A 72,089-nucleotide genomic window follows, 5' to 3' on the forward strand; every position below is an offset into this window, starting at 1 on the left:
ATCAAATTAACTGACAACTCTCTGCCCTCCACTGTCACTGGCAATGATCTGACCCATCTCATGGATACTAATAACTCCCTAGTGGGTAATAAAGTCTCGAACCCCACAACATAATAATCACATGGTCTACACAATCTATCAATAATTCTACTAGCAACAAAAGAATGTGTAGCACTAGAATCAATCAAAACAGTATAAAGTTCCAACACTAAAAAGCTGACCTGTGACTACTGAGGGACAAGCCTCAACTTTTGACTGTGTCAACACGAACACTCGAGCTGGGGTCGAATTGTCTTCCTTTCTTGGTTCTTCCTTTCTTGCCTTCGGGCAATCTTTCTTTAAGTGTCCCACTATCCCGCATAAAAAGCATGCCTTTGCCCGACATTCCCCTATATGGCCCCTCTTGCACCTAGCGTACTCTGGAAAAGTCCTCCAGCCCTCATTGCTGCCCTGGCGGCCTAATGTAATACCACGTTGTCTCCTATCAGAGCCTGGAGCTGGAAAGGCATCAGGAGCCTTCCTTTTCTGATCATAGGGGCATCCGCCCCTACCTAAACTCAAAAATGGAGGTCCCACCCTCCTAGTATCTCTCCTGGACGTATTCTTGCGCAAGATTTTTCTCTCTGCGCCCTCAGGTGTGAGCCCCTTCTCAACAACCTGTGCATAGGCAGTCACTCTTGGCACTGTGGTAATACGAACATCCCAGGCTATCATAGGTTGTAGCCCCTGGAGAAACCTCTCCCTTCTGGTCCCATCAGTGGGCACCAGTTCCTCAGCACACTTTGCCAATCTATCAAATTTCAGGGCATATTCAGTCACTGGTGAGTTGCCCTGAAGTAATCTGCTGAACTTTTCAACCTTTGCCACCCTGATGGCATCATTGTAGTATTTTTCATGAAACAGAGTCTGAAATTCGTCCCAATCCAGGGCATTAACATTTATTGTCTGGGATATCACCTCCAACCGAATCCGTGCATCCTCTCGAAACATATATGTGGCACATGCCACCCTCTCATTACTAGCCACCCTCATAAAGTCTAGGATGGTGGTAACCATGCTCATCTACTGTTTGGCCTTAGTCGGACCTACACTACCCTCAAAGACTGGAGGGTGTTATTTCCTGAACCTTTCATAAAGAGGCTCCCATTTATTCCTAGCCTCTGGCGGTTGCTCAACTATTGGCACCATCACAGGTGGTGCCTCTGGTAAAATGTTCCCTACAGGAACATGTTGCTGTCTCAGGAGGCGGATCTCTTCTTCCTACCTCAACACCTTTGCTTATAAATCAGCAAACACCTACTGCCAGTTCTCAAGAGCTGGTGGGGGGGTCTGACCCTGGTCATTATCCTGACCATGTATATCATTCTGCCCCTAATCTTCCTGGTCAGCTAATGACTCAATCTACTTTGGAAGCATACTTCCAAGCTTATACCTTATTGCAATAATCAATTCGGCCAGTTAGGTAGTGATAACTAAACCTCTTGCCGCCTCACGGTCCAAGATCAAGCATATAATCATTCACATTCATATCCAAGTATGGTGCTAATAAGCACGTTATGATATTCATAACAATTAACGATGCTAATAGGCATTTTCTGGCATACATGTATCTATGCAACGCTGATGAGCGTATCCTGAACTACATGTCCATATAACAACACTAATAAGTGGTTCCTTTGCATTCATAACCAATATCAGTGCTAATAAGCACATCCTTTTGTATCATGCAACAGTCAATGGCCAAGCCCTATCAGTATATCTCATGCTACCTAATAAGGCAGGCTGATAAGGAATTTGTGTCCTATTTAAGGAGTTAAGCACATAACCACATAAATAGTTATCGAACCCTGATTCAACCTTATCTTTAGTTGCGAGTGTACATGCCAAGCCTGTCTTTAGGAACCCTTAACCTTAGCATGCTCTGATACCAAGTTATAACGCCCTTATTAGCCAAGACTGCTACACTGTATATTTTAAATAGTGCTTAACTCGCTAAACGAGTCATTAGGCCATAAACATGCTTCTAAATGTGATTAATGGTCCAAGGTTAAAAAATTTCGGTCAAAAGGAATGGATATTTCATTAAAATATTAAATTGTGCATGGGATCCCATAATAAATGTATACAAAGTTGTTTACATTTCCAAAATGGTCATTACCACTCAAAATTTACAATCCGTCGACCTAAGCAGCAAAAAAAATAGGGTCTAACCTTAGTTCCTCAGAAAAACCTTGGCTGTGGTGGTCAAGCAGTTGCATATGTACACGTCGCCACCTAAGCTCTCCAACTCATGGCTGGTCCAGCTTTTCTTTCCCTTTACCTACACCACATAGCACCCGTGAGTCAAGACCTAGCAAGAAAACTTAAACATGCTCATAAGCAGTGATTAACACATTTCTAAATCATAACAAACATGCCCAGCAGTGATAACCTTACTCATGCATGCATACCATTCATATAAATGACTACAACATCATATGGGACCAAATGCCCTAAATAAATGATTAACTAATTTATATCAATGCCCATTGCCCAAGTACATGACTAATAAGTAACTCTGGACCTCAGCACTCTAAGATCTGGGACTAATAAGTCACCCCAGGGCCCATTGTCCTATCCTTTGTATAACCGGCCTTGGAGCTAGCCCAGTGTACCTGGCGCTTTGGTTTTTCTATGACCATTGGGTCGGACAAGTGTATAATGTGCTCCTAATTGGATTTCATCATATCAACCAGCGCTCAACACGCTATTGCCACCCTTGACTCATAAGTCAATACCTTTCGACCAGCGTTCAACACTATTTCCATCCTTAATTGATAAATCAATGCCTTTTGACCAACGCTCAGCACTATTGCCTTTCTTGACTGATAAGTCAAGCCTTTATCAATTATATAATGCTAACATGCATTCATCATATAACAAACATCCATATATAGAGCATTTAGCATGCTTAATTAATAATTCACAGGCATAATCATAATCATGTGCATTTACAGGGCCAATGAACAATCAATACCATATTCAGCATTTGAGCCAAGCCCTAATCATGTATATCACATAATGGGTGCAATTTTCTTACCTCAGGTTCGAGTATAATGTAAAATAAGAACGACACTTGAGCACGATCCTGATCTTGAGCCCCTAGTTGTAACCTAGTCATAACCAAATATAGAATCCCATCAATAACGAATAAATAAAGGCTTCCGGACCAAGTCCTAGCCTCTGAGACCTCGAATTCTAATAAGTCGGGTAGAAGATTCAATCTCGAGCCTTTAGGTTTGAAATCCCATCATTAAAACCTAAGGTGGCAAAAAATGGCCAGGCGGGCCGTGACTTGCCCCTCAGGGCCGCGACGCACCTCCCTGACAGAAAGCCCCCCTTTCTGGCATCATGGGTCACGGCATGCCCCCGAGGGCTGCGGCACGCCTCCTAGACAGAGCCCCTCCTAGGTCTTGGGATTCGCACGGCCGTGGCGCGACCCTGAGAGCCCAAAATCTCTATTTTTTCCTCAGCCCAAAACTCATCAAAAATCATTACCAAACAATCCTAAACATTACATTTCAATCCCAACAGCAAAACCTAGCTTAACCACATACAAAACACTACCAAAAACTCATCCCAAAACCTTGAACTCACAAGCTCAAGAGTAACTAAAACCACAGTGAAATACCAACTAAAACAGAGTTTATAATCTTTACCTCAGCTCTGAATCACACTCCCTTAGCTGCAGCTAATCACCTAACCTCAAGCTTTGAATCCCCAAACCTTAGCCTCGAAATCCCAAATCCAATTGAGAGAAAAATTGAGGGAGATAAGGGCACAATCGAGAGGGAAAAAAAAGAAGACTAGAGTGTTTTGTAAACATCCTTCAGACAAGGGGATAGGTGGCTAAGTCATTAGTTTTGCCTCCCATAGGACATATATGCCCCTTACCCTTTGTCTTGCCTTCTTATGCCACAAGGGAAAACTCGTCACTAGCCAATTGCCCCGTTAATCATTATTAACATCTCACAATTCCTGTGACTTCTAATATCCTCAAATGATTACCAAATAATTTTTGATTACCCGCTCAATCCCGGTAATGTACTAAGTAACAAATTACCCTTAATCTCATCCCGAACCCGGTATTTGACCTCGTTATGACTAAACCGCTAACTTGCTTCCTAGGATCGCCTCGTTTTGAGTAACCCAAATATATCAACATAATAATGTGGTCTCACACATATATACATATATGTACACAAATATGCCCTCAACAAGCCAAAATTATGAAAATGTCCTTCTAATAAGAAACAGGCCCACATGCATGCAAATACAGCCATATAATAATATAACTCACATAATCATGCATATAATCATATATTAACACAATTAACCAGTTATTTCCCTCCTGACCCCCTAATCAAGGCACTAAGTCACATTAGGGAACTTGGGACGTTACAATAAGTGTGGGGAAGAACATTTCTATTGCTCTCCAAAAGAATTTTCCATTCAAGTGTAAAGAGTCTGACATATTTACAATTATATGCACCATTGGTAAAACCAAGTTTGATCACTATATGATAGATTTTGGAGCATCTATTAATGTTATGTCTTATTCTACTTATGCTATTATGTCTTATTCTATTTATGCTCCCTTAAATCTTTGGCCATTAAAAGAATCTTGTGTTATAATCATATTTAATTGCACTAAGTTTATCCCCTAGAGGTAGTTGAAGATGTTTTGGCGCATGTTCTCTTTGGGAGGCCAATATTGATTACGAAAAATACAAAGTTGGAGGTTAGAGTAAAGTAGGGGTGCACGGCGGGCGGGTTGGGCAGGTTTTGGGCGATTCGCACGATCTTTTTATTTGGCGGTTTCAGAAAAATACAACCCATAACTTCCCAACAAGTGTGCAGTTTGGGCGATTTTTTATGGGGGTGTTCGTGTGATTTTATGTGCAGGTTTCGCTGATCTAAAGTTCAAAATTATCGACTTATGATATTTAAAAAAATAAAAAAATTGTAGACTATAAACTTCAAATTTATACATTCTTTACTCGTCAATGTCATCATGAATAATAGCTTGATAAAATATTATCATATCTTAAACTTGAATTTAAAACTTCATAAAAAATTCTAATAATTAGTATAATAATTATCTAAATTATACAAACTATAAATGGTATTAAACTTATCAATCCACACATTGATAATTTCAACAATTTGAGTTTTAATATGAAAAGTTTCACTAATATTTAAACCATCAATACAAGTAACATTATTTATTTTTTCATCCATTTTTCCTAAACAAGTTCTTATATACAATTCCTAAGTTATTACCATTAATCTCATAACAACGAAAGCTTTCATTAAAAAAAATTTAATATTTGGACTAATATATATATATGTATGTATGTATGTATAAATATAAATAATACAATGATTCACATCATGATTATTGTTGTAATCTTGCTTAGTGGGCCCCTAAATAGGGTTTTTCTTTAGTTTACTATATTGAGATTTCTATTCACCAAATCATTTAGAATTCTAGATTTTGAGTGATAAATTCTAATTGAGATTAATTTCAAAGTTGGTTTTAATTATGATGAAAAAGATAGCCTAGGTTAAATGAATTGCATGTTTATAGATTTATTGCTTAGATCAATCTATTTCCATGAACCTTAATGTGTTCATGAAATTAAATCTTTGGTGTTTCCCATTAGGTTGTTTAGTGAATAGAATTAATTAAGAGTATTTGCTTTAATTGATTATATTGGAAGATTGGGGTAGAGACAGTTTCGTATTATCTACGATTGGTAATTTGGTAGGGAATATGATTCAATGTTGTTATTAAATGCTTGAATGAATGTTTAGTGGTGGAGAATACCCTCTTAAGTATTCTATATCTTTGAATTTATCTTCATTTATTTTATTTACTATTATTATTTTTATTTTTCTTTTTAATTTTGAAATTCTCAACACCCCTTTAATTAACTTGTGTTTATTTGAATAATAAATTGAATTAATTTTTTTTTTGTAGCATCGACCATTACTACGGTTTTACTAATAGTTTAGTGATAATAAATAATAAATAATTATCAAATTTGATATGGATTATGACACGCATCATCTGGAATCACTTTATTGAATAATCCACATCACCTTTGCTTATTCAAACCTTGAAGAAAAAGGCCAAACCATGACTTATAATTTTGCCTAATAAAAGCAAACAAAATATGACAAAAGTAAAAATTAAACACTTAATTTCATCCTATAACAGCATGTGAACCTTCTACCTAGGTTATTGTTGGTCCAAGATGTCCCCAGAATCGTCTCTATACCACAATGACAAATATTTGGGTAAAACTATCTTCTACTTTGTGCCCTAGATTTCCACTGCCTCAGCTTCACTCCACATCTCATTCTGATTCGCACACATTCTCTTTTTATCCTTTGCTCTTTATTTGTTTCTTCTTTTGAACTTCTTGATTTATTGGGATTTGTGATGTAAGTTACATCGTCTATGATAGTGCCCGAGCAAAACATATTCATTCATTTGTCGGAGGCAATAATCAAATATTAGTATAAATTTTTGTTTCTAAATAAATTTGATAGTTTTTTTTAGTATATTATATACATAAAATTATATTTTTTTTAGTTTATAATATACTCATTTAATCATTTCTCGTATATATTTTTTGGAAGGGAACATATATGCACCCATAATTTAACTATTTTTACCGTAGAAAAAATGTATAATTGACTAGTAATATGTGATTTAATATGATTTTACGTTTAAACATGTGTGCTACTAGCACATATAATAAGTTATAAAATGATATTTATGCATAACGCAACATGGTAGGCAACGCATATGGGAAATTGGTCCTAATTTTCAACAAGTTGGTCATTAGGTTAGAGGAAAAGTTTTTAACATCGATTCGGGTAAAGTACTCATACGACTAAAACGTCATATCCTGTAAATTTCCAAGTGTAGAGTTCCTAAGCTATATAACAATAATAATATGTATATATAGATGTAAATTATTTGGGCGTCGAAGAGGTACGGACTACGTTTCTACAGCAAAGTGACATATTATCTATAAATATGATAAGATGTATCGCAATCTAAAGACAAAAGTGTAATGACTGTGGTTGATTGAGCTGATTTTACTGCGGAATTTTTTAGGTCAAACTTTTTTTAACTGCCACAACACATTACACATACCCATTCTCCTATATGTTACTTACTTTGACGAACCCCATCAACTAATGAGTGCCCACATTCAAAATAAAAAAATGTTGTCAACCATTGTCTTGTCTTCATTTTTAAGTTAGAACATTAATTTACAAAAATATATATATTTATAAAAAATATTTTGGAAAGATGGTGTTTTCGCAAGGTTGAGTTTGGAATTGCACCCATGATCGAAGAAACAAACCTATTTTAATTACAAATAATTTTTTGAGAAGAAAAATTAACAATGAAACTCCAAAATTTTATGTTTTGTTGCACTTTTATTCTAAACTTTTCCTACTTAATTTCTTTAAAGTCATGTCTCAATGAAGATAAGTATTGATCAAGGTTTCAAGCTCTTTATGGAATCTAACATCCAGAATCGACAGTAATTGGTGTTGTGGATGATTACAGTGATTTACAATTTACAAAGGAACATTCAAAAGAGGAACTAGGGGCCATTTGCGGCAGCTTTTAAAAAACTAAAGGCTCTTTTTCGAAAAAAAATGTGCAATAATAGTGTTTGGTAAACAGTGAGAAAATAACTTATTAAATTTTTTTTTACAGAAACTACATTAAGAAGCTAAAACTAACTTTTTCTGGAAATAGTTTTTTGAATTTTTTTTGCAAAAAAACTTATTTATTATATATTAGTCAAGATAAAAATATTTAAAATAAATTAAACAATATTTAATTCTTAAATATTTTTTTGTTCAAAAAATAATTTGATAATTTATAATTATTAGATATCATTTTACTTTAGTAATTTTTGTTGGCTATTTTTTTCGCTATCAACTTAATAAACATGACTATTAAAGAATATGTAAAGAGCACAAGATTTTTACATGATTTAGGTTATAAAACAACCCTAGTCCACGAGACTTTTAGTATTATGATCTGTGAAGCTTGGTTGGGCAAGCTTCAATAGAGTTTCAGGCAGTGTTTATGCAATGCTCTTAATACAAAAATTGGGAACCCTTTTACAACGATGCCCTAGCCCAACTTATAGAGGCTGAGAGCAATTAACTCTATGATAGAGCCCTAGCCTAATATTTTGTAATGTGGAGTTATTACAAGAAATATTCCTACATAAGTGGGATTAAAAGTCTAATAAAAACACATTTGTATGATAAAGGTGGCGGTGGGCCCATGCAGATCGCACGGGGCCCAATTCGCAGGTTGCAGCCCACTCTTTTATGGGGAACATGCCCTTGACACTGTCAGACTGCAGCTGCACATCTCCTATGTTAGATGGCACCTTGGGACATACTGATTGTCGAGTGTACGACCTCGACACTACTTCTCGAGGCGCATAAGCTGTCAGGTGGCCGCTTGTGGTCCAAAGTCGCCAGGACCGACACCTGACACTCCACACCCCGAGGGGAAACTCCTTAGGCCTGGAGGACGAACCGAACCATTAGGCGAGAGGAGCCCAACATAGGCCCTCGGGACGTGACCTAACTTGAAGACATTCTCTCTAAGTGAAGGATCAAACCGTGCCTGGAGGAGCTTACACCCCAAGGAGCTTTAGGCGAGCTCCACAGGACTTCATTAGCCCCCGAGAGGCTTTACCTTTCTAATAATTGTCACGTGTCCACTAATGAAAGCACAGACAACATTTTCCCCCCAAGTCTTCAATTGTCCTCGAATAATAGAGACTTAGACTGAGAGGAGTAATTTCGAAGATTCTCGGGGGATGACACTTTGGCTTCTCATGTCGTCACATCTAAAAAAGGTAACGCCACGTATTGGCTCCCCATTGTTGGGCCCATCAATCAGTACAATTAACGAGGAGTCCACTCCAAGCCCAAAACATCCAATCAGTACTGAAGTGTCCTTTCACCCAATACCCAAGGCTCTCTTTTCCCATGCTAATGATCACGATCCATGTCTTGGTAACCGTGACCATTGGATCACACTCAAGTACCTACCATAGATGGTCAACAATGTGCAGGTAAAGCATTTATGATCTATTTAAGCAACTAAACACATAACTACAGAAATAGTTACCATTCCTTTAGTGAAGCTATCTTCAGTGATGAGTGTACATGCCCAGCTTGTCTTCAGGAACACATAAACCTTGGCATGCTCTGATACCAAAATTGTAACGCCCCAACTCCAGGGACCGCTACAGTGCACATTGCAAACAGTGCTAAACTCGTTAATCGAGTCATTTGGCCATAAACGTGTAACTAAGTATGATTAGCGGTTTAGGGATTAAAAATTTTGGTTAAGATATAATGTTTCACTAGAACGTTTACTGTATACATTGGGATCCCAAAAATATAATTTCAGAGTCTATTACAAGAGAATATTTACAACAAGCCATTCTAAGCGGAAAAACAAGGTTTAACCCTAGTTCCTCTTTCAAACCTCGCCCAAGTATTGGTCGAGCAGCTGCATATGTACACGTCATCACCTAAGCTCTCCAACTCAAGGATGGTCCAGCTTCCTTTTTCCTTTACCTACACCACAAAGCACTCGTGAGCCGAACCCCAGCAAGAAAACTCATATGCTCATAAACAGTCATATCGTGATATCAAATCATATCTGGCATGCCTAGCAAACATAGCTTTATTCAAGCATGCAAATGAATTCAAACAATACTGGGGTATCTAGGATAAGAAATCCTGCCCTTCTGATTGGATGACTATCAAGTCAATCCTAATCAGATGAGTGTCTCAACAGTTGAGGTTCTGGTAAACCATGCTGAGTGACAAACAAGCAAGTCACTATGGGGCTCAGCACCCAAAGCCATGCATATGATGATCAAAATGATCATACAGAGCTCATAGCTCTGATCAGATGAGTGAATATCACTTAAGGTTCTGGTAAACCATACTGAGTGACTGACAAGCAGGTCACTAATTCAAATGGAAGAGTGGCTGTTGGGTAAGCCACTAGCCTTCAACAAATGAGAGACTGATGGGTAAGTCTCTATTTTAACAAATGAGTGACTGATGGGTAAGCCACACAAGTGCTTATAATATTCATCGAACTTGAGGCCGGTCCAGCATTAATGCTCTTTGAGTCATCTAATGAAGATTGTCGATTAGATCTAATCTTTGTTAGCTTGCGTGAAACACGCTAAGGCCGTCCTGACTAATGAGTCAGCACTATGTGACCAGTGCCCAGTACCACTGCCAAACCTGACTAATGAGTCACAGCTTCACAGTTGATACTAACACCTTTGCCAATTCTGACTAATGAGTCAGTACCATGCACAAGTAAGCATTGCTACCAAACATATATCATATGTCAAACATCCAAAGATGGCATTCAGCATGCTTACTTAATAATTGCGAGCATAACAATGATCATGTACAAACACAGAGACTCAAGCTCTGACCAATCTCATATCCATCATTCATGGCATGCCCTAATCACATGTTTCTCGTGCATCACATGCATCACACTTAATCATCCAGCATGCCTCAGTAATAATCATATGCAAATGAGCAAGATTCCTAAGCATTTAATATGCTATCAATGTTTACATTTAAACATCCAACATGCATCAAACATAACAATGCATGTCACATATGGGGTGCGGTTTTCTTACCTTCGGTCCAAGCACAGGTTACCAACAAATGAGCCACAAGCACGATCCTGATTCCAAGCCTCTAGTGATAACCTAGTCACAACCACAAATGGTGATCCAATGAGTTCAAGTTCTAAAACCAATCCTTGAACTAAAACTTAGCCTCCAAGACATCAATCCTCACTAATCCAGGTAGTAGGAATGATCCCGAGGCCTAAAACCACGTTCCCAGGGTTAAAACACGCAAACGGGCTCAAAAGCCTGCCTGAGCCGCGACCCTGGAACCTTGAGTCGCGGCCCCCAGCACAACCTGAAGCAAGCACCGCGGCGCCCAACACCAAGGGCCGCGGCGCCCAGAAAGAACAGAACAGGGCACCTGCTTCATCGAGCAAGGGCCGCGACGCCCAAGAACAGGGCCACGGCCCAACTTCGGGGCAGCCATTTTCCTTCGTTTTCAACCTTTTAAAACCTTCCAAAAACCTATCCAAACATCTCTAAATCCCAAAATCAAAGTTCTCAAACATCCCCATGATCCAAAACCCATAAAACCCAAGTCTCAAATCAATTAACAACTCATCAAAACACAAAATCCAATTCAAGCTTAAAAACTTAAAACTTAAAACTTGAATTACCTCCAATTGAGTTGTTTCCAACTACATCCTCCGGCTAATAAGCTTCTAATCTTTCCTAGGATTGCTATGCCTCGATCCTCGCTTGATTCCGAGTCTTAGAACTCAAGTTATCTTTGAAAACGCGATCGGGAAACGAAAAGGGAACTTTTAGGAAGAGAGAACGTACAGAACGTTCTTTTTATTTTCTTAAAAGGTTACTTCAAGCTTAAGTAGCTTCCAATAAAACCTAGTGCTCGGGGTCTCGAAAACACCCCCGGGAACATTATAGTCAAAACTTCCAGAATTTCCCCCTGATCTTGCTAACTCCCAATTTATCACCAAATATTAATTCCCATTACCCAATAACCCGGTAATGCTCTAAATACCCCTTGACTTGCTCCAAGTCAAGCTTAAATCCCGTTGTGACTTTCCCACAAGCTTACCTCCTAGGATCGTCTTGTGCTGGGTAACCCAGGCATAACCAAATAATAACAAAGCACCACGCCTATTTCACATATATGCCAAAAATGCCTGAAATTGCCAAAATATAAAAGTCACCCAATTAATCACAAATGGGTTCACATGCATATTTAATACACCTAAACATGCATATTATCATTAAATAGCATAATAAAGCAATTATGGCCCTCCCGGCCTCCTAATCAAGGTCATAAACCTTATTAGGGAATTTGGGGCATTACATCTACCCCCTTTACATTTTTCAAAATTTTGGAGCTTCTGCCGGAATTTGGAAATTTCCCAGATTTCGTCAACGTTCATGAACTCCGGTGGTGGTGTTTTACGGCATCAATTTTTTGGTTCCAAAGACACCCCTATCTTTTAGGATTTCTCTTCTCCTCCACCCCTCGAGCTATTATCTTAGAAATCCTCATTTTGGCCTGTTTTTCTTCTGGTCAGGATGCTAACAGCTTAGTCTTGTTTGTTTCAGATGTCTAAAGAGCTACACCACCTCCACTAGCAGGGCTTCTATCATCTCGACCAAGAGATTATCGACATGGCTCAAGAAGCACAACGGGTACCAACAGAAAGGAGAGAGTCACCCCCGGAGCAGGGCTGAGCTCTCATGGTGAGAGAGGATCCCTATTGAAAGATAGGAAATCATGTGTATATGTAACACCCTGGATAGCCAAGACCATTACATTGTGTGTTTATAAAGGTGCAAGACTTGCTAATCAAGTCATTTGGTTAGAAACGTGTTACTGAAACTATAATTGAACTAGGGTTAAAAGATTTTGGTTACAAAAGCTACATTTCACATAATTTAACATTTTGAACATGGGATCCCAAAAGAAATAGAGTTTAAAAGACAGTTTACAAAAATTCCAAGTTATAAACATATATTGGCCACTCTAAGGGCAAAACAAACATTTAAGCTTCTCCTGTCATGTATCACTCCTCGGTCATGGCAGCCGATTAGCTGACTATGTACATTCAGCTCCCGAATCTCTCCTACTTAGGACTAGTCCGCCTTGATCTTATATTTACCTGCACCACGTAGAACCCGTGAGCCAATGCCCAACAAGAAAACCGGATAACAGAGCATAATCATTAATCAATCAATCAGATAACTCATAAAGCATAGTCATATACTCAGCAATCTAAAATACTCACATAATCAAGCATTCAACATACCAAGTTCATCAAATTAACCAATTCATATATTAACCAGGATCGAAGCACTTAGGTCGCATCCCCTATTTATCTCACTGACTCCGGCCTGCTTAAACCGAGCCTAGTGAATATTAAGCTGTCCTCAGCTACCAGTGGCCGAGCTGCGCCCTGTGCGCAAATATTGATTCTGGCACACTTAGGCCATTTATCACATCTCCCATGGCATAATACCATCTCATGACATCACATATAAATATAGGGAGCTCTTAGTCCCAACACAAACACATAACCGAGTGCAGTTTCTTACCTTTGATTCCGATAGCCTTGATTAGTGAAATCAACCTTCAAGCACGATCCAGTCCGAGCCCTAGCGTACACCTAGTCACAGCCATAAATTAGAACCATCACTAAACTTCGATTCCATAACCTAACCTCAGGACCAATCCCGAGCCCCCAGGCAAAAACCCTAAGAAATAACCCAAAAATCCACTTTTGAAGGCAGGGTAGCGCTACAATGCCACAGAGTGGGCGCTACAGCGCTACAAGCAGAGCCAAAAGCCCTGGAAAAACCCAAGCCTAGCGGTGTAGCGCCCTAAGGCTAGTGCTACAGCACTAGTCACAGAACCTTCAGCACTCTGTTTTTCTTCCTTCGATTTTCCTCGAACTAAAACCCCTTAAAACCCTACCAAACCTCAACCATAGTTCAAAACAAGCCTACCAATCACTAAATTTCACCCCACAAGGCCCAACAACCTTAAATTCAACCACATGCACCATCAAACAAAGAAAAACAAGAATTGAACCCAAAACTCAAGAACTCAACCAGAAAACTAGAACAGCCCAGAAACTCAAGTGTTCAAGCTCAGAATTTCTTACCTTAAGTGGGGAATTCAACCCTAAGTTGCCCTTCTAGCCTTATGCTCCTCAATTCCTCAAGCTTAATACCTTGAATTCCCATCCAAAGTTCAAGATCATAATCACCTTCATCAAGGTTAGAAAATTCAGACCAAACTCACCAAAACTCAGCAATCTCAACATAGCTTTGAACCTTACCTTAATTGAGTAATTAACTCCTACTAAATCTCTTAGCCTCACCAAGGAGCCTAGCCCCAAGCTCCAGCCCAAGCTTTCCTGAGTTAAAGCTTCAAAATTCCTCAAGAGATGGTGAAGAAAAAGGGAACTGAGTGAGAGAAAATAAGGTAAGCTTAGGTGTTCTGTTTTTCTTTCTTTCTTCCTTCTGCCTCTTTCCTTCAGCTTCTCACACTTTCTAACAATTTCACTAAGTCCATAAAAGCAGCATATCATTTATCCCTTTATTAAACCAAATGACTATTTTGCCCTCCCACTAAAATCTAAACCTTAAAACATTCTAAGGCATTTTGGTCATTGCTCCCAATTCCCGCTAGTTCCTCGAGTGTCCCTAATAACTACCACTTGCATCTCAACACCTAACTAATCACCAATTATTTTCCTCAATGTCAAATAGTGTCCAATATATTTCCCAGATTCCCATAAATACCTCCAGGCTCCCCTGAGCTGGGTATAAATCCCCGCCATGACCTTTCCGCTAAACTGCTCACTAGGATCACCTCGAGTCACAAGCTACAAATATATCCACATAATAATGTGGTCTCAACAATTTATCACAAATATTTACGTTTATGCCCTCAACGGGCCAAAATTATGAATATGCCCTTATAACCTAATCAGGGCCTACATGCATACTAATACTCATAATCATGCAGTTAATCATTTAAATCACACATAATCCAGTTATGCCCTCCCGGCACACTAACCAAGGCCCATAACCCTTATTAGTAATTTTGGGTCGTTACAGTATATTAGCTAGCTATATATTTAGTTTCCATATTTATAAATTGAATTGATTTTGTATTTATGTTAGAATATTTTATATAGCCTATATATTTGTAACATGTTCCTTAGAATAATCAATAAAATTTCTATCAATCTTAAACATTTCTATATGGTATCAGCGCTATAGGCTCTTCCTTTTCTCTTTCTCGAAAAGTAAAAAAATTTAAGCTCTGGTTGTCTTCTCTAACACCGGTGGCCTCTATCCCCTTCTTGTTAATTGACTAGGAGCCTTTCCCACGTCCAGTCAGTTGTCTTATCTTCAAACGTCCAGAAGCCTTCGCACGTCTTAAATTCTTAGTCCTAGTCGCACAGTTCCAGTCGTGGCACAGTCTCTAACGATCTCAACGGCCCTGTCATCTTCTTTGTCTCTCTACCGAGTAGCTCAACCAAAGGTCAAGGCTCTTCTCTTCTCTTCTCTACCACACCCGCCATCATCATCTCGAGTTTGTTAGGGTTCATCTAAGCAAGAAACCAACTTCTCAACAATGGCGTACGCTGCATTGAATCTGACAAGCCCTCCATTGTTGCCGCCTCCTCCCTGTCCAGCAACCCAGACATCATCATTCACAAGTGACCAAGTCCAGTTGCACCTAGTGGTTATATGGGCTCTCTTTATAGCCATGGCAGTAGCTCTCTTCATATCACATCCCACCAACTTGAAGGTAAAAATTATTTGCAATGGGTTTCGGGTTCTGGATCTCATAGTGTGCTTTTCTCTATTGCCCATTTCGGTAATTTCTCCATTATTCTCACTAACTCTCAAACACCATGGATATTTGATTCTGGTGCCTCTAATCATATGACTAGTTTATATTCTTTGTTTGAATCATATACTCCAAGTTCTAATCCTTCTAGTGTCAGAATAGCAGATGGCTCAGTCTCTCCTATTGTAGGAATTGGTACTATTAAATTGTCGGTTAATTTAATCCTCAAATCAGTCCTTCACGTTCCTTCTTTAACATGCAATTTAATTTATGTCAGTAAGTTTACTACTGATAATAGTTGCCTTGCTGAATTTCTTGTCAATTTCAGGAGCTATCCTTGGGGAGGAGAATTGGCAGTGCTATAATTCATTGTAGACTTTATTTCATTGAAAATCGTCAACCAATAATATTGCAACCTAGTTCATCTAGTTTGGCTTCTAACTCTGTTTCTGTTTCAAACTCTAACAAAATTATGTTATGGCATTATCGACTTGGTCATCCAAGTTTTCATATCTAAAACATTTGTTTCCATCATTATTTTCTAATAATAATTATAATTCTTTGCAATGTAATATTTGTCAATTGGCTAAACACACATGGGTTATTTTTCCTCAAAAACATTATATTCCAACCAGCCATTTCTCTTTAATTCACAATGATCTGTGGGGACCTTCAAAAGTCACTACTTCCCATGGTCATCGGTGTTTTATCACATTTATTGATGATCACACACGTCTTACTTGGGTGTATCTCCTCAAACACAAGTCTGATACATTTCATGTGTTTCAAATTCCCATAACATGATTCAAACACAATTTCAGACATCTATTCGTACATTACGAATGGATAATGGCACAAAATATTTCAATTCTATCTTAGGACCCTACCTATCTGAAAAAGGTCTGAGCAGGACCCTTTGCAAGGTGACATCTCGCAGTTACGCTCGGATAGGAGGGGATATCCCTCCTCGCAGCCCGTCACTACGCCTCGGCACAGGTAAGCCTTGGACCATTATTTGAATTTATAGCCAAGTGCTTTTGTCCTTGCATGTTGAATTTGTCTTCTCTTGTTTTTTTATGTAGATTGCTGCCTTGTGCCATCAAATTAGGGATGTCATAACCACAAGATCCTTCAAGCTGAAGAAACTCAGCGATGTGACAATCATCCTCAAGGAGCACTCCAAGCTCTAGAAGGCTCTGGAGGACAAGAAGGCTTGTACCTCTGCGCTGGAGACTCGTATGGCGACAGAGCAGTCCAAGCTGCAGGCTCTTGAAGGCATTTCCACGATTTTGGTGGAAGATCTCACGAGGCGCTCCAAGGTCGCGGAGGAGGCTGCCCAAAATGCCCGAGAGGAGGCCATCAAAGCTCGAGATAAAACCTTGCAGGCAACTTCGGGGGCTCAGGCAGAGGTGAAGGACTCGAAGCGCCAAGCCTAGGAGTTGAGTAACCAGGTTGCCACTCTACGTTGCATGGCAAAGCAACAAATAAATGGGCTTGGCCTTCACAGACAAGCCCAACATAAGGATGCTCTTCGAGGAGAGCTTTCGGGCGAACGCCGCCAAGGTGGCTCAAACTCGAGCAGCCGTGGAAGCGAGTCGAGCCCCCATGAAAAATTATGTGATCGAGATCACAATGGAGGTTGCTTTTTCTTTAAATAGGCATGCATGCCATTGCTATTTTAGGGGTACAAACAAGTTAATGCTCAAGCCCCCAACACAACTGTAAATGATTTTAATTTGTTGGATGACTTTTGCCTGCACTACTTTTCTGCCTTCATTACTTTTTCACTCGACACATTTTTAGCGTTTAGTAATTGTGCAATTTGTTCTTAAATTCAGCAAGGTTTTAATTTTAACTCCATGTAATATGATTTCACGAGAATTTTAGACCTTATCTTGCCCACCACGTGTGGGCCTTAGTCTTCGAGACTTAGGACTTAATTGCCCTAGTCAGTTCATCTAGGGACTTGTGCTCAAGTCCCAACGACTCAAATCTTGTCAACTCACCTAGTCTTTTGACGCTTTTAAGCACTTAGTGTTGCTTCATGGCACTACTATAAAAAAGGCTTTTTATGACTCGCGGGGCGCGAGTCCTCTATTTGAGAGCCTTAAAAGCTCAAGTTTTTTGCGAGTCCTAAAAGAATGTTGCGAGTCCTAAAAAATCATGTTGAGTGCCTTTAAGTAAGTTTTTAGGACTCGTCTTATTTTTAATTTTTAAAAAATTAATTGATAGCCAAAGCTCCTGCCGGAGCTCCGACATTAACGGCGGCGCTGCCACCCCACAGTGGTGGTTCAAGAAAATGATCAATCCTTTAGTGGGGTTTTGATGCCCAAAGCACAAGGAATGCATTGGTGGTGTTTGTTTGGGTTGGGGTGGCTCGAGGCGGTCGGAAAACACTCAGAAGAGTTTGGGAAAAATAGCACCACCGCGACTTCGAACGACTTTAGGCGGCGGAGGGCGGTGCGTGAGGGGCTGGGCTCGCCGGGGTCGAAGGTCGCCGACCTTCTGCGTCCATTGCGCCGGCGGGTGTAGGAGCGGGGTGGTCGGAGTGCCGCCGTCCATGGCTTGGTTGTGGAGTTCGTGAGAGAGAGATATAGAGAGAGAAATGGGGGAAGAGAGCAAGATAGGAAGAGAGAGAATGGGTTGTTGTGTTATTATTTTCTTCGTGAAGTAATAAATAGTAAAATTTTAGTTAAAAAAATAGGAGGGAATTTGAAATTTTTTAAAATCAAACTTTTATGACACACATAAGTTTTAAGAACTCGCAATTTTTAGGACACACATAAGTTTTTTGCGAGTCCTAAAAACATTCTCATAATTTTAGTTAAAAAAATTAGATGGAATTTGAAATTTTTTAAAATTCAATTTTTTAGGACACATAATTTTTTAGGCCTCACAATGCAAGTCCTAAAAACATTATTTTAGCGCTTGCAATTTTAGTTAAAAAAATTGGAGGGAATTTGAAATTTTTTAAAATTCAAACTTTTAGGACACACATAAGTTTTTAAGACTCGCAATGCGAGTCCTAAAAACATTCTCGTAATTTTAGTTAACAAAATTGGAGGGAATTTGAAATTTTTTAAAATTCAAATTTTTAGGACACACCTAAGTTTTTAGGACTCGCAATTTTAGTTAAAAAAAATTGGAGGGAATTTTAAAATTCAAACTTTTATGACACGAGTCCTAAAAAGTCTAGGAGGTGTTTGTTTAAAAAAAAACTCAAACGTTTAGGACACACATAGTTTTAGGCGAGTCCCAAAAAGTCCAGGAGTTTTTTTTAGGACTCGCATCTAGGTGACTGCCCTAAAAAAGTTTCCTAAAATGGTGTTTTTGTAGTAGTGTGGGCTCGCAGTCCTCGAAAGTAACTTTAGTGCATAGTCAAGTGGGGGCACTCAACGTGGTCTTACATCCCCGAGTCCCAACAACTCAGGTCTCACGAGGTCAAATTTACTTAGGGTTCGAAGATGAAGTGTTGCTCCTTAGGCATGCAGTCCTCGGGAGGTTGCATTAGGTCATTTTCTTTAGTCAGGATTATAGTTTTGACCCTCGAGCACAGAGTTCTTGGGTTTTGGGAATTGAAAACTCGCTACTAGTTCTCGAGTTCTAAGTCCTCAGGACGTGGGTCGACCTCTCCGCCCCTTTAGGCTAGGCCCTATGATCCAAGTTGTTGGCAACTTGAGGCTTGCGCTAGAGTATGGGAGACTCGGGGCTTGAGAACTGGTCATTGTTCCTCAGGCACATAGTCCACGGGAGATAACACAATGTCCTGCCCCATAGGTTAGCCTATTTGTGGAAGGCTTGACACTAGGCTAGCTCCACTAATGATAAGGTTAGCTTCCTAGGTTACTTTCAGTGGCACGTGGCCCTCGAGAGGTTACATTGAACAAAGTTGCCCCCAAGTACGGATGACTCGGGGGTTGTCCCGAGTATAAATGACTCGGGGGTCCATTCGCCTACTGGAAGTCAGAAACTTGTAGTTGGTCCTTGGGACATAACCCAAGTTCTCCACCCATAGGTTACTTGCTTTTTTAGCCTGCTTACGTAAGCCTCGACACTAGGCTTGCTCCACTCATGATAAGTTTAGCTTCCTTGGTCAGGCTCCGCGAGCAGCAATCCTGCGGGGAGACGCAGCTATGCCCCCCAAGTGATCGGAGACTAGTTCGTGTTCACTTGTTCAAGCCAACGAGCGGGTACACCTCGGGAAGTGAAATTACTAAAATAAAATTTAAAATACAAGCAGTTTCTCTTAATTTCATCTATCGTGTTTTGCACACATGATTTCCATTAATTGTGCTTGGAGGCTACAAAATGACTACAAAACTTAGAAGATGCATTGCTTATATTACTTATAATATTGGCGGAGATGCTTGGCATTCCAAGCATGGGGCACTGGCTCACCGTTCAGTCGAGCCAATTTGTACGTCCCTGGACACACACTGCTCTCAACTTTATATGGGTTTTCCAAGTTAGGGGCCAATACTCCAACACTAGGATCTCGAGTGGCTAAGAAAACTCTTCACAACACCAAATTTCTGACCCCAAGTTTCCTATCCTTCACTTTAGAGTTGAAATATCTTGCCACTTTTTGTTGGTAGGACACTACACGTAGCAGTGAAGCTTCTCGGAGCTCCTCCATAAGGTCCAGAGATTCTCAGAGTAAAGCATGATTTGTGGTCAGATCGTATATGTCTCGTTGGTGCGTGGGGATCTCTGCCTCAACTGGGAGCATGGCTCATACCCGTAGGCCATGGAGAAGGGCTAATGGCCGATAGAGGTCCTAGTAGTGGTGCGATAGCTCCACAATGCTTTAGCCAACTCCTCAGGCTAGGCACCTTTCTCATGTTCAATCCTTTTCTTTAAAGTGGCCTTAAGCGTTTTGTTGACCGCTTCCACTTGTGTGTTTTCCAGCGGGTGAGCCATGGAGGAGAAACTCTTCATAACACCATGCCTTTGACAGAAATCGGTGAATAATTTGATGTCGAACTGTAGGTTGTTGTTAGAGACAATCTTCCTCGAGAGCTCGTAGTGACAAACTATGTTCTTGATGACGAAGTCCAGGGCCTTCTTGGAGGTTAGTTGCGAGAGGTTTGGCCTCGACCCACTTCGTGAAGTAGTCGACTACCACAATATCATACTTTACTCCTCCTTTTCCCATGGGCAAGTACCTGATCAGGTCAATGCCTCAAACTGTGAAGGGCCAGGGACTTGACATCTGTGTGAGCTCATTTGGAGGAGCTCGGGGAATGTTGGTGAAGCATTGGCACTTGTCGCACTTCTTAAAGTTGTTCATGACGTCACCAATCATTGTAGGCCAAAAGTATCCCTGCCTTATGATTTTCTTGCCAAGGCTCTGCCCCCCAGCGTGGTCCCCACAAAAGCCCCCATGCACTTCCCTGAGGATGAGGCTGACCTCTTTCTTGGACACACATTGGAGAAGGGGCAACGAATATCCTTGCCTGTTTACTGTCCATGATCACATACCAAGACACTTGGTAAAGCAGCTTCCGAGCTGCTTACTTGTTCTAAGGTACTTCTTCAGAGACAAGGTACTTCACTATTGGCTCCATCCAACCGTCCAGTGGCTGGACTGACTCTACCTTCTCGGGGGTTGAGATGCTTCGAGCAGCCAAGTGGTCAATCGGGACCACATTGATCAACTCAGCGTCCTTCGTGGTTGCAAGCTTGGCCAGTGCATCAGCATTGGAATTTTGTTCCCTTGGCACTTGTCGGATGGTAAATTTTTTGAAGTTGTGTAGCATTTCCTGGGCCTTAGCCAAATACGCAGCCATCCTCGTACCCCGAGCCTGATACTCTCTGAGGACCTGGTAAACTACTAGCTGGGAATCGTTGAATACCTCAAGGGCCTTAGCCTTTAGATCTAGGGCTACCCGGAGCCTAGCAATTAATGCTTCCTACTCAGCTTCGTTGTTTGAGGCGTCAAATCCGAACCTCTAAGCGTTGTGAACCCTGTGCCCCTCGAGGGATACCAAAATGATGCCTGCTCCAGCCCCATTCTCGTTGGAGGATCCGTCGACGAATAACTTCCACGTTGTCCCATCCACCGGAGCCTCCCCCAGTTGCTCATGTGTTCCCGTGCATTCGGCAATGAAATATGTCAATGCATGTGCCTTTATGGCAGTCCTCTGGTGGTAAGTGATGTCGAACTGACTCAGCAGTCAATTCGACTGCCCAGTTTAGGAGTCTCCCGGAGGGCTCTGGCTTCTAAAGGACTTGCCCTAAGGGTTGGTTGGTGAGGACTCTGATGGGATGGGCCTGGATGTTAGGCCTCGGCTTCCGAGAAGCCATTATCAGGCAAAACGTTAGCTTTTCCATAAGTGAATATCTGGACTCCACTTCGAGGAGCCACTTGCTCACATAATAAACCGGATGTTGGACACGACCTTCCTCGCAGACTAGAGTAGTGCTAACGGCATTATCGAAGATAGCCATGTAGAGGAGAAAGGACTCTCCATATACGGCTTCGACAAAATCGAGGGATTCGCCATGTGAGTTTTTAGTTGCTGGAAGGCATGCTTGCACTCATCCGTCCAATCAAATCTTTGACCTCTGCAGAGGGTTTTGAAGAAGGGAATGCACTTATCGGTTGCCTTCGAGATGAAACGACACAGTGCCACTATCGAACAAGTCAGGCCTTGTACATCTTTGTGTTTCCTAGGGGACAACATTTCTATCAACGTTTTTATCTTCTCGGGGATAGCCTCTATTCCCCAGGCGCTGACAATGAATCCCAGGAACTTCCCGAAGGCCACCCCAAAAGTGCACTTCTGGGGTTCAACTTCATCCCAAACTTGCGAAGGACCGAGAATACCTCTACCAAATCTTTCACATGGTCAGGGCTGTTCTAAACTTCACCAACATGTCGTCCACATACGCCTCCATGTTTCGTCCTAGTTGGTTTTTGAATATGGGATTTACTAACCTCTAGTAGGTGGCACCAACATTCTTAAGGCCAAAAGGCATCACCTTGTAACAATACACACATTTATCTGTTCAGATGTTGGTGTGATCATAGTTCATGACATGCATGGATATCTGGTTTTACCCCGAGTATGCGTCCATGAAGGATAAAAGCTCATACCTGGAGGTGGCATTGACCATCTGATCAATTTTGGGCAACGAAAAGCAATCCTTAGAGTAGGCCTTGTCAAGATCGGAGAAGTCTATACACGTCCTCCGATGTCGTTTGCCTTGGGCACCCCGACCGGGTTTGACAATCACCTCGGGTAGTGGGCTTCTCGCATGAAACAGTTGGTGAAAAGCTTCTCGACCTCCGCCTTTATGGCCTCCGCCTGAGTCATGTCAATTGTCCTCCGCTTCTGTTGCACCGAGGCGACATTTGGATCAATGTTCAAGGCGTGGATATGATGTTAGGGTCAATGCCCGTCATGTTAGAGTGGGACCACGCAAAGACATCTTGGTTCTCTTTGAAAAATCTTATCAAAACTTCGCGGACCTCCGCCATGAGGTTTCTCCCAACCTTAGTCTTTTTATCAGGGTTGGAGGTGTCTAGGATGATCTTCTTAGATTCTTCCATGGCTCAACAACCTTTTCATCTCTAACCCTGGGGTCCAATTCATTGGACTCCCCTTCCCCTTGAACATCCTAGACCTCCATCTCCTCTGGAGGAGGCTGCTCGGGGGGCACTACCTCAATAACCATCAGTGGATGTTTTAGTGCCACATTGTACCACAAACGGGCCTCCTTTTGGTCTCCGCAGACAATTCCTATTCCTGCCTCAGTGGGAAACTTCATGCACTGGTGGCGTATCGAGATGATTGCCCTAAACTCCATCATGGTCGGACATCCTAGGATGGCGTTATAGGCGGAAGAGCAGTAGACGACCACGAAACTCCAGTACTTGAACGCTTGGCGAGGCAATCCCCTATCATCATCGGCAGCTTAATTTTCCCCATTGGTATGAGCCCCTCCCCCAAGAACCCGTAAAGAGTCAAGGTGCATAGAGACATGTCACTGGTAGTCAGCCCAATCTTCTTCAAGGCTGTCATGAACAGGATGTTCATCGAACTCTCGTTATCCACCAGGATTCGAGCCACCATTTAGTTGGAGATTTGGCTCTCCACCACCAAAGGATCGTGGCGGGGAAAGTGCACTCTCCAAGCATCGTCCTCGGAGAAAGTGATGACTTGATCTGTCATCCACGGCATCTGCGCTGGCAACTAGTCAAGTGCCAACATTTCATTGTCGTCGTTTAGGGCCCGCGCATAGGGATTCTGCGAGTCCCTAGACGTGTCCCCCAGGTGGGGTCCTCTGGAGATATTCCTTACTCTCCCGTTCACTAGGGGAGGTCCATGGGCTATCTACTGCTGCGGGGTCGCGAGCACCTAGCCCGGGGGCTAAGGACCTGTTGAGGAGGCAATCCTGCTGCCGGAGTCTGGGCTAGGTGCAAGTCGCCCCTAACATATTGGTGGAGGTGCCCCAATTTGATGAGACTTTCAATCTCATCTCTAAGTTGCATGCACTCATTGGTGTGGTGCCCCACGTCATTGTAATACTAGCAAAACTTAGTGGAATCTCTTTCCTCTTGATCCCTTCACATAGGTTGCGGTTTACGGTAATGGACCTGCTACTTAGTGGCCAGGAAAATACTTTCTTGAGTATCCTCCAGGTCTGTGTAGTCAGAGTATTGTGGAGTGTACTTCTCGTTGGGAGTTGCTCTAGTTCTCTTGGGCTTCTTTCCCTTGCCTTTTCCCCCACATGCTTCCGCTTGGGGTCTCGCTGGGTGCTCCGTATTGAGCCGAAGTCGTAGTTCCAACACCGAATGCAGGCTGAAAAGCACTGTATCCAATGGGAGCTTCTCCATAGCCTGTCGAGGCGGCACTAAAACCAGCATTTGGCATGGCGCTAAAGCCAGCTGGTTGAACAGCAGGGCTGAACTGTGGAGCGCTCATAACACTCGTTTGAGTTGAAGTGTATGGCGAGTACTGGGTTCCTGAAGCCACGACGTTTGGGAATAACGGAGCAGGGAAAGGGACTAGTCCTCCAAATGCTTCAATCTGGGCATCCTCCTAGTTGATATATTATTGGGCTCGATGTATGAAGTCGTCGAGCCTGTGGCATCCTCTTCGCTGAAGGTCATCCCATAGTGGGGAACCTACTCAGATGTTAGCTTGTAGGGCCATCAACTTTGGCCATCATTGACCCTCTTGGTCCTGGATGTTTCTTCCTTAAAGCGTTTGATGTAAGCTTCAAAGGTCTCAAGCGGTCCCTGCTTTATGTTGGCCAAACCATTGATCTCAAAATTCACCTTCGGCGCAGCTATGAATTGCCTTTAGAAGGAGGAGGATAGTTGGTGCTAGGAATGAATGGATCTTGGTTTGTGATTCTTGAACCATTCATCAGCTGATCGTGTCAAGGACAACGGGAAGACATGGCACTTGGCATCCTTGAAGACGCGGTGGATTGACATCAATCTATTGAACTTTGAGAGATGGCCGGTGGGATCTGTGCCTCCATTGTATGAATCAATGTTTGTCATTTTGAAGCCTCGAGGTAGTGGGACTTACACAATGTGGGGAGCACAAGGTTCCTCATCCTCACCATCCGAGTTTGATTCATGACCTTGTCTCCAAGCCATCTTTAGCATTATCCTTTTCAAACTCTCCAATTCTGCCCAAAGAGGGTCGCGATTTTGATTGGCACTTTGCGTCGGATGTTTTGTCCTCCGAGCATTAAGGTCATCTCGGAGGTCTGGTTGTTGTTGTCTCCCTAGATTGTCCTCGGGAGCTACTCTATTCCTTCGAGAGTTCAGGTCATCTTGCAGGTCAGGTTGCACGTTGTGGTGACCATGGTCATCAGGGTATCTTACTTCGATCTCCCCTTCAGTCTCTGACGTACTCAGCGTTTTCGTCAAAATCTTCATGGGCCACATCCGGGTTTGCCGACGGAGTTGACTGGCTAGGCTCTTCTCCCATCGCCGCAGTGGGAGGCACCATAACATTTCTTCTAGTTGTCACCATCGTTGATTCTTCAAGCTTTCCTTCAAGCTCTCAATGAAAACACCAAAATGTTGACTGTCTTTTTCGCAATCAACTTAATAAACAGAATTATAAAGGAATACAATAAAGAACACAAGATTTTTACATGGTTCGAGTTATAAAACAACCCTAGTCCACGAGGATTTTAGTATTATGATCTGTGAAGCTTGGTTGGGCATGCTTCAATGGAGTTTCAAGCAGCGTTTATACAATGCTCTGAATACAAAAATTGGGAACCCTTTTACAATGGTGTCCTAGCCCAATTTATAGAGGTTGAGAGCAATTAACTCTCTTAATGAGGAGTTATTACAGGAACTATTCTCACATAAGTGGGATTAAAAGCCTAACTAAAGCACCTTTCTATGATAAAGGTGGTGACGAGCCCATGCATATCGCATGAGGCCAATTCGCAGGTTGCAACCCACTCTTTAATGGGGAACATGCCCCTGACATTGTCAGAGTGCATCCGCACGACTCCCATGTCAGACGGGGCCTTGGGACATACCAATTGTCGAGTGTACGACCTCGACACCACTTCTCGAGGCGCAAAAGCTGTCAGGTGGTCGCTTGTGGTCCAAAGTCGCTAGGACCGACACCTGGCACTCCCTCCATACCCCAAGGGGAAACTCCTTAGGCCTGGAGGACTAACCAACCCATCAGACAAGAGGACCACAACATAGGTCCTCAGGACGTGACCTAACTTGAAGACATTCTCTCTAAGCGAAGGATAAAACTAAGTCTGAAGGAGCTTACACTCGAAGGATCTCTATGGAAGCTTCACAGGACTTCATTAGCCCCCGAGAGGCTTAATTACCTTTCTAATAATTGTCACGTGTCCACTGATGAAATAACCATTTTAATATAGAGATTATTATACATTGTAACATTAATTTTGTTTCTTATAGTATTTTTAATTATAATTTATCAAAAATATATCAATTCTATGTTATGGAAAGAAAAAAAAATAATTAAAGACATAAAAAGTAAGAGTTTTGAGATAACTAAAGTTTTACATATTTGTGATTATATCATAAACAATACTATAATATCATTATTATTATTATAATTCGAATTTTAACTAGCTACATCAACTAGTTATACTATACACAATAAGATATATTATATAATATAATATTTTTGTTTATGATCACTTTATTAGTCTCTTATCAAAAACATATTTAATTTAAACATGTGAATTTGTTTTAATAAAATAAAATAAACATGACATAGTGATATGACTATTCTAACTCACAACACTTTAAAATATGTAATTTACCAAAGACACAATAATTTTTCCCCACAACACAGCTGCAACTGTTTTTCCCCACAACAAAGCTACAATTGTTTTTCCTCACAACATAGTTGTACTAAACTGGCGCTAGTTTGCTCTCCCTTGATGACCAGTTCATGGCTGTAATAACTAGGCCAAGACTTCCAAAGTCATTCTTAATGGCATTGAGTAGAAGTTTGAAGAAGATAGGTTCAGATTTTCAATGAGATTTTTCATCTTTGGTTCATAGATTCTATTTCATGATTTGGTGGAAATCTGAAGACCCAAATCCAAATAAAGAAATTCACGAGGACTTTAACATTTGGTTTGAAGATTTTCCCGATTTTCATAAATCCTAAATCCCAAATCCATTTTTTTAATTGGTCCGGCATTTAGGATTTAGTTTTTTTTCCATATATTTTATTTTATTTGGCTAGGAGTCCTCGGATTAAAAATACACTTTTTTTGTCAACTCAAAAGAATCTCAAGGCCTAAAATCAAAGGTAAAATGTTCCCAAGCTATTTGAAGTAGAATGAGATTTTGCCGGAGCTATCTGATGATAAATAACCAAAGATATGTGTTGGATTGATTTCTGCATATCCCAACTAACTTAACTAACTTCTAACAGCTAAGCAAGTTGGTTAATTATGTTATTTCACAAACAGACCAAGATTCTATTCCTTTAAGACAACTTCTGCTCTTTGCTACCTGTATATTTTTTCATTCAAGCTCCTTCATAAACGACGGAAAAGAGAGAACAAGATTGAAAGACAAGACAGAGAGAAAGAGATAGAGCTGAGTGTTCTTGAGTGAAAAGTACAGAGAAAGAATGGGATTGGGATTTTTTTGTATTGAGCTACGCGAATGTATGAATGTGTATAGCTCAGGTGTGAGTGTGTTTTAGTGAGGAAAACACTTGTAATTACTGATAGTGATACCTCCCTTCAACTGTATAGTATACTGTTTGTTCTCAAGCTATAAAGCATCGTGATAGAGCTTCCAAGCTGGATTAGGAACAAAGATCACATTGATCTTTGTTCTGAACCAGGATAATCCTCCGTGTTTCTTCTTTTATCTTTCTCTCGCTTTAGTTCTCTAATTGTTTGTTTATTTGTGCCATAAATTGAGTGTATCTGTTATGTTTATTGATTTGTTTGTATGTTCATCACTATTAATTGGTTTGTTTGATCTTGAGTTTGGATAAAAAAACAACAATATGTTTTGTTTCTACTGCCATATTCCAACATATTAACATAAGTGTGCGTGGGTATGTATCAATCATACATATATGCGTATAAATAATATTAAAGCACTCATTTTTTGAATTACTAATGTACACTTTTCAAACTACTAGGTGCTTGTTCCTGTTCCACAATTCCCATTTGGCCATTTCGAAAATGGTCCCTAGGGTAAAGTATCTTCGGTCAATCATAAAAATAGGCTTCTCTTTAATTGAAGAGATAGAAACTATGGATACGGTCTCCTGGTCTAAAAAAGAGTCACTTTAATCATTACAGGGCCACTTATTACTAAAACACAGGTCAGCCTTTCTGTCACTAGAAGCCCAAAGTGATCAAAGTTGACTTGGTGAAAAAAGCTCTTACTGAAGAAGAATCGGTGCAGCGCTAACATATAGTTAGAGAGTGAATTGATTAAAAAGTCCTAACTACTCATTTAAAACAAGTTAATCCCATGGTCTTACGAAACAACTTGATCCATTACCTTGGTCCTTGCTCCTAAATTAGACTCCAAAGAAATTGAATAATAGCTCAACACAGTAATCTATCCTATATGATATATTTCTAATTCAATTACGTACAACGTTCTCTGTCTTTATCTTAAGGAGTGAGGGGGCTCTAAAGCTGAAGTTTTTATTTTCATTCTGTTTTTATCTGTTCAGTTTGGAACAATACTGTCAATGCATGTGGATGTCCATGCATAAGTTTACAGAATGGAAGGAGCTAACAAAAGTCCCATTACCTCATAGCTTGGAGGAACAAGAAGGAACTTTTCTCAAGGCAGTTGCTGCCTTTGAACCAGATGAGCGTCCCAAGTGATTCGAAATGAATTCCCCAGCCATGATGAGCTTTTCGAGATCCACATTGGTCCTCACTCCAAGTCCATTAAGCATGTACACAACATCCTCAGTCGCGACATTGCCAGTAGCTCCTTTGGCATATGGGCAGCCCCCAAGACCGGAGACTGATGAGTCCACAGTGCTGATCCCTGCCTGTGAGGAAAATTAACAAGATTTTACTAAAATATAATAAATTTAAAGGGAAAAATGCTTTGTTAGTAAGAATTAGGTTGCCAATAAGTAGCCAGGGAAGCTTATGAGTTCTAATTTAAGTGAACTGGTAATGAGTTTTACACAAACATGACTCAGTATGGATGTTATGCCAAACAACTTAAAAGACAATTTACTCTTTAGGCCACCTAATTCAGGTTGGACATTTTTATTTCTCAGATTCAACTTTTATTAAAAAAAAAATACATTTTTAATATATTTTATTTTGATATGAACTAGAATTAAGAAAAATGAATAAGTACATCGAAATGCCCCATCACATTACACGTAATGATCATGCTATGGTGAAAAACCAAATTAAGCTTGCCATTCATTTCTAGTTACCTCATTATGTTCAACTATTTACAAGTGTAGACCATATCAATAAGTTCAATACAACAATGGCCAGAACAAGTTTTTGCTATTCTCGTATTGGTACTAAGTCAAACAATCCTTAAGGTTGATGTTATAAACAAAACAAAAAAAAATGATACTCACACAAACTGGTTTGTGTCTCTTAAAACTAGTTCATATGTATTTGAAAGAAGTCTGCAAACCTGGAGGGAGACCAGTGTATTTGAAAGAGCCTGTCCATATATATCATGAAAATGGACAGCTATCATGTCAAAAGGCACGACGTTAATAACAGCCTTAAGCATTGGAATAACAGTACCTACGAAAAAATATACAGCCAACAAGTTCACATCAGAATGGGAGGGTTAATAAACCACAGCAATAAATTGGAGACATTAAAATAAGTGATCAACCAATTAGTAGAGGAAAATTATATCATTTATTATTCATAGACCTAACAGGTGAAGCCAGACAAGACTAGCCAAGGTTTTGGACTATTTTGTCTCTATAGAAAATCAACAGTCAGGCAGAGCCCCAGACAGCAGGGAAGATAAAATAATATTCCCAAAATGAGAAACTTTTATATTTGAATTTTACTTGACATACAATTCCCTGAAATTAATAAATGACTATCAAGTAACAAATATAAGTAATTCAGTTGCATTTAAAGAAACACCCATTCCCCTTCACTTATTACCCTAGGTTCTATGATTTTATTTCATCATAAAAGAATTGAAAATAAAATTCAATTGCCATGCATACATGCATGCATTCATGAAATTGCTTGGGTTATTCATGCACTTTAATCTCAATTTTATCACCTCAATCCACAAAAGACCAGTTTTGATTTTATACTGTTGTTTAAGAAGCAGATCTGACCAAAAGATAGAGGCCAACACCAACTCCATAAAAATTCATAGGAGTCAAGAAATAAAATTTTAGACCATTAACAAAATGAAATTCATGACTAGTGAAAGACAGTTTAAAAAAACAAAACAAAAACAGAAGAAGGCAAAGGAAGGGAAGCAACCCTTGAAGATTACCAGGTGTACCGACACCAATTGTATCGCCAAGAGAAATCTCCGAGCAGCCCATATCATAAAGTTCTTTGGCCACATATGCTAAGGGATACACTTTTCCTTTTCATCTCATGAAAAGAATTTAACCCATAATTTATTTTGTAGATACAAAACATAACAAGCAGAACCAAAAGTATAAACCATATTTGGGAAAGAACAAAATGATCACTAAAGAGTATGAGAACAGCTTTTCTCTTAGATTTTAGGTTCTAATTTTCTACCCAAAAAAAAAATCTACAAGAATAACAGATGTTCAGGAAACTACCTAACAAAGTAAAATAAATTTTAAAAACAGTATATAGTTCATCTACATGTAAGAGAAACATTACCAAGAAAAGAAAAATATAAATATATGCATAGGAAAATATTAAATAAATTAAAATAACATAGATGAAGAACATAGACAGTTGGGCTACATACCCACGAACAGGATTGAAAGCTTTTTAGCAGCACGGGCAACATCACGACACCGAATTAAACTATCCTCAATGCTACAGTTGAGATTTCTTTTTGAAAAGGACTCAGAGGCCGCAGGAAAGATGGCAACTTCCTTAGCACCAGCAGCAACAGCTGCCTCAAAACCCTACAGAAAATAAACAAGCCAAATCAGTAATTCTATGCTGAATTCTGTCCGTTCTTATGTTCGCATGCAAAAATATTACTTTAAGATTAGGAGTTAACACAGGGAAACTAGCTCCTTCAACATCTTGAATTGCTTCCATTACATCCTTAGCATCTGATAGCAGAAAGATACACAAGATACCAGTAAAATAAAAGTCCATCAAACTAAAGATGAGAAAGGTTTAGAACTCCAACCATGAAAAGTAAAAATCATAAACTAAAGAATTTATGATCCAGAAAAATGAGAAGAAAAAATAAAAGAGATACAATATGATTCTCAATAAGAGGGGAAAAAACATTTGACAAACTAGTTAACAGCATGAAAGGGAGCAGGGGCAAGTAAAATAACTTTTTACAGCTCTAGCAACCAACATAGCTACAAGTCTACAACTCACACAACAAGCTAAAATGAAAGTATGATTTACACAGTGAAGTTCATTTTTCACATAATTGCCAAATTGTTTACCTGTTAAACACATTTTGGTGAGACAAAACTTGTAGCTTCTATAACTTGTAACCCCGAAGAGACTAGCATTTTAATCAATTCAACCTTTACAGAGGTAGGGACAATGTTTTTCTCATTCTGCAATCCATCTCGCGGTCCAACTTCAACTATCTTTACAAATTCTGGAATATTTCTAAGAACCTGCAGCAACAATAGATTAATAAGTTGTAGAATCCATGCACTATGGAATTCAAAAAATAAATAAAAAATTGAAGCCTCTTGACTAAGGAAAAAAAACTTGATATCAAGGGACAGCTAGTAAAAACAGAAAGAGGCATAGAAAAACATTACAATGTAGAGAAACGCTCTAAGATTGAGGAATAGATGTACACCTAAACATATTAATATGTTAGAACATTGCCAGTATTTATTTTTCCAACCCTCCTGTCCATTATTCTATCATTCACACTGATTTTTCCAATGAAGTATGCAGCAGTAACAAGCAAAGTTAATATAAAATCCAAGGCACCTTATCTGTTAATTCCTCTGAGCACTTGTCATTGAAATGAGAGCTATAATGACGAACAGAGAAATTTTCAGCATCATGGTCATAACCAACTATCCATCTATAATTCCATCCGTGCCGTGCCGGTTCACCATTTTTCGTGATATCAAACTGAGATACATTTCTGGACTCTCTACTCCACTTGAACACCTCTCTTGCATACCCTTTACAGCAAAAGAAAGAATACAATCAAGAACTAGTTGCTCACTAATTGATATAACTCTAGAACCTTACCAAGTGGGGATAAAACTGCTATACACTTAATAATAGAATAATAACAAATATTAGAGGTTGATATTTTTTAGAGACTAGAGTTGGTTATAGCCATCTTGTATTATTTGGGCCTATATATACTGTCCATAACTAATGTGTTCAGGAGCTGTTTTGGGTTTTCAACAGGATTGGCTTTGTTATCTCTATCTTTAGACTTTTATCACTTTCCCTAACCCTAACATGGTATCAGATGCATACCTAATTCACTAAAAGCCCTTCTTCAAGAAAAAGCCCTAACCCATTTTCAAGAAACTGCTCTAACCCATTTTCAAGAAACCCTTGCACGCTCTCTCTTCTTTCTGTGTGATGGCACGCGACGAACCCAGACCAGAAGCTCTTCGGTGCCTCTTCTAGCTACGCCTCGCTGCCCTCATCGACGCCTCCTCCATCCTCATCACCTGCTCCGGCAACTGCACCCTTTCCTCCTCCTCTCCCTCAGTCGGAAGCTGCTCCTCACGGTATGGCTTATTCTTCTCTCCCTCACGAAGGGGTTGGTCAGTCGCTGCACTCGTCCTCATCCCCGATCCACCATACCTTCTCCTCGCCTGCCATCAACCTGAGCTTAAATGCTCCTACTGCCGGCGTTAATGGTGGCATGGGTGTCAATATTGTCTCTGCTACAAATCGGTATCAACCTTCCCAACTTGATCATACATATCATTTGGAGACAATCCTAACTTTCTCATTGTTCCTAAAGTCTTAATAGGTCAAGACAATTTTTCAATCTTGGAAAAGACCTGTCTCCATCTCTATTGCTGCCAAGAACAAAACCCCGTTCATTGATGGCTCTCTGTCCCGACCACCTCCATCAAATCCGAACTTGAACTTTGATTCTTGGATGCAATGTAACAACATGGTCATAGCTTGGTTATTGCAATCTATCTCTCAAGAAATTGCAGCCAGGAGTATGTTTTAAGATTCAGCCAGAGATATGTGGCATGATCTTCATGAGCGGGTCAATTAAGGAAATGGTCTTAGGATTTTTCAACACCAAACTTCAATGCACAACATCAAACAAGGAGACTCGGACGTGAACACCTACTTTACTAGGTTGAAGGCTGTGGGATGAGCTCAAAGAGTTTCAACCGATTGTTCCGTGCACTTGTAGCTGTACTTGAGAAGCTATTGAAAGACTCCTTGGATATTACACTAGAGATCAAATTCTTCAGTTTCTCACTGGCCTCAATGACTCCTATATTCCTATAAGGGCTCAGAACTTGCTCTATGATCCCCTTCCACCTTTGTCAAAGGTGTTCTCAATGATAGTTCAAGAAAAGCGACAACGCTGCCTTGGTAACCCGACCTCTCTCATTGTTGTTGCTTCTGTCCCTACTCACTTGGCCAAGCCTCCACTGTCCAGATCAAAGAAGCCGAGACCCCGTGCTCTCATTGCCTCAACCCCGGCCACCTAGTGGAAAAATAGTTCTTTCTTCATGTTTTTCCACCCGGGTATGGTGACAAACGACATCAACAGGAAGCATCCAAGCCTACAGTTCATCAAGCTTCAGCTTCCCCTGCCTTTGCACCTCTCTTGGGCAAACAGCCACTATCTTCTCAAACCGAGCTCAGCCAACAACTCATTTCTCTCCTAAGTCAGCAACTTCACAACACTTCTTCCACTAGTGATACTCAACCACCTCTCAAATTTCTAATAATCCTGTTGAATTCCCCTCTATTTATGGATAGTGGACAGTGGGGAAACTCACCATGTGTGTCACTCACTTTAGTATTTTACTACTATTGATCATCATCCTATTGCTAACTTAGTTACTTTACCTAATGGGCATAACATTCGCATTACTCATTCAGGCTCAATTAGGCTTAATAGTACTATCATTTTGACTAGTGTATTATTCATACCTGATTTTAAATTCAATTTGTGTTTCAGTTAATGCTTTTTTGCAAAATAATCTTAACTCTCTAATTTTTACATCTTCTGAATGCTTTATTCAGACACCTACTCGGACTTCCAAGATTGGGATTGCTAAGAAAATTGGCAAGCTATTCTTCTTTGAGCAAGGTAGATGTTGGGTACAATCTGATTTAGCTATTCACTCTTGTACTGAAATGGACCAATGGCATTGTTGCCTTGGCCATCCCTCTATGTCAATCTTAAAATCTATCAATAAAACTCTTATTTTCTAACAAACTCACGATAACATGTGTTCTATTTGTCATTTGGCTAAACAAAAACGTCTTCCTTTTGTGTCATAATAATATGGCATCTGCTCCTTTTGATTTGGTGCATTTAGATATTTGGGGACCATTTCATGTTCCAAGTATAGAAGAGTACAAATATTTTCTTACCATTGTAGATGATCACACTCGGTTCACGTGGGTATATATGCTTCAAGCAAAGTCAGATGTGCAAGTTATTGTTCCACAATTCTTTTCTTTAATTGCTACTCAATTTTCTAGTGATAATGCTAAATAGGTGAATCTTACTTCTTTCTATGTCACTAAAGGTATTGAACAATTTCATTCATGTGTTGATAGACTACAACAAAATTATTTCAATCTCACATCTCTCTTCCATATTGGTCTTACCTCATTAATAAAGATGTTTACCTCATTAATATAACTGCTTCTCTTTTACTGAAAAAGAAAACAACATTTGAGTTATTTTACAACAAATTGCCTTCATATGATCATCTTAGATGCTTTGGCTGTCTTACATGTGCTTCAACATTAGATAAGACTAATCATAAATTTTCTCCAAGGTCTAAAGCTTGTATCTTTATTGGTTATCCTCATGAAATGAAAGCCTATATTTTACTTGATATTGAAAGTCAACAAATATTTCATTCTAGAGATGTAATTTTCTATGAAAAAATATTTCTTTAAAACATGACAAGTCTAATGTTTCGACTGATCAGTTATTGTTGTCTAAGGTGTTTCTTGCAGGGACTAATACTTCTCCCTATTCTCCTGCTCCAAAGGAGTCTCACACTGTGTCACAACCAGCCACTACCTCAAAAAGTGGCAGATCTGTTACTTGCCCCTCTTATTTTAGAGACTATGTTTGTAACTTGTAAATATCTGATTCTACCACTGCTCACCCCTTATCTAATTTTCTATCTTATGATAGGTTAAGTGATCATTTTTGGGCTGCCATTCTTTTCGCAAACATTGTGGTAGAACCGACTAGTTACAAGCAAGTTTTAACCATTCCTGAGTGGCAACAAGCAATGAAAGATGAACTTCATGCGCTTGACAATAACAAAACATGGCAGATTGCCTCTCTTCCTCCAGGACAGCACACTATAGGAAGCAAATGGCTCTACAAGATCAAATACAAAGCAAATGGATTCATTGATCAATACAAAGCAAGATTAGTGGCTAAAGGCTACACTTAAAAGCAAGGTGTAGATTACTTTGACACTTTTGCACCTGTCGCAAAATTTAACACTCTTAAATTACTTTTTGCTATGACTGCCATAAAAAATTGGTCTTTATGCCAAATTGATATAAACAATGATTTTCTTCATGGGGATTTAAATGAAAATATCTATATGACAATACCAAAGGGTTATCAACCCCATATTCCCCTTCCTACAAATGTGGTTTGTAAATTAACCAAAAGTCTATATGGCTTAAAACCAGCCCCTAGACAATAGTATCACAAACTCAGCACATATCTCATTTCTAATGGTTTTAGAAAATCTCACTTTGACCATACTTTGTTCATTAAGAGCACAAATCATGTCTTTATTGCTCTATTGATCTATGTTGATGACATTGTTGTTGCTTCAAATAATAATGTTTGTCCTTTACGTTTTTTCTTAGGGCTAGAGATTGGTCGTTCCAATAATGGAATATCTATGTCTCAACACCCATTTACCTTGCAATTATTACATGATACAGGTTACTTAGGTGCCAAAGTTTCCTCCACTCCAATGGAGCCTAACACAAAACTCAACAAAGATGATGGGGACCTCTTACAGGATTCAACCATGTATAGAAGCCTAATTAGTAAATTAATTTATTTAACAATTACTCGTCCTGACAATTCGTATGCTATCATTAAGCTAAGTCAATGCTTAACTACTCCTCGGACTCCTCATCTTCATGCGGTGCACCGTATCCTTCAATACCTTAAAGGATCGTCAGGCCAAGGCCTCTTTTTTTACTCTAAATCTCCACCTGACCTTAATGCATATGCTGAATCTAACTTTACTGGCGCAAATTTATCTCTTAAAAAAATTTCAGATGCAGATTGGGCTTCGTGTAGTGATACCAGACGATCAGTTTCCGATTTTTGTGTCTTCATTGGCAAATCACTCATATCTTGGAAGTCCAAGAAGCAAGAAACGGTCTCTCATTCTTCAACTGAAGCAAAATACCGAGCTATGGCCAATGCAACGTGTGAGATTACTTGGTTGCTGTCTTTGCTGAAAGATTTCGACATTCATCACTCCCAACTAGCCATCCTTTATTGTGATAACACGACTTCTATTCACATCTCAAAAAATCCTATCTTCCATGAAAGATCAAAGCACATTGAGATCGACTGTCACCTTGTTCATGAAAGAATTCAAGATGGTTCTCTCAAACTCATTCATGTTCCTTCCAAAAGCAACCTCGCTGATGTCCTCACAAAACCCTTGTTCCCAGCTCAGTTCAAAGAGTTAGTGTCCAAGATAAATGTCAAAAATCTGTACATTTCATCTTGCGGGGGTGTATTAGAAAAATAACAAATATTAGAAGTTGTTATATTTTAGAGACTAGAGTTGGTTATAACCATCTTGTGCTCTTTGGGCCTATATATACTGCCCCTAACTAATGTGTTCAAGAGTTTTGGGTTTTCAATAAAATTAGCTTTGTTTTCCCTCTTTAGACTTTTACCACTTTCCATAACACTTAACAATGGAAAATCCCAAGTTTTCTCAAAATTGACTTTTAGTTGCTAAATCATTCAAGATGTGTAAGCACAATTAAAAATATATATATAAATAAATAATACTCAATACATAAAACTATGAAACTCCTCAGTGAACTTGCTGTCAAAAAAGTAAAAACTAAACTTTGGATACAAAAATATTCAGTATTTCAAAAAACATACCTCAATAGTTTACGCAAAGACTTCGCGGTTAGCATATTGGTTCAAAAACACGAGAGGAAAACTACTACAACAAAAAAAAATGTACCACAATCCAAAATCAAATTGGTTTCTTTTCTTTGAGAATTATTATCAAACGCCTAGCATGTTTTTAACAGATACAAATAACATGATAGAAATCATTAAGAATCCAAAATCAAAAGAAGTTGGACCTCGAGAAAATGAAATCTTTCTTGAGTCTGAAATCAAATAACCAAAATTCGATCAAAATCTCGCATCCATTACTACTGGAGAAAGAAGGTTATCCAAATTAGACAGATTAGGGAAGGTTCAAATAAAATTGGAACATTTCTAACAAACAAGTAGAGCTACAATCTGAACAATGTGGGCTCTTGACATAAATATAAAAATTTGAGAAATTATAGGAAAGGGCCAAATCAAGGTATTAGTTGTCTTCATTTTTTTAATTGTAGAGAAATAATGTTGCTGGTTAGTAACCTTTAAAAAAATAATTTTTTATTTAATTAATTAAAAATTTGACAATTAAACATAAAATATTGTTTGGTAACTCTAATTTTATTTATTATTTTTAAAATTTTTAATTAAAATTTATTAAATTTTGAAAATAGAATTTTTTTCAATTTAATTTTTTTTTAAACCGTTTTCGACTTTTCGTTTCTTTTTTTCTTCTCTTCTTCAAATCAACACCTCATTTTATATTGTTAAGCAACAAATAAAAATAAAAGTTATTAAACGCATTTATTATTTTTTGTTTTTAAAAACAAAAAACAAAAATAGTTACCAAACATGTTTTTATTTTTTAAAAATAAAGAAACAAATATAAAATAATATTTCCATATTTGTGTGATTACAATTTAGGTAATCACAGCCGATACTTTTACATTGTTGATTACCTAAATTATTTTTTTCTATCATTTATTTATTTATTTAGGAGTGTTTGACTTTACAATAGTGGTATATGTATATTAGTTTTGTTTAATTAGTTTTTATTTTAAAGTTATATTGATTTTTTAAAGTTTTTATGGGTTGTTGGTATATTATTTTCTAACTAGTGTATATGTATTTTGTGGTATGGTATATTATTTTTTTATGATATTTAGTTTCTTTCTTATTATACATAATGGTAGTATATAATTTTGTATCATGTTATATACATTTTAATAGTAATATATAATTTTGTTAGCATAGTATATACATTTTTTAGTAATAATTTTGTAAGTTTTGTTGGTATATTATTTTTCAATTCAGTATATGTATTTTGTGGTATGGTATATCATTCAACAACTCATAAAAAATGAAAAAAAAATCAAAATAACTTTAAAATAAAAACTTGTTGTCCGTATTTTTACCCCCGGCACGTGGCAACCCCCAGTGGCTGCCTCGGACGTTCATAGACATCATCGGGGCATGTTACAAAGGGTGCACATCAAGCGGGTTTGTCGGGTTCGGGTTGGTCGGGTTTTGGGTGGAAGAAATTAATACCGAACCCGCCCGAATCGCTCTCGGATTTCTTCGGGTTCGGATCGGGTCGGTGGGGAAGTGTCGGGTTCGGGTGTGGGAAAAGTGTAACCAAACCCGCCCGGAATGGATGTCGGGTTGGTCGGGTTCGGGTAGGGTTCGAGTTTCACACTCTTTTTTTAAAAAAAAGTTGTGTTTATTTATTTTTGTCAAACTTTTAATTGATCTAACATTTTACCATTAATTAAAGAAAGAATAAAAAAACTTACTAAATACATACTTATTAGCAAAAACTTATAGCACACTTCTTAGTTTCTTAGAAATTTCCACAAATTAATAATAATAAGTAACTTATATGAAACATCCAAGTTATAACTTCTAACTCTAACCAAAAACAAAATGCTATAAATTCAAAAGTCCATAATTAAAATTTAAATGTCCATACCAAATTACTAATGCCATAGTCCAAATCCAAAAGTCCAAATTCAAATTTGAAAGTCCTTAACAAAAAGTCACTAAACTACTAAAACTTAAAAAGTCCACAAAATAACCAAAGTCTAAAGATGAGTTTCCCGTCTTCATTCAATCAGTTCCATGTGCAGCTAATGAGGCTGTAGATGGAGCATTAATAGAACCAAAAGATGAAGCGGAAATATTTTCACTACCACTAGCTCCAGCAGTTGTAGTATCACTATCACCTGTGATCTCTAAAATATTATACATTTCCATAAATATGATTTAATTTCAAACAATAATTACAAATAAAATTCTAAATAAAAGTTTGTTTAACAACTTACCAGACTCCAGAATCTCTGATGTCTCTAGAACTTCATTTTCATTCATGTACTCTCGAACAATGATTGGTTGATGTGAACTGCTCCACCAGTTTTTGAGACATATTAAACATTCAACCATTTTAGCAACCTAAGAAGCATCAATCGAAAAGGCAGCCTAAGAAGCAATAGTTGTAACTGGTATGGCTAACACATCACGAGCAATGGTTGACAAGATCTTGTACTTGAATGCATTTCCGGCCCACCATTTCAAAATGCCGAAGTTGACACCCTCAATCATAGGTTCAACATCCTCAATTAGATACCTATCAACCTCATTCTTTGTCTTACCACCATCTTCCTCTTTCCTTTGTTGTACAAACTCATCATGCAACGAAGCATACTTATTCAAACTAGAAGTAGTAGTGAATGAGGAAGAGGAAGATGTTAGGAAAACTTATATAGGATCTTTATTTATTTTCATGTATATCTAATATTAAACAAATTAATACAAGATAGCCTAAACACATGTTTCTAAAATTGAATTCAAAGAGAAACAAAGAATAGAATACTTACAGTATACGCAACGGAATTAAAGACTCATTCCTTCAGTTTCTTTAACTCTTGTATCCTCTCTGTCGCAGAGTATTATCAAAAAACTACACCGATCTTTTATTTTCTTCACAATCTTCCAATGTATCCTTAGAATCACCTAGACTAGTGTGGGCAATTCTCAACACATGAGATGGATATAGAGAGAAGAAGAGAAAATAACAAAGAGGGTTAGAAAATGACTTGTGTTTAGAGAGAATCTAAAACTATCATAAAACCAGTGATTAAACTTATGTTTTGACTTCTCTCTAAGCACTCCTTTTATAGACTCAATTAGGTCATTTAATTTAATTATAAAATCAATAAAATAATAGCCATTTTAATACCCTAGGTCGAAATTATCATGGGCTTTAGGCCCGTGAAATTTCTCATTTGATTATAAGCCCATTGGACTTAAAATCAAGACCTGTATTATTTTCTATTGATTTAATTAATTAAATAATTATTTAAATCATTTATCAAATTAATTATTTATAATTTGAACCTTGATTTAGACTTATTTATTAATTTAGATACCAATTTATCTTAGTTAATAAATCTGCCATAATTTTTCTTTTCTTCTCAAAATTACATAACTCTGTGAAACTATCCAAAATTGACCTGGCCAACTTTGATAATTCTAATTGATAATTAAATCAATTAATTGAGACTATCTAGATGATTTTATCTAAGGTACAATGGGGACCATGGGCCTATGAAATCAAGCTCCAATAAGTTATCATAAATCTAACAAATAAATTTACTAACTTATTAATTCCTCGTGACTCCACTATAGACTCGGAATTGCACTCTTGAATCCATAGAACGCTCTATAACAAATATAGATACGCTATTAATTATCCATTGTTACAGCCATAATTTTCACTCAATCCTCTATAGACAGTCTATAATGAGATAGGACTAAAATACTATTTTACCCCTCATTGTATTTTATCCTTAAAACACTTAGTTCCTTGTAAATGATATTTCAGTAAACTAATTTAATTACTAAAATGAGATCTCTATCATTTAACATTTTGAACCAAACTAAAAGGAAACCATCGTTTCACTTCTTCATCAGAAGCTATAGATGTTCATATCTATGATTCACACTCCCACTCAATTATACTACTGAGTTCCCAAGATATAAGTATGGGCTAGTCCGTAGGGTAAGCTGGTAACGAACAAGTCAAAGAAATCAAATAATACAATCAGTTAGAATACTAACCACTCAGAATTGAGATTGAATTGACATATGGTCAACTATATGATATAACTAGAATAGATAATAACGGTATGTTTACTTATCTTATCAACTGTCAATATCGGTCCTGTTCGATGTAACAAATACATCCGATCTTATCTACTTTGGTAATGTTCTGGAAAGAACATAACACCACAATGTGTAAGTAGATCATATCGTAGATTAGCAAGTCAGTGTAAATCATGTGCACTGACTAATTTTAGGACTAACTTATTTTGAACATATAATCATATTTATATTCCACTGTGATTACGTCACTATAAATAAGATTAGCTATATGCTCGAGATTTAATAGAACTTTATATTAAACAAATAATCATGAACTTAAAACATGTGAGCAAAGTGATTGACCAAGTCAAAAAATGATTTCTATTCTTTTATTGATAATAAATGAGATTACAAAGAATTTGGGTTTTAATTAGGGCATAAAACCCCAACAAACTCCCACTTGCACTAATTGAAACTAATGCCTTAATTCTACTAATCCCATCTCCTTGATATGCTTATCAAATGTAGCTTCTGGTAATGTCTTTGTAAACGGATCCGCAAGATTGTCTTCATTCGCAATCTTCATAACCTTCACATCTCCCCTGGCAACATATTCTCGAATAATGTGATACTTCCTTTCTATATGCTTACTTCTCTTGTGACTTCGAGGTTCTTTCGAGTTGGCTATAGCTTCTGTATTGTCACAAAACAACACAAGTAGTTTATCCATTTCTGGAATAACACCAAGATCCGAATAGAACTTCTTTAGCCAGACTATTTCCTTAGTTTCTTCTGACGCGGCTATGTACTCAGCCTCCATGGAGTAATCTGAGATTACAGACTGCTTTACACTTCTCCAAATCACAGCTCCACCCCCAATAGTAAACACCATTCCAGAAGTAGACTTCCTGTCATCGACATCAGTCTGAAAATCTGAATCGGTGTAGCCTACAGGGTTCAGAACATCACCCTTGTAGACTAACATATAATTCCTAGTCCGTCTCAAATACTTTAGGATATGCTTAAATGCTACCCAATGTTCCGGTCCTGGGTTTGACTTATATCTGCTCACTACTCCCACTGTATAGCAGATGTCTGGTCTAGTACACAACATTGCATACATCAGACTTCCAACTGCAAATGCGTAAGGAACTTCTCTCATTGCATCTTCCTCTTCAGGAGTTTGGGGAGACTGCTTCTTTGAAATATGAATTCCATGGTGGGATGGTAGACGCCCTCTCTTGGAATTTGTCATTGAGAACCATTCAAGCACTTTATTTATGTAAGCTGCTTGAGATAGAGCTAAGAGTTAGTTCTTTCTATCCCGAATGATCTGGATACCAAGAACATAATTCCCTTCACCCAAATTCTTCATCTAGAATTGACTATTTAGCCAATTCTTCACATCTGATAATATGAGTAAGATATCATCTACATAAAGAACCAGGAATACCATTATTTGATTTGCCTTCGATTGGTTAACACAGGGCTCATCAATATTTTGTTCAAAACCATAGGTTTTGATTATTTCATCAAACATAAGATTCCAGGAACGAGAAGCTTGCTTAAGTCCATAAATGGACCTATTCAGCTTGCAAACTTTTCCTTCTTGTCCAGCTACTTTAAATCCTTCTGGCTGATCCATATAAATGACTTCGTCAAGCTTTCCATTTAGAAAAGCTTTCTTGACATCCATTTGCCAAATCTCATAGTCGAGAGCGGCTGCTATGGATAGGAGGATGCGAATGGATTTGAGCATGGCTACCAAACTAAAAGTTTCCTCATAATCCACGCCTTTTTTTTGGGTATAACCCTTTGCCACTAATCGAGCTTTATAAGTCTTGATATTTCCATCAACACCTCATTTTTTCTTGTATATCCACTTGCACCCAATGGCCCTAAAGTCACTAGGTGTTTCCACAAGATCCCAGATGGATTTTGAGTACATGGACTCCATTTCCTGTTTCATGGCTTCGAGCCATAGTTCCTTTTCAGGGCTAGCCATTGCCTGTTTGAAAGACAACAAATCATCATCACTAGTGTCACCAACAACCATATTGGTTTCACCATCCAAACCATAGCGAACTGGGCCCCTAGAAACCCTTCCCACTACGATGAGGCTCCGTGACTGTTTGCTCAGGAACAGTGGTACTTCTTCATTTAAATCGACTTGCGTCGGTTGTACATGAAGAATGGGAATTTCATCATCAACTCGCGTTGATGACGATGGAACATTGGTTGGAGTCAATACTTCAACCATCTCTTCTAAAACTACTTTGCTGGGAGGTTTAAAGTTCTGGACATAGTCATTTTTCAGAAAAGGTAGCATTTGTATAAGTAAACACTTTCTTTTCTGAATGACTATAGAAAATTCCAACCTGAGTGCCTTTAGGATAGCCAACAAACATGCAAACTTCAATTCGCGGTTCTAGCTTTCCCTCCTTTTTCCTCAGGATGTGAGCGGGACACCCCCAGATTCTATAATGGCATAAACTAGGTTCACGACCATTCCAACATTCTAAAGGTGTTTTGGGGATAGATTTAGACGGCACGACATTGAAAATGTCATTCGCAGTTTCAATTGCGTGTCCCCGGAACAAAGTTGGTAGAGTTGAGTAACTAAGCATGCATCTAACCATTTCCAATAAAGTTCTGTTCCAGCGTTCCGCTACACCATTTTGTTGCGGAGTACCTGGGGCAGTAAGTTGTGATAAAATCCCAAGTCCAGTTAAATGATCTTGGAATTGCATATCCAAATATTCTCCACCCCTATCAGATTGCAAGATCTTTAACATTTTACCTAATTGGTTCTGAGCCATTGCTAGGAATTCCTTAAACTTTGAAAATGTTTCTGATTTCCTGTGCATTAGGTAAAGACATGAGTATCTAGAGTAATCGTCAATGAAAGTGACAAAATACTCAAATCCACCCCTGGATTGTACATTCAAAAGTCCACAAACATCTGAATGCACAAGACCAAGTGGTTCGTTGGCCCTATCACGCTTTGCAGAGAATGGACGCTTGGTCAGTTTGCCTTCTAGACAAGATTCACAGACAGGTAATTCAGCTAAGTTGAGTTCCCTCAAGGTCTGTCCTTTGTAAGTCTTTGAATCCTATCATAGCCAATGTGACCTAGTCTCAAGTGCCATACATACACATATTATCGTTATCAGTCTTTTGACGTTTATGTGTCCTAGGTTTAGCTACTTTGAATAAATCATTGTTAAGAGCGAGAGGTTCGTTAGGTCGCAAAATATAAAGCCCGTTTTCCAAACATGCAATACACAATTGTGATCCATTGAAGGAAATAGATATATTAGAACTTGTGAAAGTCATAACAAATTGTTCTAATTGCAACATGGAAACTGAAAATAAATTTCTACTAAAATCTGTAATAAAAAAATACATCTTTTAAAATTAAGTATTTATTTCCGAACTTCAGACGAGCTATTCCTCTAGCTTGGGCCTTAACGAACGCTCTATTCCCAACTCTAAGATTTAAGCCACCTTCGTCCATTCCTCCCACAATTCAAGAAGTTGTAAAGAGTTACAAACATGGTTGGTAGATCCAGAATCAATAATCCAAACGGATTTATCATTCTCTAAAACACATGTTTCTAAGATAAATGAACTATAATCATTACCTTTTTTTTTCGCTGCTAGAAACTTGTGGCAATCTCATTTCCAATGCCCCTTCTCTTTGCAGTGAAAACATTTATCTTTACCTTTCTAGTTTTTCATGTTCTTCCCCTTAGGCGTCTGTGCACGTGGTTGTGCACTCGTCTTTGCAGGCTTGGGGTTGTTGTTTTGTCCATCTTTCCTCTTGTTTCTAGCTTTAGAAGATGAAGCTGGGTTAGCTTTAGCCTTAGCTAGATCAACAACAACATGAATTGGTCCACCCATGATAGGCTCAAAAGTCTGAAGCTCATTCATGAGCTGCGTCAGACCATAGTTGAGTTGATCACGAACGTGCAGACATGGTGCCATCCGAGAATTCACGGCGCCATCACGTACGTGTGGAGACGGTGTTATCCAAGCATTTACGGTGCATCACTAACGTTCGGACACGATGCTCATTCTGGGGATTCCTCAATCATGACGAACTCGGAGTTGTCACCAATCAACTCTATGTTGATATTCTGCTTCCAATTAAGGAAGTTTTCTCCAGTGAGTTTCTCCATCGAAAGTTGAGAAAGGATGGGAGTAGACACAGCCATAATTATACTACAAATTACCAATAAAATAGAAATCAATCACATTTGCTCAATAAAACTTCTATTCACACAAATTTCAATAAATAGCACAACATATACCAAACATATGTAAGATATGAGAAAAAATACCAAAAACAATCATATCTCTATTTCTTTAGGTTTTTAACTAATCTATGATATCCTTGTCTCAGTTGGCGAGAGTAAAAAATACCACTAGTTAAATAGAGTTGTAAACTCATTTAATAATGGACACCACTATTAACAACCTACTATTTGATCAAAATAAGAAAACAAAATCTCTTATTTTATGAGCTAGACCCACGGTTTCAATAATCATAGATTTAGTTCTAGTAGTCACCATAGGGGTGAGTCTAGTAGAATTTGACCTATAATTATCTATCTTTCAAAATCTAACCTTGTCAAAATAACTAATGAACACCTTCCGTAGGGGGACGAATCAAAGCTCCTCGAGGCACCATTAAGCTAATGACTGTTAAACCAACGGTGGAGATCGAATAAAATTCTTAAAATAAGCTCATTATAAAATTAAAAATAGTATTTTTATTATTTATTTTTAGAAAATTAATGACTATGGTTTTCCAAAAAAACAAATTAAACAAATTAAAAATTTTTAAAACCAAAGTCCTATAGTTTCCTATTAATTCTAAAGTTTCACATTGAAACAAATTCAATTAATCTAGAATTAATTCGTTGCTAATCAATATTTAGGTTTAACTAATATAATGAACATATACAATTAAGTCCAACTTAGGTAAATGAGCCTTCTCTAAACCTGAGCCCTCCATAAGCTTTAGGACGACAGACAAAATCCCAAGATGCCAGGTGAAATTTGCTGCGGGTTCCCTTCATACCCCACAAGAAATTCCTACACAAACGATCAATATTTCTAACCACATGTTGAGGCAATAGAAAAATGTTCATCCAATAATTCCTAATTCCCATTAAGACAGACTGGATTAACTGAGTTTTACTAGCATAAGATAAGTTTCCGCTGGCCCAGGAATTAAGACATAATCTAATCTTCTTGAGGATTATTTCAAAGTCAGATGCTTTGCATTTGCTAGGTCTAAGAAGGACACCAAGATACTTCAGTGGAAAAGATCCCTCCTGCAGATTAGTACAGTTCAACACATCCTCCTTAGCTGCATCAGTCAGCCCACCAAGGTAAATACGGGACTTACTAAGGTTAATAGAAAGACCTGAAGTCAAGGAAAACTCAGTAAGAGCTGAGTGCAAGATCTGGACAGATTGAGGATTAGCCTTGCAAAAAATAAGTAAATCATCCGCAGAGCAAAGATTAACAAGATTGAGAGATTTGCACATAGGATGAAATCTGAATCCTTTATCCTTGGAAGCTTTGAGGAACATTCGAGTAAGGTAATCCATCACAATGACAAAAAGCAAAGGAGAAATAGGATCCCCTTGCCTAAGCCCTTTACCTCCCTGAAAGTGACCTTGGATTCTACCATTTAACAGTAATGAGTAGGAGGTACCTCTCAAGCAAATCATGATCCAACAGATAAATTTACTAGGAAAGCATAGAGCTTTTAGCCAATTCTCCAAGAAGTCCCAATCAATTGAATCATAGGCTTTATTAAGGTCAATCTTCATAACACATCTAGGTGAGCTATTTTTCCTATTATAACCCTTTATCAAATCTTGAAATATGAGAACATTATAGGCAAGAGATATATGCTTTATAAAAGCACCTTGATTAGAGTTAATCAACGAAGGAAGGATAGTATCAAGCCTACTGCATAGCATCTTAGATATGCATTTTTAGATGGTAGTGCAACAGGCTATTGGCCTAAAGTCAGCAGCGGTAGAAGGCTGATCCACCTTCGGAATCAGCACCAAGAGAGTGTCATTTAAGCTTTGAGGAATTAATCCTGTCTCAAAAAATTCAAGGATAGCTTGAGAGACCTCCCTGCCTATTTCTTTCCACAAAACCTTGAAAAAACCAGCCCTGTACCCATCCGGTCCTGGACTTTTAACAGGATGAATGCTAGAGAGGGCCATTTTAACATCATGAGTAGTGAACGGCTTAATTAGGTCCAGCTGGGAAGATAAATCTAAAACTAGGCCATAAGAGATACTTTGCATATCAATATGACCATTAGCTCTACCCGAACAACCTAAGTAGCTCTGAAAATGATGAAGGAAATGGTGAATTACCTGCTCGTAATCATCAACAACAGCCCCATCAGCTGATATATAAGAAACTATGCGATTAGATAACTTCCTTTTCTTCAAACTGGCATGGAAAAAAGCCGTATTGTCATCCCCAAAGCGAAGCCAAGTAATATTACTCTTTTGCCGAATAAAACTCTCATAGACCTTCTCATGTCTTCTATATTCCAAAAACGCTTCTCTTTCAGCCAAGACTAAAGAATCATTGCTAGGATCAGCATACAATGCATTTTGAGCCTACTGGAACAGAGGTTTACTATGCTCAAATTGGCACCCAACATCCCCCATAATCCTCCAGTTGAATCTCTTGAGCACATGCTTAAGCCTAGTCAATTTCTGAGCCAATCTCGACAAACAATCACCCCCAGAACAGATAGGCTTAAACCAGCTATCTAACACAATCTCTCTAAATCGATGATCAGAAGCCCACATATTAAAGTAACGAAAAGGCTAAATCCCCAAATTCCTGACTTCAACTTGTTTGATTAGTAAAGAACTGTGATCAGAAACCACCTCCCATTGGGAAAAAGCTGAAGCTAAAGGGAACTTATCCACCTAAGCCTCATTACAGAAAATTCTATCCAATTTAGAATAAATGTGATGCCCATCCTCTTGGTTGTTAGACCAAGTAAAATAAGGTCCCATAACCTTCATTTCTTCAACAAGTCCGAGAGCCAACCAGGCTTGAGCATCCTCCATTTCCTTCCCTGATATAGGCCTCCCACCCTAACGATTCGTGCTATCAAACACTACATTAAAAGCCCCCAGAACTAACCACGGCTGGACAAACAAGTGCACTTGGGACAGGTTATTCCACAAAACTCTCCGAGTTTTTAAATAGTTTGAGCCATAGATAGTAGTAAGATAGAAATCTAGGTTCCTACTACGAATATGAATATGACAATGTAACATTTGAGAAGACTCCTGAATGATATCAACATGAGCCAGATGTGGTTTCCAAATTAATAAGATTCTGCCCTCTAGACAGTCACTACTGCAATATCTCCAATCATAAAATGTAGAACTCATAATATCTTTAACTTTATCCCCCTTGATTTTAGTTTCAAGTAAAGCTCCTATACCAACCTTATTCAATCTACAAACATCTAAATCTGACATCTGTTTATTCTTCCTGTTCAACCCTCTAACATTCCAAGATAGGATGTTGCAAAATTCCATTAAGATTATTGGGACAGACCTGTTCCGGAAGAGTCTTCTGAACCTCTTGCAAAGCACTATAAGAGTTCCTTAAGGAATCAATAGTAACTGGGACTTTAGCTTTTCCATTCCAAGTTCTCTTAGGACGAGCCCAGCCAGTATCATTCGATCCAGAACCAACTGGAGCTTCTGCTTGAGGAGGCTTAGTTATGCTTCAAATTAGTGGTATTCTCAACTGGCTGCTGAACAGGTTCTGGTATATGTTGAGCTTCTTTCTTCCTCCAAATAGTTCCAGCTTCAAACTTACAAAAGCTTGACGAGTGCCCTAGCTTCTTACAATTAGAACACTTGGTTGGAAGTCACTCATACTCAATCAGCTGTTCCATCACCTGACCCCGTTCATTAAGATAATTGATGAATTGAGGCAGCTTATCAGCTATTTCCAAGTCCACTAAGACTCGGGCAAATCGTAGCATGGAACTATCCTTGGTAATCTTATCCACCATAATAGGCTTCCCAATTGTGCTAACAAGTGCACTCAAGCACTTGACACCCCAATACTGTAATCCAAGTTCAGGTAATCGAATCCACACCGGAACTGTTTTTACTGACCTCAAAGAGTCTAGATCAGTTGTCCAAGGTCAAAGGATGACAGGTTTCTTGTCAAAATGAACCACACCGATTTCAAGAACCAAATCACGGGTAGCTTCATCATGAAATTTCACCATGGTGAAACTTGAATTTAGGCGAGCCACTCTCTCAACACCAAGTTTTCCCCAAATCCTTTTTATGAACCCTTCAAAGATGGCTAATGGAGGATTAGCTCCAATCACAACACAAATCAAAGTTGATTTCCAAAAAGATGCTTCAACTTCAATCTCTTCCAAGTCCAACTGAGCAATGATCTGACCCTCCCTAAGCATTGGTTCCGCATATTGCAGCTGCAAACCCCCATATGTAGGTAGTGATTGTTTAAATTTTGCCCAGGTTGCTTTTGCCGATTCTTGAAAATTCCCAGTCTCAACCTCAGCAGCCCAAGAGACCGGACCCTGCTCATCATCAGAATGAGGAATCCCCCTCGAACTACCTTCAGTGACCCAATGACCAGTTGCCTGCTGCACACCAATATCATCATCCTCCTTCGCACTATTGACAAGGTTCTTGGGTCCAGACCCAAGATTCAGAGCAGCATCAATTTCTTCCATCGAAAACTCGGCCTCCGGAGATGGAAGAAGAGAATTGGATGAAGGGAGCTCTAGAACACGATCTTGTTTGGCTGGCTTCAGCACAGATTTATGCCTCCTTGCCATGGAAGGAGAGAAACCTGAGACTCACGCCCTGATTGATGGTTAAAAAAATAATTTTAAATACATAACAAATTTGATATTTTTGGCTTTGATTATAAATAATAAATTTCCATAATTTTAATTTTCTTTAATTTAAAAAAAATAATTTTTTTTGGATGAATAGTACCCATGGAAACTGTTCACCGTGGCTGGTGCACGCGGGCGTGCGCGCACGCATGGGGAGCTAGGCCAAAGTTTTCCAAAAAATTTTTTGAGTAATTTTTCAAACCAAAACCATTTTCTAATTAATTTTTAACATGTTTTACACAAAATAAAGCATATATAAAAATTAATAGCATAGAAAACACAACAAAATAACCTAAAAATTGCTAAAATTCACATAAAATCAATATGCTTCATAAAAACATGAAACCCATCCAATTATTCAAACACATCAAATAATCCAATTTTAAAAATGTTCATGCATGAATAAAGATTACCAAAGGCTCTGAGGCCATTTGTTGGAAAAAATTATACAGGATCTTTATTTATTTTCATGTATATCTAATATTAAACAAATTAATACAAGAAAGCCTAAAACATGTTTCTAAAATTGAATTCAAAGAGAAACAAATAATAGAATACTTACAGTATACGCAGCGGAATTAAAGAGTCATTCCTTTAGTTTCTCTAACTCTTGTATCCTCTCTGTCGCAGAGTATTATCAAGAAACTAAACCGATCTTCTATTTTCTTCCCAATCATCCAATGTATCCTTAGAATCACCTAAACTAGTGTGGGCGATTCTCAACACATGAGATAGATATAGAGAGAAGAAGAGAAAATAACAAAGAGGGTTAGAGAAGGACTTGTGTTTAGAGAGAATCTAAAACTATCAGAAAACCAGTGATTAAACTTATGTTTTGACTTCTCTCTAAGCACTCCTTTTATAGACTCAATTAGGCCATTTAATTAATTAAAAAATAAATAAAATAATAGCCATTTTAATGCCCTAGGTTGAAATTATCATGGGCTTTAGGCCCGTGAAATTTCCCATTTGATTATAAGCCCATTGGACTTAAAATCAAGGCCTGTATTATTTTCTATTGATTTAATTAATTAAATAATTATTTAAATCATTTATCAAATTAATTATTTATAATTTTAACCTTGATTAAGACTTATTTATTAATTTAGATACCAATTTATCTTAATTAATAAATCTGCCATAATTTTTCTTTTCTTCTCAAAATTACATAACTCTGTGAAACTATCCAAAATTGACCTGGTCAACTTTGATAATTCTAATTGATAATTAAATCAATTAATTGAGGCTATCTAGATGATTTTATCCAAGGTACAATGGGGACCATGGGCCTATGAAATCAAGCTCCAATAAGTTATCATAAATCTAACAAATAAATTTACTAACTTATTAATTCCTCGCGACTCCACTATAGACTCTGAATTGCACTCTTGAATCCATAGAACGCTCTATAACAAATATAGATACGCTATTAATTATCCATTGTTACAACAATAATTGTCACTCAATCCTATATAGTCGGTCTACAATGAGATAGGACTAAAATACCATTTTACCCCTCATTGTATTTTATCCTTAAAACACTTAGTTCCTTGTAAATGATATTTCAGTAAACTAATTTAATTACTGAAATGAAATCTCCATCATTTAACAACTTGAACCAAACTAAAAGGAAACCATCGTTTCACTTCTTCATCAAAAGCTATAAATGTTCATATCTATGGTTAACATTCCCACTCAATTATACTACTGAGTTCCCAAGATGTAAGTATGGGCTAGTCTGTAGGGTAAGCTGGTAACGAACAAGTCAAAGAACTCAAAATCGCTAATAAGGCTTAAGGGCCTTGATTAGTGTGCCAGGAGGGCATTAATGGATTAATTGTGATTTAAACGCGTAATTATATGTTTAGTAATGTTTTTATGATAATATGAAATAAATATGTGATATATGTAAGAACCACATTATTATGTGGCAGGTCCGCGGAGCACGACTCGAGACGATCCTAGGGTCAGATAGCGGGAAAAGTCACAATGGAACTTAAAATATGACTTTGGACAAGTCAGAGGTACTTTAGGTATCGGGTAGTGATTTGGACTATCGGGTTATGAAAATAAATATACGGAGATATATTTGAGGTTAGGATGTCTAGGCGGGAATATTGGGGGATTTTACCATTTTGCCCTCGGGGACGGTTTTGGCACCCCGAGCTTTGGGAATTAACTTAGTGAGTAAGACAAATTTATGAAACCCGTAGAAGGAAACTAAACCGACCTTATCTTTCCCTCAGCTATTCATTCAACTCTCTCTCAAGGAAAGTAAAGGGAAGCAAACTAGAGAAAACCACAGAAGCAAAACAGGGAAAAATTAGGGGAAATTGTTGGAAATTGAGTGGGAATTTCTGAGGCTTAGCTCAAGACTTACTTAGGGGAAACAAATCAAGCTAAGGTAAGGATTAAACCCTATGTTTTTCGAAGTTTAACCTTGAGTTTTCAGCTGGGTATTGAGGTGCTTGTACCACTAATGTTTGAGCTGGAAAGCTTTGGGAACTAGCTGGGTTTTGAACAGAGAAAGGATCCAACTGAAGAGGTAAGCTTTAATCTATGAATTAGAGGTTTGAGTTTGAGTTTCAACTGATTAAAATTGGGTGCTCAAGTTCTTGGAGTTTCAAGGGTTGAAAGTGAGTTTTCTATGGTTTATTGAGCTGAATTTCTGTTGAATTGTGTAGCATGAGTTGTGGATATGATGGGTGTTGAAGTAGGGAGCTTAGGGGTGGTTTTGGCTGAGGTTTTGAGCCTTAAAATGATTGGTTTTCTGGGCACAAAGGGAAGGGCCGCGACTCTGTTCTAGAGCGCTGCGGCCCTAGGATGAAGAAAGGCCAAGGAGGCTCGGCCAAGGGTGGGCGCCGCGGCGCCCAAAGCAAGGGCCGCGGCGCGTGTCTTTGTTTAGGTTGGCCTTGGTTCTTTTTTGAGGCTAGGGTCGCGACTAAGCTCCAAGGGCCGCAGCCCTTAGTTGTGTACTTGAACTTTTGGGGATTTTAGGCAGGGGAATGTAGTCTAGTATGCTCGGGATTGGTTTCACCACCGTGTTTGGTGGAATTCGGATTCCCGGGAGTTAGTTTTGTAACCGGAAACCTATATTTGAATATTAATGGAACCCTATACTTTGGTTGTGACTAGGTGATAAAGGCTTAGGCTCGGGAACGGATCGTGCTTGAGGGGCCTTACTCATAATCAATAACCGTACAGACTAAAGGTAAGAAAACTGCACCTGGGTGAATATATGTGATGGGACTAAGGGTTCCCTATTGTAAATGCTTGAAAAGATGGTATTATGCCATGCAAGCCATTTAGTGAACCAACGGCCTAAGGGTGCAAGGGTTTCACTAGCGCACAGGGCGCGGCTCGGCCATTGGTAGTCGAGGACAGCTCATTATGCACTGAGCTCGGTTTTAGTGGGTCAGAGTCAGTGGGTTAAACAGAGGGTGCGGCCTAAGTCGTCGGCCCTGAATATTATGTGATATAAGTTATTGATTGTATGTTGAATCTGAATATATATGTGGTGAATGCCTATTGTGGATTATTTGATGTGAGTCCATGCTTAATGAATTAACTGTCTGATGTTATTGATTGTGTTGTATATGATGTTTTCTTGCTGGGCCTTGGCTCACAGGTGCTACGTGGTGCAGGTAAAGGCAAGGGCAAGTTAGATCAGCCTTGATTTGAGAGCTCAGCGAGCGTAATGTACATAGCCAGCTGCTCAGCTGCCACGGTTGAGGTTTAGGCAGGGACGTGAGACCCAAAGACTGTCTATTTTTCCTTAGTATGGCTAATTATTACTCATGTACCTTTGGGAGTCAGTAAACTTACTTTTAACTCTGTCTCTTTTGGGATCCCATGTATGCAGCAGTTTAATTATATGAAATGAGTCTTTTAAGACCAAAACCTTTTTAACCCTAGTTCTTACATGTTTAATGACACGTTCTCAAATTAATGACTTGATTAGCAAGTCTTGCACTTTTATAAGTACACAGTGTAGCAGTCTTGGCTATCCAGGGCGTTACACATACTTGCTAACAACGGGTCATCCTCCTCAACTGCCATTCTATATAAAGTGCGCTGCATATTACATATTTCAATAAAGTACTTGTCTGCTGTAACATAGGTTGATCCACTAAACCTTAGTGTAATCTCATAGAAAGTCTCCAAAAACTTCACAAAGACTGTTGCATTCTCCCATTCGGTTTCAGTAGGCAGCCCCTCCTTTTTCTTTCCATCTTTGTCAACCTCCTCAAAATACTTCACGAAATTACATCTGGCAATAAACTTTCAAAATCCTTTTGGAATCTTAATGCACAATTAAGCATGAGATATGTAGAGTTCCACCTCGTTTGGACATCTAAAGAGTAGTCCTTTGCAATCAATTTTTTCTTCTATGACAACTTCTTTAAATCTTTTGAGCCTAGCGGGAGAAGACCTAACATATCTGACAGCATGGCTAATGCTAGCAATTGAATCATGCTTCTCTTTTAATCCTTCAGTGACAATCAAGTTTACAATATGAGCACAATACCTCATATGTAAAAACTTCCCATCTAAAATGAGACCATTTTCCTTTTCTCTAAACTGTCTCTTCAAAAAGCGAATGGCAACATCATTTGAAGAAGCATTGTCCACCGTAACGACAAATTTTTTTGTAATGCTCCAATTATCTAACAAATCTCAATCTCTTTGCCAATAGTCTCCCCCTTGTGATCTACCACTTGACAAAAATGTATGATTCTTTTCCGATAGTTGAAATCAGAGTCAACCCAATGCGCCTTGATGACCATATAGTTCAAATTCTGAATAGAAGTCCATGTATCAGTGGTGATGGATACCCTCTCATGCTTTAAAATATTTTTCAATTTCTTTTTCTCTTCAGCATACAATTTCAACACATCCCGAGCAACAGTCATCCTAGAAGGGATATCAAACCTAGGTTGTATGGTTCTAACAAATTGTCGGAAATCCTTCCCCTCAACATGTCTAAAAGGTAACTCATCCAACACAATGTACTATGATAATGCAAGCCTGCATGCCTCTTTGTTATAAGCCATCGGAACTAAAGTTGTTTCCCCCTCCTTCCCTCCTATCACCGACTCAAAACTTAAAATCTTTTGATTTTTCTCATCAACTTTATATGGACTAAACTCACAAACATTCCTAAAGTGATTCCACAGATTACTATTCCTATGCTTTCTACTATCACAGAAAAATTCATTGCCACAATCACAAAAAATACACTTGGGTATCTCTTCTTTGTCGTTAGGATCAATTGGGGGCAATTTTTCAAAATGCTCCCAAATATTTGACCCTTTTGTTTTTTTTGGAGCCAAAGGAGGTTTCTCTCTTTTTTTACCCATTCTTTTAGGTATACCCAGTGCTTGTTCTGTAGGAGTTTCATCATTGGTAGGTGGAGGTGGTGGTGGAGTTTCATCTACTTGATCTTGATCAATATCCATAATCTATAGAGCACAAAGACATATATATTATAATGATTAACAACAGAGCATACCTAAACTCCACTAATCCCATCCAATCCACTACAACTAAAATCCAACATTACAAACACCAAACCAAACCACATATACAAAATAACAAACACAATCAAGCAAAACAATCCAACATTCAAAATATCAAATATACATTAAACTAATAAATATAACAATTTCAATTTTACATATAGAATCAAGCAATTGAAAATTCTAAATATCCAATTCCAAATAGCAATTTCAATTTTATCTCACTGCAATTTTAAGTTTAGAACTTTATATTAAATCAAAACTCAAAATCCTACATCAAAATTAAAAATACAAATTAATCATCACAAACCAAACAAACATTATATTATATTCATCTAAATATACATATATATATTATATAATCATATCACAAAATATAATATAAATATATATATAATTAAATTTAAATATATAGATATATATAACTATCTAAACTAACCTTGGCTTGGAAAGTTGGCACTGGCAGGGAGGAGGACACCACTGCCTGTGACGCCACCGACCGAACCCACGGAGAGGAGGACGATGCCACGCCTAGCTTAGTCGTCGACTGAACCCACGGAGACGAGAGGGAAAGAGGCAAGGCGGCGTCTGGTCTGGGTGGGCACCGTCGCTGTCGGCATTTGGTTAGGGCATGGTGGTGGTGAGGTAGGAGGGAGGGAGGGAGATGAGGGGGTCAGGTACTGCGGGGGACGGCGGCGGCGGGGGGGGGGGGGGGGGGGGGGGGGCATAGCTTTAGGTTAGTTTCTTTTTTAGGTTTTTTTATTTAACCTAAAATAAAAAAAGTAAAAAAAAAACTGAAACAATTCGGGCGAGTTCGGGTTTCACCTAAACCCGAGATTCATTTATTTAGCCAACTGAAACCCAACCCGATGAAGCCTCGGGTTGAGCCCGACTCAACCCGAATGGGCTGGTTTTAATGTTTTTTCTAGTGTCCACCCGAGTTTTCAGATCCAAATGTGCACCCCTACATGTTATTGCCCTAGGCCTCTAGTCGGAGCCCTCAGCCCATGAACGTGGAAGAGACACCGGAGGTGGTGATGTTCCGTGAGCAGGTGGCCACCCTGAAACAAAATATCGATGCTCAAGAGGGAAACATCGCCGCCTTATAGGTGATGGTACTTCCCATGAAGACCACTCTTGCAGCCTAGGGATTGCGAGTGGACCCCAAGGCAACGTACCTGCTGGGCACCCAACTAGCGTGCCACTTGCGCACCCCATTGGAGTGCCACCTGTCAGTGCAGCTCGAGTGCCTCCCGAGCTCTCGCCTATAGATATGCAAGATCCGCCAGCTGAGGTGCCCACTGGGCACCCAACAGGAGTTGGAACCCCGATGCCACCGTATGACCGTGGTAAGGGAAAGATTGACGATAATCCTGCTCCATAGCAAAAAAGGGGTCGTCAAGAACCCAGAGGCCACCAAGTTCCTCAGCAAGCTAGCAAAGGTAATGACCCAGGGGCCCGAGGGCACCACCCGACAGTCAGGGCCTGTGGAGCTCGGGGTGTTCTGCCCCGACGCGCCCATATGGACTGCGCAAGACCTAGAGCTGGTGTCACCTTGGGACCTAACCAGCCCCGTAGGAATAACAGTCCAGGGATCCACTCGAGGAATACCCCACAAAATTGAGAATGCGGCATCAGTATCTTGGTAAATGAAAATGTCGAGTCCGATGGAGAGACTGAAGTGGCTCGTCCCGAGGGTAACAGTACGTTTTGAGGATAGGCTGACCTGCGAGACAACCTCATTACCTGAAGATGCAATAAGGCAGGAGGATGCGAGCCCATTAGGAAAGGTCCATCGGACCAACGAGATAATCTCAATGCTCAGAGAAGAGATAACCCAACTTAGAGCGTCAACCGGGATCGTGACCCGCTCCATATGGAATTAGAAAGTCTGAAGCGGATAATGCTCAGGATAGCCAGGCAACAAGGCCATGAATCTGACTCAAAGGATGAGGAGGTGGAGCCATGTGCCCCTCACCTTGTTGAGGCCCCTCTACCACCAGGCTTCAAAATGCCATCCATACCGTCCTATGACGGTGGCTGGGTTCCCAAGGACCACCTAAGTTCAACATGTTAATGTCGGTCCATCGTGTCTCCGACGACGCTAAGTCTCATGTGTTCCCAATCACCTTGACGGGGCCAGCAGATGAATGGTTTAAAAAGCTCCAATCAGGGTCCATTCAATCACGACATCAGTTATCATCCGCCTTCTGAAGACAATTCATAGGAGTTCGGAAGGTAAGCTTTGAGGTCAATGCCTTGGCCAACATAAAGCAAGGCTCTTTCGAGACCCTCAAGGCCTACATCAAACGCTTCAAGGAGGAAGCAGAGAGAAGAAACAGAGTCGATGATGTCCAACAATGGAATTACAAGTTGGAATCCGCGTAGGGTCCCCGCTTCAGGATGATCTCTAACGGAGGGGATGCCGATGACTCGACGACTTCATTCGTCGAGCGCAAGAATATATCAGCTGGAAGGATGCCCATATCGGGGCATTCAGAGCATCCATCGTTTTCTCTACTTCAGTCGCGCCAGGCCCTGTGGCTTCGGGAATCCAATATTCCCCCTTTATTCCCGCCGAACCGAGCTTGGGGGGGGGGGGGGGAGTGTTAGGAAAACTTATGCAGGATCTATATTTATTTTCATGTAAATCTAATATTAAACAAATTAATATGAGATAACCTAGAACATGTTTCTAAAATTGAATTCAAAGAGAAATAACGATAAGAATACTTACAGTATACGGAGCGGAATGAAAGAGTCCTTCCTTCAGTTTCTCTAACCCTTGTATCCTTTCTGTCGCATAGTATTATCAAGAAACTGAATCGATCTTCTATAATCTTCACAGTCTTCCAATGTATCCTTAGAATCAACTAGACTAGAGTGAGAAATTCTCAACACATGAGATAGTAATATAGAGAAGAACAGAAAATAACTAAGAGGCTAAGAAAAGGACTTGTGTTTAGAGAGAATCTAAAACTATCAGAAAACCAGTGATTAAACTTCTTTGTCATCTTCTCTCTAAGCACTCCTTTTATAGACTCAATTAGGCCATATAATTTAATTAAAAAATCAATAAAATAATAGCCAATTCGAAGCCCTAGGTCGAAATTATCATGGGCTTTAGGCCCGTGAAATTTCCCATTTGATTATAATCCCATTGGACTTAAAATCAAGGCTTGTATTATTTTATATTGATTTAATTATTTAAATCCTTTATCAAATTAATTATTTATAATTTGAACCTTGATTTAAAATTATTTATTAATTTAGATACCAATTTATCTTAATTAATAAATCTGCCCTAATTTATCTTTTCTTCTCAAAATTACATAACTCTGTGAAACTATCCAAAATTGACCTGGTCAACTTTTATAATTCTAATTGATAATTAAATCATTTAATTGAGACTGTCTAGATGATTTTATCCAAAGTACAATGGGGACCATGGGCCTATGAAATCAAGCTCCAATAAGTTATCATAAATCTAACAAATAAATTTACTAACTTATTAATTCCTCGTGACTCCACTATAGACTCTGAATTGCACTCTTGAATTCATAGAACGATGTATAACAAATATAGATACGCTATTAATTATCCATTGCTACAATCATAATTGTCATTCAATCCTCTATAGACGGTCTACAATGAGATGGGACTAAAATACCATTTTACCCCACATTATATTTTATCCTTAAAACACTTAGTTCCTTGTAAATGATATTTCAGTAAACTAATTTAATTACTAAAATGAGATCTCTATCATTTAACACCTTGAGCCAAACTAAAAGGAAACCATCATTTCACTTCTTCATTAGAAGCTACAGATGTTCGTATCTATGATTAACACTCCCACTCAATTATACTACCGAGTTCCCAAGATGTAAGTATGGTCTAGTCCATAGGGTAAGCTGGTAACGAACAAGTCAAAGAACTCAAATAATACAATTAGTTAGAATACTGACCACTCAGAATTGAGATTGAATTGACCTATGGTCAACTATATGATATGACTAGAATAGATAATAACGGTATTTTTACTTATCTTATCAAATGTCAATATCGGTCTCGTCCGATTTAACAAATACATACGTTCTTATCTACTTTGCTAATGTTCTGGAAAGAACATAACACCACAATGTGTAAGTAGATCATATCGTAAATTGGCAAGTCAGTGTAAATCCTATTCATTGACTAATCTTAGGACTAACTTATTTTGAACATATAATCATATTTATATTCCACTATGATTACGTCACTATAAATACGATTAGCTATATGCTCGAGATTTAATAGAAGTTTATATTAAACAAATAATCATGAAAATAAAACGTGTGAGCAAAGTGATTGATCAAGTCAAAAAATGATTTCTATTCTTTTATTGATAATAAAATGAGATTACAAAGAAATTGAGTTTTAATTAGGGCATAAAACCCCAAAAAACTCCCACTTACACCAATTGAAACTAATGCCTTAATTCTACTAATCTCCTTTCCTTGATATGCTTATCAAATGTAGCTTCTAGTGGTGTCTTTGTAAATGGATTTGCAAGATTGTCTTCAGATGCAATCTTCATAACCTTCACATCTCCCCAGGCCACATATTCTCGAATAATGTGATACTTCCTTTCTATGTTTACTCCTCTTGTGACTTCGAGGTTCTTTCGAGTTGGCTATCGCTCCTGTATTGTCACAAAACAACACAAGAGGTTTATCCATTTGTGGAATAACACCAAGACCCGAATAGAACTTCTTTAGCTAGACTATTGCCTTACCTGCTTCTGACGTGGCTATGTACTCAGCCTCCATGGTGTAATATGAGATTGCAGACTGCTTTACGCTTCTCCAAATCACAGCTCCACCCCCAAGCGTAAACACCATTCCAGAAGTAGACTTCCTGTCATCGACATTAGTCTGAAAATCTGAATCGGTGTAGCCTACAGGGTTCAGAACACCACCCTTGTAGACTAACATATAATCCCTAGTCCGCCTTAAATACTTTAGGATATGCTTAACTGCTATCCAATGTTCCGGTCCTGGGTTTGACTGATACATGCTCACTACTCCCACTGCATAGCAGATATCTGGTCTCGTACACAACATGACATACATCAGACTTCCAACTACAGATACATAAGGAAATGTTCTCATTGCATCTTCCTCTTCAGGAGTCCGGGGAGACTGCTTCTTTGAAAGATGAATTCCATGGCGGGACGGTAGACGCCATTTCTTGGAATTTGTCATTGAGAAACTTTCAAGCACTTTATCTATGTATGTTGCTTGAGATAAAGCTAAGAATCTGTTCTTTCTATCCTTGATGATCTGGATACCTAGAACATAACTTGCTTGACCCAAATCCTTCATTTGGAATTGAGTGCTCAGCCAATTCTTCACATCTGATAATTTCTTAACATTGTTTCTAATGAGTAAGATATCATCTACATAAAGAACCAAGAATACCAATATTTGATTTGCCTTTAGTTGGTAAACACAGGGCTCATCAATATTTTATTCAAAGCCATAGGTTTTGATTATTTCATCAAACATAAGATTCCAGGAACGAGAAGCTTGCTTAAGTCCATAAATGGACCTATTTAGCTTGCAAACTTTTCCTTCTTGTCCAGCTACTTTAAATCCTTCTGGCTGATCCATATAAATGACTTCATCAAGCTTTCCATTAAGAAAAGCAGTCTTGATGTCCATTTTCCAGATCTCATAGATGAGAGCGACTGCTATGGATAGGAGGATGCGAATGGACTTGAGTATGGCTATCGGACTAAAAGTTTCCTCATAGTCCACGCCTTCTCTTTGGGTATAACCCTTTGCCACTAATCAAGCTTTATAAGTCTCGATATTTCCATCAACACTTCGTTTCTTCTTGTAGATCCACTTGCACCCAATGACCCTAAAGTTACTAGGTGCTTCCACAAGATCCTAGACAGAATTTGAGTACATGGACTCCATTTCCTGTTTCATGGCTTCGAGCCATAGTTCCTTTTCAGGGCTAGCCATTGCCTGTTTGAAAGACAACAAATCATCATCACTAGTGTCACCAACAACCATATTGGTTTCACCATCCAAACCACAGCGAACTGGGCCCCTAGAAACCCTCCCACTACTACGAGGCTCTGTGACTGTTTGCTCAGGAACAGTGGTACCATCTTCATATAAATCGACTTGCGTCAGTTGGACATGAAGAGTGGGAATTTCATCATCAACTTGCGTTGATGATGATGGAACATTGGTTGGAGTCAATTCTTTAACCATCTCCTCTAAGTGTACTTTCCTGCGAGGTTTGGGTTCTGGACATAGTCATTTTTTGGAAAAGTAGCATTTGTAGAAGTAAACACTTTCTTTTCTGATTGACTATAGAAAAGTCCACCTCGAGTACCTTTAGGATAGCCAACAAACATGCAAACTTCAGTTCGCGGTTCTAACTTTCCATCCTTTTTCCTCAGGACGTGGGTAGGGCACCCCCAAATTTTATAATGGCGTAAACTAGGTTCACGACCATTCCAGCGTTCTAAATGTGTTTTGGGGATTGATTTAGATGGCACAAAATTGAGAATGTCATTCGCAGTTTCAATTGCATGTCCCCAGAACGAAGTTGGTAGAGTTGAGTAACTAAGCATGCATCTAACCATTTCCAATAAAGTCCTGTTTCAGCATTCTGCTACACCATTTTGTTGCAGAGAACCTGGTGCAGTAAGTTGTGATAAAATCCCATGTTCAGTTAAATGATCTTGGAAATGCTTATCCAAATATTCTCCACCCCTATCAGATCGCACAATCTTTAATGTTTAACCTAATTGGTTCTAAGCCATTGCTAGGAATTCCTGAAACTTAGAAAATGTTTCTAATTTCCTATGCATTAAGTAAGGACATGAGTATCTAGAGTAATCGTCAATGAAAGTGACAAAATACTCAAAACCACCCCTGGCTTGTACAAAGGTCCACAAACATCTGAATGAACAAGACCAAGTGGTTCTTTAGCCCTATCACCCTTTGCAGAGAACGGACGCTTGGTCAGTTTTCCTTCTAGACAAGATTCACTGACATGTAATTCACCTAAGGTGAGTTACCTCAAAGGTCCATCCTTTGTAAGTCTTTGAATCCTATCATAGCCAATGTGATCTAGTCTCAAGTGCCATAAATACGTCATATTATCGTTATTGGTCTTTTGAAGTTTATTGGCCCTAGGTTTAGCTACTTTGAATAAATCATTGCAAAGAGCGAGGGGTTCGTTAGGTCACAGAATTTAAAGCTTGTTTTCCAAACATGCAATACACAATTGTGATCCATTGAAAGAAATAGATATATTAAAACTTGTGAAAGTCATAAAAAATTGTTCTAATTGCAACATGGAAACTGAAATTAAATTTCTACTAAAATCAAGAATGAAAAATAAATCTTTTAGAATTAATTATTTATTTCCGAACTTCAGACGAGATATTCCTCTAGCTTTGACCTCAACGAACGCACCGTTCCCAACTTTAATAACTATGCCGCCTTCGTCCACTTCCTCCCACGATTCAAGAAGCTGTAAAGGGTTGCAAACATGGTTGGTAGATCCAGAATCAATAATCCAAACAGAATTATCATTCTCTAAAACACATGTTTCTTAAGATAAATGAACTATAATCATTACCTTGTTTTTCGCTACTAGAAACTTGGGGCAATCTCATTTCCAATGCCTCTTCTATTTGCAGTGAAAACACTTACCTTTACCCTACTTGTTTTTCTTGTTCTTCCCCTTAGGCGTCTGTGCACTTGGTTGTGCCCTCATCTTTGCAGCCTTTGCAGGCTTGGGGTTGTTGTTTTGTCCACCTTTTCTCTTGTTTCCAGCTTTCGAAGACGAAACTTGGTTAGCTTCAGCCTTAGCTGGATCAGCAACAACATCAGTATTCTTATTTTCTCCTCCTTTACTAGGTACACCCATGATAGGCTTTAAAATCTGAAGCTCGTTCATGAGCTGGGTCAGACCATAATTGAGTTGATCACGAACATGCGGACACGGTGCCATTCGAGCATTCACGGTGTCATCACGTATGTGCGGAGATGGTGCTATCCAAGCATTTACGGTGCCATCAATAACGTGCAGACATGATGCTCGTTCTGGGGATTCCTCAATCATGACGAACTCAGAGTTGTCACCATTCAACTCTATGTTGATATTCTGCTTCCAATTAAGGAAGTTTTCTCCATTGAGTTTCTCCATCAAAAGTCGAGAAAGGATGGGGGTAGACACAGACACTACTTAACTTAAAACTACAAATTACCAATAAAATAGAAATAAATCACATTTGCTCAATAAAACTTCTATTCACACAAATTTCAAGAAATATCACAACATATACCAAAAATATATAAAATATGAGAAAAAAATACCAAAAACAATCATATCTCTATTTCTTTAGGTTTTTAACTAATCTATGATATTCTTGTCCTGATTGGCGAGAGTAAAAAATACCACTAGTTAAATAGAGTTGTAAACTCATTTAATAATGGACACCACTATTAACAACCTTCTATTCGATCAAAATAAGAAAACAAAATCTCTTATTTTATGAGCTAGACCACGGTTTCGATAATCATAGACTAGTCCTAGTAGTCACCGTAGGGGTGAGTCTAGTAGAATTTGACCTGTAATTATCTATCTTTCGAAATCTAACCTTGTCAAAATAGCTAATGAACACCTTCCGTAGGGGGACGAATCAAAGTGCCTCGAGGCCCCATTAAGCTATTGACTATGTTAAACCAACAGTGGAGATCGAATAAAATTCTTAAAATAAGCTCATTTTTAAATTCAAAATAGTATTTTTATTATTTATTTTTAGAAAATTAATGACTATGGTTTTCCAAAAAAAAAAATTAAAAGATTAAATTTTTAAAACCAAAGTCCTATAATTTCCTATTAATTCTAAAGTGCCACATTGGAACAAATTCAATTAATTTAGAATTAATTTGTTGCTAATCAATATTTAGGTTTAACTAGTATACTGAACCTATACAATTAAGTCAAACTCAGGCAAATGAGCCTTAACAATTGGGCTTGTATGGAGAGGGATGGGTCCAATATGTCATTCCCACTACAAAGGCTCCATATCTTCCATATAAGGTCCAAAAGACAGGAATTTAAACCATCATTTTATTAATTGTTATTAATTGATTATGCCCACTGTAACGCCCTACCTCCTTAGAGCCGTTACTAAGTGTGTTTAAAATCGTGCTTTCAACTCGCTAATCGAGGTTTTAACTCAAAACGTGTCATTAAGCCCTAATTACAAGGAAAACATTAGAGAAAGTAGTTTTTTCACATTTAATTATAAAAATTTACATTTGGGATCCCAAAACATAGTCTAGAAAATATTTACAACACAAGACCGGTCAGAGTTGACTAGGCGACAAAATCTAAGTTCATTTACAAGCATCTCCCAAAATCCCCTAGCTGAGACAGCCAGGCTGGCCGGACATGTACACGCTGCCTCACGCCAGCTGTGCTCATGGTTGGTTGATCTTCTCCTTACCCTTACCTGCACCACAGAGAATCTGTGAGCCGAAGCCCAGCAAGAAAACCCATAACAGATAACATATGCAATACATGAATCAAACATATAAGCAGGCCACCAATGGCTAAACACGTACGGCCTAGCCGTCCCAGGCGTTTACCAACCCCTGGGTTTGCGGACCATGCCGTTAGGATATCCCAGGTATCCTGTTAGGGACTCGCCTTGGCTACTCGCATCCCACACGCTCAACGCTGTTACCGGCCTCAAGCCGTTCTTGGCCTTGCACTCATCGTGCTTGATGCCGTTCCCGGTCTACACTGTTCCCGGTCTACACCGTTCCCGGCTCTTGCCGATCACACATATAGTATCAAACACAATTTAGCAACAAGCACAGAATTCAAGCATAAACAGATTATGAGCTATGCTCTGCAATTCTAGCATATAGGGCTCGGCCCTGCATAACATTTTCATTCAACACATTGGGCTCAGCCCTGCACACAAGCTCTACGGAAGCAGGGGATTTCTTACCTGAGTTCCGAGCTTCCTGAGCACCGATACCCCGAGCATAGTCCACTAACGTGAGCCTCGCCGAAATCCTAGTCACAACACATAACAATATCCGACCATCAAATTCCAACCCAACAAATAACCACAAACCGTAACCCTAACCTCCGGGATCTTGAATTCTATCAATCTGAATGATAAAATCCATCCCGAGCCTTACCCTTTAAGTTCCCAAGTAAAAAATATCATTAAAATCCTCACTGACACTAAGGGCCGCGGCCCCACCCTCTAGAGCCGCGGCTAGCCTCAAAACAGAGGCTAGCTCTCTACTGACCACCACGCGGGCCGCGGCGCGCTCGAATTTTCTCAGCCTCCCATGGCTGCACGCGCATGCAGGCCGCGGCACACTCATCCTAGGGTCTCAGCTCCATACGACGAACCTAGATTTTCCATCAGTTTTTCATCCCTTCTTCAAGCCAATTACCACCAAAACCAAGCTAAGACTCCTAGATATTCAACATGGTTACTCCAGCACAGAAACAACATCAAAACCTCATCAAAGTATGCTCCAAAACTTAGCTAAAACACCCAAAGATTAAGCAAGCTTAGCTACATGCAATCCTCTAGAACCAGCAGAAAGTTAAAGGCTAAACTTTAATGTTTAGAGCTTACCTTGCTGAGCTTAATCCCAGAATTTTGATCCTCAATCCCAAAGCTTCAAGCTCCTAAAGCATCCCAGCTGAAATTCCTTCAATTCCTTGATAATTTCTCTAGGTTTCCTCTTGAGTGTTGTCTTAGAGAGTGAGAGAGATATAAGCTCAAACTAACTTCAGTATGAGGAGAAGTATGTAATGACCCACTAATCTAGACTTTTGGACCATTAACGAAACTATACATAAAATCCTAAATAGAACTTACATTTGCGAAAATACCATAAATTTATTAAGTAACTTGTAAAAGAAATAAGAGTTACTTACAAAATAAAATACTAAGAAGGATATGGGATCCCATTGTCTTTAAAAACAAAACATGATTTAATAAAAAAACATTACATAAGAAATGCGGAAAATACATGTAAAACCATAAAAAGACATAAAACAGTAACTACATCCTTGAATCGAATAACGCTCGGCCCCTTGACTCCATTCACCATCGATACACATCCTCTAAGCGTCCACGAATCTTACCGCCTCTTAAAGCTATTTTCCTGCACATAAAACAAAAAGGAATGAGCCTAATGCCCAGCAAGGAAAATCTAACACATAGTCATAAACATAATTTCATAATAAACGTAAAGACATATCATAACACTTAATACATACACTTATTATAATGACCATTATTACTTGGGGTCCCATAGACTAAACAAGCTTATGCCCATGAGATTAGTGGGGTCCTACTAGCTAAGTAGGTCATATGCCCATAATCTACTTGGGGTCTTGTTAGTCAAATAGGGCATATGCCCAAGCCTACAAACATACACATTTCATAACATATTTATAGCATGTTTCATAACATAACACATAAGATAACATAAACATAAACATATAGATTCTAGCCTATTTTCCTTACCAAAGTTACCGGGATATGTGGACTGAGTTGGGACTTTTTGGAACACTCCTAATAACCATTAGAAAGAGTGAGTCTAAAGAAGAAAAGAGATGAAATGAAAGGGATGGAAAAACTAAACCATTTGAAAAACATGCTTACCGAAACTTATGTGCTCAAGAACTTAGTTTTCCTAACCAAAATAAGAATGAGGTTAGGGAACTGAATAGAAGGCTATAAGAAAGAAAATAACATAAAACAATGAGCTAGAGTTTTGGTTTACCTCAAAGACTTGAAAGACCAATCTACACCACAACCGAAATACTATAGAACCTCACTTCCCAAAGTGTTTGATAAGCTTATGATGTTTAAGCTTATGATTTTCCCAAACCAGGTGTTTACACTCTCACACTCACTTAACACTAGCAGCTTCTGAACTTAGAGCAAAAGGTGAATAATGGCTGGGTACTAGGTCCTATTTATAGAGTTTGGGAATGAAAGTATCTTGATTTTACTTGAATAAAAATAATGGCTTTTTAGGTGAAAATAATTTGAATAATCGTTCAGCAGAGGCTGAAGACTCGTTCAAAAGATGCTGGACTTATGAAGGAGTTTGAATGGCTGAAAGGAAAAGAATTCAAAAATGTTTGAAAACATGCTGGAGGAGGCGATATATCGCCCCCTGTAGGCGATATATCACCTGGGCCAGTATGCCCGAGGCGACCGTGCATCGTCTCGTCTTTTCCGTATCTACGTGCTGCGATATATCGCCCCCTATAGCTGCGATATATCGGCACACGCTGAATATTTAAACACGAAATTACACATTTTTAGCTAAGTTTGAAAGGGGTAAACAGCCTTGACTAAGCCCTCAATGTATTCAAAGCTGCTGACTGACCTTAAAGCATTCAAATTTTACCCTTATTTAATTTAATCCTCTAAAATACTTAATCCTTAATTACCCATTCATAACATGTGCTTAAAATCCTATTGGTTGATATCTAAACCTTATAATATAACAAATATTATCCTTAATATCAGTCATATAATCAAACCTTAGGTTATACTTAATATTCTTAAACTATAGGTTAAACTTAGAAAATCTATAAGTACTACTATGAGTGTCCAAATAATTCCCGGTCTGAAACAAAAATCCACAGTAACAAAGATAATACTATACATACTATAATACTACTATCTATCTTAGCTAAGTAAAGTTCTTGGACTCTACAAAGTATGAGTCGGTTTACAAGTTTCTAAATAGTTCCTTTCTTTTATTTGTTTTATATAACTTAAGTCTAAAGGTTACCTCAAGGCTCGGGGTGTCAAAACGTCCCCGAGGGCAAAAATGGTAAATTCCCCAAATATTCCCACCTAGGCATTCTATCCTCAAATATATCTCCAAATATTTATTTCCATGTCCCGATAATCCCATAACTCAACTAATACCCGATTTACCCCTAGACTCGCCCCGAGTCCGAATCTCAACCCCGTTGTGACTCTCTAGCTAACCGCTCCCCACGACTGTCTCGGATCGTGCTGTACAGGCATATCACACGTAAACAACATATATTTCATTTATCACATTTATGCCCCCAATATCCAAACGGGGCCCACATGCACATTTAACTCAATTAAACATGCATCATAATCATATATACACATAAATTCACATATAAGCAAATTAAACCACCTATTGCCCTCCAGGCACACTAATCAAGGCCCTAAGCCTGATTAACAAATTCGGGTCGTTACAACTATCCCCTCCTTACAGAAATTTCATCCCCAAAATTACCTGAACAACTCGGGGTACCGCTCCGTCATCTCTGACTCAAGCTCCCACGTCGCCTCCTCAACCTTGCTGTTCCTCCACAACACCTTCACCAAGGCGATGGTCTTGCTCCTCAAGACCTTGTCTTTTCGGTCAAGAATCTGAATTGGCTTCTCTTCGTAGGACAAATCCTGATCAAGCTCCAGATTCTCAAAACTCAAGACATGCGTTGAGTCTGACATATACTTCCGGAGCATAGATATATGAAATACATCATGAACCCCCGATAAAGCTGGAGGCATTGCTAATCTGTAAGCTACCTCACCAACTCGTTCCAGTATCTCGAAGGGGCCGACAAACCTGGGGCTCAACTTACCCCGAACACCAAATTGTTTCACACCCCTCATGGGTGAAACCCTAAGGAACACATGATCTCCCACCTGAAACTCCACGCTCCTACGTCTCAGGTCTGAATAACTTTTCTGTCGACTCTGGGAGGCGAGCATTCGTGCTCTGATCTTCTCAACTGCCTCATTGGTCCTTTGAACCATCTCTGGACCCAAATACCTTCCCTCACCTATCTCATCCCAATGAATAGGTGATCGACACTTTCTTCCATAAAGCATCTCGTACGGAGCCACACCAATGGTCGCCTGATAACTATTGTTGTACGAGAATTCAATCAAAGGAAGATACCTACTCCATGACCCTCCAAAGTCAAGCACACAAGCTCGCAGCAGATCCTCCAATATCTGAATCGTCCTCTCAGACTGCCCATCCGTCTGAGGATGATAAGCGGTACTAAACCGTAACTGCATGCCCATAGCCTTCTGCAAGCTCTCCCAGAACTTGGAAGTGAAGGTAGGGTCTCTGTCCGACACTATCGACCTCGGAGCCCCATGAAGTCGAGCAATCTCCTTTACATACAACTCAGCGTACTGCTCAACAGTATAGGTTGTTCTAATAGGCAAGAAGTGGGCGGATTTGGTATACCTATCCACAATCACCCACACAGAGTCATGCTGTCCCACAGTTCTCGGTAAACCAACCAAAAAATCCATAGTAATATCTTCCCACTTCCATTCTGGGATCCCCAAAGGCTGTAATAACCTCGCTGGCCTCTGGTGCTCAGCCTTGACCTGCTGACAAGTTAAGCACTTAGCCACATAATCTACCACATCCCTCTTCATGCCCGACCACCAATATAAAACTTTCAAGTTTTGGTACATCTTCGTCGTACCCGGGTGCAAGGAATAGGGAGTGGTATGCGATTCATCCAGGATCTCTCGCCGGAGATCAGAATCCATCGGAACACAGATCCGACCCTTGTACTTCAGTAATCCCGTCTCCGAAATGGAGAAGTCATTTGTCGCTCCGACTAAAGCACTCTCCTTATGACCTCGCAACAGAGAATCCTTCTCTTGCGCTTCCTTGATTCTCTCAAGGAGTGTAGACTGAAGGGTGATGTTGGCCAACTGTCCAACCACCAACTCTATACCCGCTTTGGTCATCTCCTCAGCTAACTTACCGGATATCTGCCTCGAGCTAAACAACTGTCCTGGGCCCTTCCGACTCAATGCATCTGCCACAACATTAGCCTTCCCAGGATGGTAGAGGATATCACAATCATAATCCTTAACCAACTCCAACCACCGCCTCTGGCGCATATTCAAGTCCTTCTGGGTAAAGAAATACTTTAGGCTCTTATGATCAGTGTAAATCTCGCACTTCTCACCATAAAGATAATGCCTCCAAATCTTAAGTGCAAACACCACTGCTGCTAACTCTAGATCATGTGTAGGATACCTCTGCTCATACTCCTTTAACTGCCTTGACGCATAGGAAATCACCTTGCCAGCTTGCATCAACACACACCCCAAACCCTGCCTAGACGCATCACAGTAGACCACAAACTTTTCATTCTCTGTCGGCAAGCTAAGTACTGGTGCAGTAATCAATCGCCGCTTAAGCTCCCTAAAACTGTTCTCACATATATCCGTCCAGACATACCTGGTCTTCTTCTTTGTCAACTCTGTCAATGGCGTAGCTATTCTGGAGAACCCCTCAACAAATCGTCGATAGTACCCTGCCAAACCCAAAAAGCTTCTCACCTCAGGAACATTACTCGGTCTAGGCCAATCTCTGACCGCCTCAATCTTACTTGGGTCAACCAGAATCCCCTCCTTACTAACGATATGGCCCAGTAATGTAACTTGTGGTAACCAAAACTCGCACTTACTGAACTTAGCATACAACTTATGCTCCCTCAACCGTTGTAGTACCAATCGCAAATGCTGCTCATGTTCCATCTCTGTCTGGGAGTACACCAAGATATCATCGATGAACACGATCTCAAACTTATCCAGATAATCCTTGAAAACTCTATTCATCATATCCATAAAAGCTGCTGGGGCATTGGTTAATCCAAAGGACATAACCAGGAATTCATAGTGTCCATACCTCGTTCGGAAAGCGGTCTTTGGTATATCCTCCTCTTTGATCCTTAACTGATGGTAACCTGATCGGAGATCTATCTTAGAGAACACTGTCCTTCCCTGTAGCTGATCAAACAAATCATCGATCCTAGGCAATGCATACTTATTCTTAATGGTTAACTTATTCATCTCCATGTA

General features: G+C 39.0%; 2 protein-coding genes and 1 long non-coding RNA gene across 5 annotated transcripts; 1 reads left to right on the forward strand and 2 right to left on the reverse strand.

Moving 5' to 3' along the window:
- Nucleotides 1–28,631: 28,631 nt before the first annotated feature.
- On the reverse strand, nucleotides 28,632–32,379 carry LOC133823270 (hydroxymethylglutaryl-CoA lyase, mitochondrial-like). Of its 2 annotated transcripts, XM_062255936.1 has the most exons (6): nucleotides 32,185–32,379; nucleotides 31,677–31,856; nucleotides 31,252–31,325; nucleotides 31,010–31,172; nucleotides 29,714–29,829; nucleotides 28,632–29,099 (listed from the first exon to the last, which is right to left on the reverse strand). In XM_062255936.1, exons 2-6 carry the CDS (start codon nucleotides 31,687–31,689, stop codon nucleotides 28,851–28,853), a joined length of 615 nt encoding a protein of 204 aa, XP_062111920.1. In that variant the 5' UTR covers nucleotides 31,690–31,856; nucleotides 32,185–32,379; the 3' UTR covers nucleotides 28,632–28,850. The 2 variants fall into 2 exon arrangements, with proteins under 2 accessions (XP_062111920.1, XP_062111919.1); XM_062255935.1 differs by lacking the exons at nucleotides 31,677–31,856; nucleotides 32,185–32,379 and having other exon boundaries at nucleotides 31,252–31,447.
- A 227-nt stretch (nucleotides 32,380–32,606) lies between these two features.
- On the forward strand, nucleotides 32,607–37,329 carry LOC133823271 (uncharacterized). Of its 2 annotated transcripts, XR_009888216.1 has the most exons (3): nucleotides 32,607–35,856; nucleotides 36,358–36,573; nucleotides 36,703–37,329. It is a non-coding gene; the product is annotated as an uncharacterized LOC133823271 (long non-coding RNA). The 2 variants fall into 2 exon arrangements; XR_009888215.1 differs by having other exon boundaries at nucleotides 36,358–37,329.
- Nucleotides 37,330–39,613: 2,284 nt separating this feature from the next.
- On the reverse strand, nucleotides 39,614–47,646 carry LOC133825213 (uncharacterized). The gene is made up of 4 exons (XM_062258189.1): nucleotides 46,655–47,646; nucleotides 40,017–40,217; nucleotides 39,829–39,905; nucleotides 39,614–39,738 (listed from the first exon to the last, which is right to left on the reverse strand). Exons 1-4 carry the CDS (start codon nucleotides 47,644–47,646, stop codon nucleotides 39,614–39,616), a joined length of 1,395 nt encoding a protein of 464 aa, XP_062114173.1.
- Nucleotides 47,647–72,089: the final 24,443 nt, after the last annotated feature.

The sequence above is a fragment of the Humulus lupulus genome, chromosome 3, assembly GCF_963169125.1.
Source record: "Humulus lupulus chromosome 3, drHumLupu1.1, whole genome shotgun sequence".
Lineage (NCBI taxonomy): Eukaryota > Viridiplantae > Streptophyta > Magnoliopsida > Rosales > Cannabaceae > Humulus > Humulus lupulus.

Excerpts from the sequence above, each read along its gene's own strand:
- LOC133823270 (XM_062255935.1), bottom strand. The coding sequence starts at position 31,371 with ATGGACTTTTATTTTACTGGTATCTTGTGTATCTTTCTGCTATCAGAT. Across the intron at positions 29,830-31,009 it reads GCTTTCAATCCTGTTCGTGG|GTACTGTTATTCCAATGCTT; the intron begins GTATGTAGCCCA and ends ATTTTTTCGTAG. Across the intron at positions 29,100-29,713 it reads ATACACTGGTCTCCCTCCAG|GCAGGGATCAGCACTGTGGA; the intron begins GTTTGCAGACTT and ends TTTTCCTCACAG.
- LOC133825213 (XM_062258189.1), bottom strand. The coding sequence starts at position 47,646 with ATGCTATGCAGTAGGCTTGATACTATCCTTCCTTCGTTGATTAACTCT. Across the intron at positions 40,218-46,654 it reads AAAGCTTATGGAGGGCTCAG|TTTGAATAAGTATGCTTCGT; the intron begins GTTTAGAGAAGG and ends TACTACTTCTAG. Across the intron at positions 39,739-39,828 it reads ATCAGAGATTCTGGAGTCTG|AGATCACAGGTGATAGTGAT; the intron begins GTAAGTTGTTAA and ends ATAATATTTTAG.